This window comes from Lissotriton helveticus, chromosome 6 (assembly GCF_964261635.1).
Source record: "Lissotriton helveticus chromosome 6, aLisHel1.1, whole genome shotgun sequence".
In the NCBI taxonomy this organism is placed as follows: domain Eukaryota; kingdom Metazoa; phylum Chordata; class Amphibia; order Caudata; family Salamandridae; genus Lissotriton; species Lissotriton helveticus.
In genome coordinates, this window is record NC_136067.1 from 282,730,496 (window position 1) to 282,802,584 (window position 72,089).

A 72,089-nucleotide genomic window follows, 5' to 3' on the forward strand; every position below is an offset into this window, starting at 1 on the left:
GCTTGCTTGTCAGGTTCTCGCCTCCGCCTTGTGACACTCCCACCACTCCTGCCCACACGAGCCCGGCCTGCTGTTGTGGGCACATCGGGTCGACGGTACCCCTGAGGGTTGACAGTGGTGGTGTTGTCTGCCTCCTCCTGGGTGTCCGACAAACCTTGTCCCTCATTGTCAGACTGGCTCAGTTGTGGATGTGGGCAGGGTTCCGAGCTGTCTGTTGGGATGTGGCAGTAATGAGTGTGGTGGTTGGCGCAGATGCCCCTGATCCAGCTGCTGCACGGGTTTGGTATCCAGAGGTGCCAGGTTGGTCTGTGTCATCCATGAACATCGCTGTTGTTGGGATCAGGGTCCTGTGGAGCCTGCAACTGTGATCCTTCTCCCCCCTGGTTGGGGGTAGATTGTGCACGTTGCCCTGTGGGTGTGAGAGACAGACGATGTTAATGCCATTTAATGGAAAAACTAGTTTTCATATACATTGTCATTATCACTGTTACACCTGCTTTGTATTTTTCACACTGTTAACTTGTGGTGTCAGATTGATCTGTGTTGAGGACACATTTTAATGTGAGTGTCTTTTTACAGTGAATGGCACAGACAGGCATATCGGTACACAGTCTAAATATCGAGTTTGTAATATCGACCTACAGAAATATCGAGTCTGAAATATCGAAGGTAAAGAATATCGAGCTCAAGAATATCGTTGGACAGAATATCGACCCTAAGGTAAGTAATATCGAATTTTTTTATATTGATGTAAGTAATAACGAAGCCAGTAATATCGATATCAAATATATCGATGTTACTAATTTCTATGTTACTAATATCGATATTTGTTTTACTGTTATGAATTTTATTATGTATTTAATATGTATGTGTTGTTTTTTGTTAAATATTTTACTTGTTTTAAATTATATGTGTACTATTTTTATATATTAATAATGATATTTTTAAGTAAATTTTATATTTTAGTACTGGAGCGGGTTGTGGGTTTTTAGGGGAATAGGGTGGGAAGTAATTTAAATACATTAAACTAATTATTATATTTTAGGAATTACAAATTAATTGTAATTTTTGAATTTAAGTTTTGTAGCGGGTAGTGGGTTTATAGGGGAATTGGGTGGGAAGTATATTAATTGTAATTAAGTAATTTATTTTAATTTATTGGTATTGATAATTAATTCATTTTTAATTAATTATTAATTGGTCATTACTTATTTTAATTGATAATTAATGTTTGTAATTGGTAATTAATGTTTGTAATTGGTAATTTTTCTAATTGGTAATTAATGTTTTAATTGGTAAGTAATTTTTTTAATTGGAAATTATTTTTTAATAATTGGTAATTAATGATTTATAAAAAAAAAATTGATATAAAAAATAATTTTATTGAAAGTTTTTATTTTTTTTATTTTATTTAGCTTTTATTTCAACAATCAGTCGTACAATGAGCAAGATGCATAACAAAATTACATAAAGATCAAAATAAAACAATCATATAATATATAATACTTCCTCGAAAGCAAATGGCATCACATATAATAAACAAATCAAATTAAATCCATTTAGATATCGGGTCCCATATTTTTTGTCCTTGTTTTCTTTTTTTAGTCCCTTTGGATTTATACATTGCCATTTCTAATTGATATATAGAGAGCAATTTGAGTGATACAGGAACGAAAAACTGTCATGCAAATAAACAATAAAGCTTCTACGGCGGTAGACTTGATCCCAATCTGATCCGTTTGGATACCTAAAATAACTAATTCAGGAGTTAAATTAACAACAATCCCTAGACTATTATTTATGAAAAATTCGATATCTGCAATAAAACGGGAAAGTTTCATACATTTGAAAAACATGTGAATAGAGTCGGCACCAAACTCATCATATCGGTTACCTCTATCTCCATTACCGACTTTCCACTTCGCTATTTTGATAGGGGAATAATAAAGATCAAAAATTGACATATAGGGGTCGATTCCGATCCGGTAAAAAGCGATCCGAATCGTCGTACGGAGTGTTTTTTCCCCGTACGAATTGTACCTGTAAACGTCCCGTACGTACGACGAAGTACGATTCGTACCAGGAGCCGTACTCCGTACGAGTCGTACAAGACACCGTACGACTCTAATCTCCGTACGATTCTCCCTCGGAACCCGCTGTAGGCGACATCTGTACGGTTCGCGGCTGGTTTTTATGACCCAGCAAGTACGATACGTGTCGGGTACGCACCGTACGACCCTTTTTCTACAGGAGCTGAAAACAGCCGTAAAAGTAGAGTTCGCGCCAAAACAGGTATGGAACGGCTCCCCCGGGTACGGTGCGTACCCCCCATGATCGCAGGGGTACGCACCGTACCCCTGCAATCATGGGGTGTACGAGCCGTACCCCCATTGTACGATCGGTTTACGAGCCGTACCCCCATTGTACGATCGGTGTACAAGCCGTACCCCCATTGTACGATGGGTGTACGAGCCGTACCCCATGTACGATCGGTGTACGAGCCGTACCCCCATTGTACGATCGGTGTACGAGCCGTACCCCCATTGTACGATCGGTGTACGAGCCGTACCCCCATTGTACGATCGGTGTACGAGCCGTACCCCCATTGTACGATCGGTGTACGAGCCGTACCCCCATTGTACGATGGGTGTACGGCTCGTACACCGATCGTACAATGGGGTACGGCTCGTACACCGATCGTACAATGGGGGTATGGCTCGTACACCCCATGATCGCAGTGGTATGCACCGTACCCATGCGATCATGGGGAGTACGGACCGTACGGTGTGTATGTGTTTGTGTGCTTTTCCGTACGACTCGCCCTTACCTGACGTGGCCATACGAATCGCGTCCTAATCACCCGGTCCGGATCGTACTCGCCGAGTCATACGGTGTGTGTACGAGTCGTACGGAAACGGCTCCGGATACGAATCGTACGGACGGTGATTTTACCGGATCGGAATCGACGCCATAATGTTGACTTTGAAGTGAACCGTTAAAAAGTATCTTGATTGATAATTCGATAGATCTTGCCATATCAACATTCTCAAGTTCAAGTTTCCTTTGCAATTTGTTCTCTACTAACGGAAGATCATCTTCAAATTGATTAATAGCAGTAAGATAAAATGAGCCTATTTTTTTAACTTTCCTACTAATTTCTAGAATAATGTTTTTACTCATATAACTATGGACCAGAAGGCCTTTAGATTCTAAAAAACTCTGTATCTGAAGATACTTAAAAAAATCTTTTTTTGAAAAACCATATTTAATTTGAAGATCCGAGAATGAGACAAGTTGAGTATCTTCGTATAAGTCTCCTAATAAATAAATTCCAGAAAGATAACATCTTTTTATAGTTTGGTCATGAAAGACTGCTGGTAACATATGATTATTTAACACAGGAGAATAATAATGAATTTCACCCAAACATACAATCTTTTTCCTTATTTGCCGCCAAACGGCAAATGCCGCTACAACAATTTTAAATTTAGTTTTTTTATAATAACTGGGTTCTATAATTTTAACTAAACATTGAGAAACTTCTTCACCTAGCAGTAATTCATAAATTGACGGATATACTGATTCTTCAGTGATGGAATCCATAAAAAGTAATATACCCATGTGTCTTAAAAAAATGAGCCAATAATATAGCCGAAAATTAGGGACTCCCCAACCACCCTTTATTCTCGGTAAAACACACCATTTTAAAGCGCGCCTTGATCGATGACAGCCCCAGAGGAACCTTGATACCATTCTATCAATTTTAGTAAAATAAAATGACGAAAATAAAAGAGGTATTGTTCGAAATAATATATAAAAACTTTGGAAAAATTAGCATTTTAATAATATTGACACGACCATAAAGAGAAAAATGTAGGTTATTTAGCCTTTCTAGAACCTTATTAGAAGATTTTAAGACGGGCTCAATGTTAAGGCGTACGATATCATCAAACCTAGAAGATATAGTTATCCCAAGATATTGGGCTTCTGGAACAAAAACTATTTCATTAGGTCGTCCCCATTCAGAATGAATCAATTGAGTTTTGGTTATATTTAATTTGTAGCCTGAAAGTGCTCCAAATTCTTCAGCTAAGCAGGTTATTTTTGGAAGTGCCCGTCTTATATCTGTAGTTGTAATAGCGACATTGTCTGCATAGCGAATACTTTGAAGTAATTCTTGCCAATTGTCACAGGGTAATATCAGCTTCAACAGATAATTTACGAAGGTATGGTTCTAAATAAAAGGCGAACAATAAGGGGGAACAAGGACAACCTTGCCTTGTCCCCCTCATTATCGAAAATCCTTCAGAATAAGAATCTGTTATTCTAATGACAGTTTTCGGATGAGAGTAACGAGCTTTTACTGCCTTAATATATGCCTGTGGAATTCCCATCCAAACCAGTACCGACCATAGGAACTATTTTTTAATAATAAAGATGTTTTTGTTTTGAAAAATATTTAATTGCTCAATATTTATTATTTGGTAACTAATATTAATTAAATAATATGTATTGGTATTTATTGTTAATTTATTGTTAAATTATTCAATTGTAAATATGTTTTTAATAATTACTAATGGGTATTTGTAAATGATGTTGAGTTATTTCAAATTTAAATTATTAATTATTTTAAATACAAACATTATTTAGAAGTATGTCATATTTAACTTCTATGCTATCCAACGCTTTCCCTACTGTTGCACTCTCTGGAGTGGGAATAGTAATTTTTACCCCTACGCTATCCAACGCTTTCCCTACTGTTTCAATCTCTGGAGTTGGAATAGCAATTTTTACCCCTACGCTATCCAATGCTTTCCCTACTGTTGCACTCTCTGGAGAGGGAATAGTAATTTTTACCTTCCCTCTATCCAATGCTTTCCTTACTGTTGCACTCTTTGGAGTGGGAACAGTAATTTTTACCCCTACGCTATACAACGCTTTCCTTACTGTTGCACTCACTGGAGTGGGAATAGTAATTTTTACACACCCTCTATCCAACGCTTTCCCTACTGTTGCACTCTCTGGAGTGGGAATAGTCATTTTTACCCCTACGCTATCCAACACTCTATTGAGTTGGAATAGTAATTATTACCCCTACGCTATTCAACGCTTTCCCTACTGTTGCATTTTCTGGAGTGGGAATAGTAATTTCATGTTCTAGGCTATCCAATGTTTTCATTACTGTATTTTTGGGACTTTAAATGGTAGTTTTATTTATCTACTTAATATTTTTATATTATTTTAGATAATGTAGTATTTAAATAATTGTACATATTGTGAAAGTATATATATTTTTTTTAATGTATTAAAATAAGTATTTTCTTTTTATTTATGTCATTATTTTGTGTGTAGATGTATTTGTAATTTATAGTATTTATAAATTTATAATTAATTAAAATAATTATTAAAAGTTATTATTGAGTAAATATATATTATATATTTCATGTATATGCTTAATTGATGTTTTATTATTATATGTGTATTATTTATTTATTTTAAACATTAATAAATATTTTTAACTGTTTATTTTATTTATTAGTATTTACTTTATTTTACACATTTATTTTTAACAGAAAAAAATGATATTTTTAATTACGATATTTTTAACATCGATATTTTATTTTCGATATTTTTGTACTTACCTTGTTGTAAATAGGATGTCGATATACTTGCCTTCGATATTCCAGCCTCGATGTTTCTGTAGGTCGATATTCTTTGAGACAATATTCTGTCAGTGATTCAGGCATATCAGCAGTGATTTGGCAGTCATTGTGCACCACAGCAATGCCAGCATGGATGCAACACTTTAACACTGTGGGTCACCATAGTGTGATAACAGTACAGCTGCGTCCCGCATCTGTGCCATGGAAGTGGCACATTGCTTGAGTTGTGTCGCTGGTGCAACGCAGATCCAACAATGCTCTGTGCGGCCCCATCTGCACAATGCTGTGTCAATCCTTCCGTCAGCTTCAGGCATGCCCAGGTTTTTGAGGCAGCAGGCGCATTAAAGTGGCTGAGTGAAATGTTTAAGATTTCACTCAGCCACTTTTGGGAGGTGTTCATGTGCCGTGACGGGCAGCCACTGCACACCACACCACAACCACACCATGACAAGTCCACATACTTCTGCCACAGGGCTTGAGAACGACACACATCTCCCAGGGTTATCACCTTGTCAATACCCAGCACCATTGCAGTAATATTTGTGCGTCCGCTGCGTCAGTAAGGTGTAGCTACGTCATCGTGGTATAAGTGCAAGTGACTTGTGAATCAGGCCTGTGCATTTTTTGCTTAAATGCTTCATCAGATCGGTATTTGTAGTGTTACATGACGGTTGTGACAGTGGGTCACTACATTGCCTGTCCCAGCTGCCTATGTTTATGTAAGGGGTTATGTGACAGGCCATGCTGGTATTTGGAGTGTGCGTTGGAACTGGGCCTCACTCATGGTGTGGCTGTCCCCCCATGGAGCATGCTGCCATGACCGTGGTTGTGAGTTCCGGTTTAGGATATCTGACCTTGTTGTCCTGATGTTAGTGTTTGCAGTGGTCACAGGATGACCTTGTGCGGCATACACCATGGTCCAGTGTAAGCTATGTTGTAAGTACTTTCTCACTCCCTGTACATTGAGCATGGTCCATGGGTGTGTACCTGGATCATTTGGGATGATTGCAATTGGGCTTGTGTGTACACAGTAGTGGTGATAGGGTTGTCTAAAGTTTAACCTTCTTCACCATCCCCCTTGCAGCCTTCTGGCCCTAAGCCTTGCACCCACCCCCATGCTGTTGACCACTGGTAGGAGTCATATCCACCCACCCCCATACTGTTGGCCTATGCTGGGAGTCATATACACCCACCCCTCCTATGTCCACACACTGCTGGGAGTCATATCCACACACCCCCAAACTGTTGGCCTATGCTGGGAGTCATATCCACCCACCCCCATACTGTTGGCCTATGCTGGGAGTCATATCCACCCACCCCTCCTATGTCTGGACAGTGCTGGGAGTCATATCCACACACCCCTCCTATGTCTGGGCACTGCTGGGAGTCATATCCACCCACCTTTCCTATGTCAGGGCACTGCTGGGAGTCCTGTGCACCCACCCCTCCTATGTCTGGGCACTGCTGGGAGTCCTGTACAACCACCCCTCCTATGTCTGGGCACTGCTGGGAGTCCTGTGCACCCACCCCTCCTATGTCAGGGCACTGCTGGGAGTCCTGTGCACCCACCCCTCCTATGTCTGTGGCACTGCTGGGAGACATATCCACACACCCCTCCTATATCTGGGCACTGCTGGGAGTCCTGTGTACCCACCCCTCCTATGTCTGGGCACTGCTGGGAGTCCTGTGTACCCACCCCTCCTATGTCTGTGGCCCTGCTGGGAGTCCTGTGCACCCACCCCTCCTATGTCTGTGGCACTGCTGGGAGACATATCCACACACCCCTCCTATATCTGGGCACTGCTGGGAGTCCTGTGTACCCACCCCTCCTATGTCTGGGCACTGCTGGGAGTCATATCCACCCACCTCCATACTGTTGGCCTATGCTGGGAGTCATATCCACCCACCCCCATACTGTTGGCCTATGCTGGGAGTCATATACACCCACCCCTCCTATGTCTGGACACTGCTGGGAGTCCTGTGCACCCACCCCTCTTATGTCTGGCCAATGCTGGGAGTCCCCCCCATTTCACATGAGTTGTTTGTATACTCACCAGGCTCTGCGACTCCATCAATTCCATGTACTCCCACTGGTGGTAGCAGGGCCATGACCTTCTCCTCCCAGGGCTGGAACTGTATTAGTCTGCGGGGACCACCACCTCCAGTGTGGTGGCTATTGGCATAGTCCTCATCCATCTTGCGTTTGACCATCCTCCACAGATCGTACCACCTGGCCTGGCAATCCTTCCTGGTGTGCCTAATGGGTGCAACAGCATTGACCCTATTGACGATCCTCTCCCACAGGCTTGTTTTGTCAGCTATGCTGGTCTGTCTGATCAATGCGCCAAACAGCTGTGGCTCTACTCTGATGACTTCATCTGCAAGGATCTCCATCTCCTGGTTTGTGAACTTTGGATTCTTTGGTGCAAACATGTTGTGGGGCAAATGTGATTGGGGGGTGACGGTGTGTATGGAGGGGGGTTGTGGGCCTGAATGTGAAGGGGGTGTGTGGGTCTGAATATGATTGGGGTATGTGTGAAGGTGGATGTGTGAGGTTGTTGGTGTCTTGTCAGTCTCTGTAGGTAAATGGGTATGTTGCAAAGGATGCTGGTTTGTGTGTGTGGGCCCTTTTTATTGGTCCATTTGTGGGTGTGGCTTAGTTTGAATTTTTTGGTAGGTGTGTTATAAGCTGTGGGTCTGATTGGGCCCTCTGTTTGCCACTTTGGATTTGGCCAGGACATTGCTTTGCAATGGTTTGTAGACAGGAGATATGTTTTGTGGTGTTGTGTGAGTCTTTTGAACACTCCATGTGCGGGATACGCGTGTGTTTTTTTGAGGGGGGATTCGATTCCTACTTTATTGGGTGGCTGTCAGACGCAACGTATTTACGGGGTACGCGTTCGCTTCGTTGAGGGTGGGTTTGCTTCGTTCTTTATTGTGTAGCTCTGTCATACGCGACGTATTTACGGGGTACGCGTGCGCTTCGTTGAGGGGGGTTTGTTTAGTTCTTTATTGTGTAGCTCTGTCATACGCGATGTATTTACGGGGTACGCATACACTTCGTTGAGGGGGGTTCATTTCGTACTTTATTGAGTATCTCTGTCATACGCGACGTATTTAGGGGGTACGCGTGCGCTTCATTGAGGGGGGGGTTTGTTTTGTACTTTATTGTGTAGCTCTCTCATACGTGACGTATTTGCGGGGTACACTTGCGCTTCGTTGAGGGGGGTTTAGCTTTTTATTTGATTGTGCGGCTCACTCATACGCGATGTTTTGCGTACAAATCGCAGTTCATACGCAACGGCGTTTTCTCGTACGAATAGCGTTCACGGTCTACGATCTGGATCATACTTGGCGGGTCGTACGCCATGTTTACAAATCGTACGGTTCAGTAGCCGAGTCCGTATCGTACAGTTGTTCGCTACTTTTTCGTATGGTTCGTAAACATTTCGGGCCGGAATCTTTGGAAACGGATCGTACTACGCAATTCGGACGGCTTTGTACGAATCGTACGGAAACGGCTACAAATACGAATCGTAGGACGGTTTACTTTCCCGAATGGGAATCGACCCTTTGTGTATTCTATATCTTTGTTCTCGATATTATGTCAGTGATCCATCCCCCACTGGTCCTTATTGCTTCTAAGTGCTAGTACTCTTTTTATTCTTTAAAAATTAATAACTCAACTTCTACTTATTGGATTTTTGTCGTTTTGGTCTTAAATTATTATTATAATCATAATCTATTTTTTCTAATCCTGTGTGGAGTCATTTTGTGTTGTTTTCATTGTGCTACTGTGTGTCTGCTGCATAAATACTTTTCACTTTGCCTCTTTAATTAAACATGACTGTTCGGTGCCAAGCTACCAGGGGGTCGGCACAGGTTATCTTATAGTGTGTATCTGACTTACCCTGACTAGAGTGGTGGTCCCTACTTTGACAGGGTATATATACCTGCCAAATTGAAACCTCATTTTGAACACTCATTATTTCGGTGAGACCCAAGAATGCCGTTTAACAGGGAGATACTCATGGATTGATTGCAGTTTCAAGGCTGGAGGTCAATATAACTGCTGGCATACATACCTTTACTAAGCTATGCAGAGCGTGTAACATTGTGAAGGCAGACATCCTTTGGACACAAAATCATTTCCTGGCATGAAGGAAAGCAGTAAGAGGGGGTGTAGAAGAGGAAAGAGAGGTGTCTCTTCCTGCACATAAACAATCTGGAATGGCGATTTACTGTTTCTATGTGTGCTGCACAATGCAGTACAAATAAAAACAGCAACAATGAGGAGAAATAAAGCATTTCTTTACATTTCACCATGTTAAGACCAGGTTTTCCCTGGTCTTAATTTTGGCACTGTCTCCTATTTACGCCACCCTTGTAAATAGGAGGCAGCGTCAAATTCAATGGGTGTTGCGGCAGACCGCCCACTGCAATACCCATAGCCCACCCCTTTCATGCTAAGTGTAGCCTGAAAGGGGGCCTTCTTTACAAGTTTGCATTAAGCTACGTTAAGTGACTTAATGCTGTCGTTTAAAAAGGCGAGGCCCCTATCGGCGCAGGAATGTCATTAAAAGTGACGTTCCTGTGGCAATAGGGACATGTTAATATGCCGCTTTATGTATTTTGCGGTTTTTATGATGTCCCTCGAAGGAGTATTTTTATTACATTTGTTGAAATCTTTGAATTTTGTCCAGGTTAAGCCCACTCTCATGTATCTTCAGTTACTTCTGGATGCTTATGCAACTTATGTTGTTGCCCACTTCCTGGCCTCATCATTGAGGCTGCGGAAGACATTTCCTGGTTTTTGTATTATTTGCTGGGCCAGCTGGATATGAATGTAATGCACCATATTGTGATCTGCTGCTCATGTGACATGGTTTTAAGGGATTATATCAAGCATGTTCTATTTTGGTTTTGAACTGCTTGGGTAGTTTATATTTTTGGGGTTAATTTGCACAATATGTTCATTCTGTTTTTAACCATGTATAGCTTAGTATTGAACTACTGATCTATCAACTATTTGTATTAATGTTTAATTGGTCTTTTTATTGACACTGTTCATCTGATATTTGTAAAGTGTAATCTCTGTAACTGTGAATAGTATAGGTTACCCAGTTACAGGTCAAATGTGATTGATCAAATTGTCCTATATGTATATGTAATGCTTTGATCAGTAATATTTTTTCTTAGGCACACTGTGTGAAGGTCTTCATGAAATAGGGGCCTGATTACGATGCCAGTAGGAACGGTTTCCTTAGTCCTGTCGGAGGTGGTCCAGCCGCTACAGTCTTGTCGTAAGCGGGGGGGTCTGGCCGCTGGATTACGATGCATGCTTCCTGTACTCCAACCAACTTCTGAAAGACTGCTGACTCCGACAGCCTTTCTCCGACTGCTGAGATGGTGGTCGGAGAAAAACAACATCCATTGGGCAGTACAGGGATCTCTGACCACCGTCCAGATTACAATGTGTGTTTCCGATGACCCACTCATATGCCATTGTCGATAACATTGGATTTGGGGTGCATACTCCTCCAAATCAGCCTCTCCGTGACAGTCTTTGGCATGGATCCCTTACTTCAAGTCCCCCTACACCGCAGCAGCTGAGCCCCAACGACCCTGTAGGTACCAGAATGCAGATAAGTCTGTAGGATGCATGTATCAATTGTCTTCCTTGGCTGAATGTAAGTGAAAAGTGTACTCATTAGTACATTGTGTCAGATAAGGACAAGTGAGAGTCTTCAAAAACAAAGCACACTACATTCACATTATCAATGACTGTCTTTTTAAATGTAGCTGCATGTATACTCCTTTTATTGTTTACAGTTAAAATAATGAATTTAATTTTAAATGAGGACCTTTGTTATAATGTTGCTTTATACTATTTACTGGACCATTGTTAGTACTAGATGAACATTCTATGTGCCAAATCAAACATAAACACATGTAAATTATAGTCATTATGCATACTGTACTCATTAAAATGCTGCTAGTACCTCTTTAATTTATTTTTTATTATTAGGTGCACAATAAACAATTGCACCTTAAAATCCTCAGGATTCTACTTGGCTTGAAGAATAACTCTGTGAAACCTCCAGGTTGAATGTATGTGACTCCTTATGCAGAATAAAATGAAGTTCATCCAGGATGCTGAGCCAGCAAGCTCAGTCAACTTACACCAACAGTAGATGAAGACACCAACCAGCACCGCATAAGTTGGACACATCAAGAATGTTGTTCTGACATTAGAGTTCAGTTTGAATGATCTTAATACTTTGCAGAAGGTTTTCCATCATTACCTTTAAAAAAATACATTTAAAATAAAAAGAAATTTCAGGTAGTTTTGGTGAAACCCACATTGGACTACCTATAATGCTAACTTATAGCATTGCAATGATATTGGAGTATCACAAAGCCCGCCACACAGGCAAACTGGAATACCTAGCCGCCAAACTCAAAAGGGCTGGCCAGTCCAGGAACCTCAGGAGATCCAACACTCTACTACTCATCCCGTTGAAAACTCGGAAACAAAAAATGGCGACCAGATCGTTTGCTGGAAACGCCCCCAAAGTCTGGAACTCCATCCCCCCACACATCAGAACGATCCCCTCATTTTCAAAATTCAAAAACCTGCTTAAAGTCATCTTCCTTGATCATTCTCAATCGAGCAGATAGGAGCTAAGGAAGTACATTAACCGGCACTCCTTTTTACTTTAACTAGGTGACCAATGTCACTGATTCGGATCTAGAAAACTTTTTAGAGACTCATATCGTTTGAACAAGAAAACTCTTTGGATACTCGACCCAAGGAATGTGGATAATCATTTTACATAACTAAGTCACCTTCGATGACACTATAGTATGCTCAGACGTTTTGGGAGTTTTTTTTTTTTATACATTTTTTTATACTGTGACAATTGTTTTATGTCTATATAAAGGAACGTATATTGTATTTGTTGTTTGTTTGTTCAGGTAACATTTGCTACCTATATGTGCATGTAAGGCTAGTTTGACCTCCACCCCCCATGCTGCCCATGCGTCCGGTCGGATTCGCTATGTTCCTCTATACTCTCTGTACTGCCCATTTGCACATAAGTTACTTGCTGTAAAGCGCTCTGATACCCTCGGGTCCACCCAGCGCTATATAAAACTCCTAAAATAAAATAAATAAATACATTACTGACAGATGATTTAAAAAATGTTACTAATTTTCAGCTTCTTCTGGAGCATGTGAAGGAGACGGTGGTCAATCATCTGGGAAAAACAGGGGAGCCGCTGGGTTTCGGAGCACAACATCACCAATACCGTAAGACCCAGCAGCACAGAGGATGAAGGGGCTCAGAAGGAGGCCAGCAAAAGTAGCAATTCAGAGGCCTCCTACAATCGCCAGCCACTTGTAGTGGCAGGACAGAACCTTAGAGAGGACTTATTGCTACTGACATCTTCCACCACCATTATTACCATTTCCACCCTCACTCCTGTTACCCCAGTACCTGTGACACACCCAGGTCGCACAGGACCTGGGGACTACTTTGCACCAGGCACCGCTCCACCTGCACCAATGCCTGCAGCACTGGTCTCTGCAGAGGCACTTGCAATTTTAAGGAGCCTCTCTGTGGGCAAACCGCAGTACTGCATGCCATCGAGGGTGCTGCTAACCAACTCAGTCAAGTTATCACCACCCTAGCTGGCATACCTCTGCCATGTCTGTCCTACAGACATGATAGTGTCCAACTAGTGCCTCTTCAGAGGCCAAATCAAACTCCACACATCCTAACATTTTGCTACCAGGCATTTCCTATTCTCCTTCAAACATTCAGCATCATACACTTGCTCCACACCCTGAACCAATTCTTCGCAATGTGACATATGTGGCCATAGAACATACAACAGATTTGACACCAAGCTTAACCTACACACATTCAACACAAATAAAAGAACATAAACAACATTGAACAAACACACACAAGACTATGGGGCCCATTACGATGTCGGGCGGATTGCCTCCGCCAGGCTGGCAGTAGCCACCGCCGGCCTGGCGGAGGCAATCCGCCCGACATCCACACTAGTTTCCCCCCCCCCCGCCATATTAGTATGGCGGGGGGACCTCGGTGGACGGAAAGACCGTCAGCCGCTTTTCCGCCCCGGTCGCCTTGCGGCCGCAGCGGAAAAGGAATAATATGGTGGTGGTGTCTATCAGACACCGCCAGCCATATTATGATGTGCATTTTTCAATGGCCACGGAAAGGCATGCGGAGAATCCCTGCGGGGGTCCGTTGCAGGCCCCCAGGGACTCCGGGGGGTAGGGGGTGCACATGGGGGCCATTGTGGTGGGCGCACAATGGTTGGAATGCCGGATGCGCCCGCCCCTGTGACGGGCGCATCCTAATGCTAGTGATGGGACCCCCACCCTTACGGCGGCCAGTCCCTATTACCACGAGGATGGCGGACAGGCAAAGTCTGCCCGCCATCCTAATGACCCCTTGAGACTTGCACCCATCGAGCTCCACTACTACAACATCACAAATAGCAAGCACACATGCAGCAACATTCCACTATTCCAGCAATCCACCCATTCCTAAACCTACCTTTATTTCTAAACCAATCACCCATCCTGCTCCATCCGAAACTCATAAAGACTCCCCATGTTCCTTAACCTACCCTCACCCCTAAACTCATACAGCTGCATCCAAACCCACACTTAAAATTCCAGGCCTTAAAATTACACTTGCCCCAAACCCACCATCAATCCTACTTCATCCCAACCTCCTAAACCACCCCCTGCACCAAAATGTAACTTTAAATGTCAAAATATTTCTGAAACAGGTATACCAGAAACAGAAAGGCATTCTAAGAAGCAGACATGCACAAAGAAACCAAAAAGACACAAAACTAAAACACCCAAACTTACATCCAAAACAGCAGATAAAATGACAATTTTCAAAAACAATACGCAGATTCTCAGAAAGAAACACAGCCACACACATCTAAAGAAACACAAACTTGCAAATAAATCCAAATTCACACACAAGCCAAAAACCACATCCACAACCAAAGGCAAACACACAATAACACACATCACAAACCCAACAGGCACAATTTGAAACACTATCACTACAGGCATCTACCTACTTCAAGCACCGACTCAGAATTTCTCAGCCACCACTCCTCAACCTAGCACAAATGATCTTTCCCTTACCACTCATAAACACGTCTGCCCATACCTTAAACCCAAATTAAGAAGTTGCCTGGACGACATCAGCTCTAGAAGAAAGACCATGCCCTTGAGGAGGATAACAGTTTGCAGGAGGAGGCAACCAAAAAGAATCTGGCCTGCTGCCAAAACATAATATGGACATTGGTATATAGTTTAAAATGCATTTTCATATCATGTATTTTAAGAAGTGTGAAAAATGAAAACGCAACCTTATGATTTTTGTTCTGCACATTGAGCACTATTTATGTTGGAATAATTTGTACTTTATTTCAAAATGAAAAAGTCATATAATAAATATCTTTTTAGAGTAAGAGAAATACATATTTTTGCCATGTTCTTTGTATTTCATAATCAAATAGTTAACTTGTCATATGATCATCATGACATCCATGTGTAAGGTAGATATAATGCAGTTAGTAAGGTAAGAGTAGAGAAACATGTTAATGAAGCAGTGCTAGCAAATAAGAGAATAATGTTATATGCAATTTTTATGGCATTCATTTGAATCAGATACTTGTATAAAGTAATATTTATTAGAACATTCATCACACATTTATGCCAATTGAAAGCAACATTTGATTAAAATAACCAAGTACGGAAGTATAATTATGCAAAGTTGATCAAAATCTTTCATGTGAAAAAATATCAGCAGTTTATTGAGTAGATCTATAACAAAAACATGTTAGCCCAGAAGTACTTTTTTCGTGTGCCGTTGTACTGGCAATTTAAATAAAGGATTTGACGTAATGTAACAAACTATTTAGTAAGGATTAAGTCAAAATGTAAAGAAAATTCATTAACTCTACCTTAGAAAAAAGAAAAGAGGGATAGGGCTTCAAAGAAAATATTGCAAAAGGAGGAAAAAGCAAAAATGTACATTTTAGTAATATAGTTTGAGATCTCAAAAAGAAATTCTAAAAAAGCAGAGATGTCTGTTGTATGCAACAAGGAAAATATCTTGGTGACGGAGAAGGTATGGTTGGAGTCACCATTAAACACAATGCTTGGAAATGCAAGGGTACATCACAAACAATGTACATTTGATTTCAAGGTGGACTGGATTGCTCCTCCTCCTCAGCCATAGTGAGGTACGTTCAAATGCATTGCAGGAATATTGGCATGGTTACAGATTTGTAAGGTTAGTTTTTGACTACAACTTCTGTTTTTATAGTTTATATCTGCCATCCAGGGTATGGTTACGTCGACAGAATGTGAATTCTAAATACTCAAAGAAGTATTCCAGGAAATGTCGTTCTGAATGAAATCAGATATAACTCAGCCAACATATTTACAGGATTACTCCGGCATGGTGGGAAATAAAATGTCGAAGTTTCAGCCTTCAAAACGCCAATCTGTAAATCAGGCAAATGGACCTCCATTGTGGAGGACCTTGTTTCACGTCATTGTTGACAGAACTACGGCATCCACCAAACTCTAAATCAGACCTTTAATTTTTGCACTTTATCTATGCACTTTTTGCACTTTCTGTATTTAGGATTAATGATATATTGACTGTTATGCACTTCCTTTTTTCTTCTTATGTTTGATCAAATATTTGCCTATTGGGCATAGCACAATTAAAGAAAAAACATAAAAATCAATTTTGGCATCCTAAACGATCAGGCAAATTAATATTTTACTATAAGTGTCTCCATAAAAGATACGACTATTATGGTAGAACAACCTAGCAGCATCAGGGCCTAAAAAGGGTGTGATATTACAATCATGCCTTTACATTAAAACATTGCACATGGTGTTTGATAAAAGGGTGCTAACGGACATGCTGCAGCACCTGTTCTCATGCATATTAGCTGGGCCTTCAAACGGTGATAAAAGCTATTTTATAAAGAAACTTTAAAAAAAATGCACCTACTCTTTTTACTCAAACCGTAATCAACTTTATAATATTGTTAATGCTGGTAAGATCTTTATAAAGGACTAACCCTAAAGTTCCCATACATTAACTGTATAGCACAAATGCAAACTAGTCTCAACGACTAGGATTTCCTACACTAAAGCTGCATAAACATTGTAAAAATAGATGATATATGAGTGAAGATGGGGATCACCCTAAAACAATGTAAGCCTTCACACAATTTTGTCACCACTGGAATATAAGCATATGTTATATAGTGCAGAACTTGTTTTACAATGGTAAAAGCAGCTGCTCAATAGCACTCAACATCTACTACCCAGTTTTGTTTAAACCCCACATGGCAAACAATATATAGCCATTGGGGTGAAGCATGGCCATGGCCGGTCACCCACCGCCGGGTGCGGGCGGAGGGTGACCGGCCATGGCCATCCATGCCAGGGTAACATCAATACACAAGGCGGTCACCCACCGCCCGCACCCAGCGGTGGGTGACCGGCCATGGCCAGCGGTGGGTGACCGGACATGGCCGTCGGTGGGTGACCGGCCATGGTCGGTGGTGGGTGACCGGCCATGGCCGGCTGTGAGTGACCGGCCATGACCGGCGGTGGGTGACCGGCCATGGCCATCCATGCCAGGGTAACATCAATACACAGGGCGGTCACCCACCGCCCGCACCCGACGGTGGGTGACCGGCCATGGCCGGCAGTTGGTGACCGGCCATGGCCGGCAGTTGGTGACCGGCCATGGCCGGCGGTGGGTGACCGGCCATGGCCATCCATGCCGGGGTAACATCAATACACAGGGCGGTCACCCACCGCCCACACTCGGCGGTGGGTGATCGCCCGCACCCGGCGGCCTGCGGTGGGTGCTGCTATGTGACTGAAAGGGGGGATACCAACTGCCATTTCAACTTGCACATTCAAATGTATGTGTTAGCCTGCCCCGCCCCCGTGGAATGCGTGCTCCGCCATTGCGATGCCAGTGAGTGATGATTTTCAAAAGATGCACCGTCCCGGTAGTGCGCACATGCGGTTGGCGGGGTGTGACCATGATGGTGCTTGACCATGCAGCAAATGTTATGCACAATTGCAGTATCAAGGATCATCTTCTGTGTTGGGGGAAGGCGTACCCGGATGGCGTGTGTACACACACTGCATGTCTCCACACACATGTAATGTTCATAGTTGTACATGTGTGTCAGGACATGTCCGGAATGCGTCAATAATCATTATGTCATGTCAATGGCCCGTGTACACGTGTCTCATTTATGTGCATTAGTTGCATGTGTGGTCATACTATTGACCTTGCCAGTGGTTAACAAAGGCCAGTGATGTGAGCCCAAGTTGAGTCAGATGTGCATGGCTATGTGTTGACGTCTTGGTTTTGAGGTCACACGTTTCTATTTGTACACATCTACACAGTACATCAAGGCTGTGTACCCACATTCTGAAGCTGTTGTGAGTGTGTGGTTTGTGTGTGCATGTAGCAATGATGGGGGTAATAGCAAGGTAAATGGGACCCCCTCAAGAATTATGACAGGCCAGGGAAAGGGAGGGGAATGAAAGAACACCATAAGATATCGATTTTCCCTCGATGGCCACAATATATTAATACAGATATATACTTTTTCTAGTCTTTGTTTTAGCAGTCAATTCAGTATGGGTGACAAATACACAGCAATCTTATTAATTTTCTTTAAAACAGTATAAAGTTTTATTCATTATTTCCATATTATTTCTCTTTGTACGAATCCTTTTTCATATTAGTTCAAAGTTAAAATTCATTTTTTTAAAGAGTTTTTTTTTTGTTTTCTGATTTATAACCACTTTCATAATAGATATATAAATCTCACAAATCCAAATGCATTGGTATTTCATTCAAAACAGAAAAGAGAAAAACACATCAATATATACATAACATAGGATACAGGTCTATATACAAAAAGACATAATACACCAAAATAATTATACCCCTGGTAACCAACAATCCATCACAAACATACTCACACAATCATACCCTCAGCACACTCATGCCAACAAAATCTGAAAAAAAGGAACTGGATCCAATTGGCAGAGCACCCTGCCAATCGGTGAATCTCAAAACACAGTGTGAGACTTCGCACTTGGTCGATGTGCGTTTCGGCGGCACAGGGCCACCTTCCTCAGGACCTCTTCCAGATAGACAAGTACATATGCCCAGGGGACAAAGAGACACCATGCGCTACTAGTCCTGCCCACGAGAAACGGTTATAGCAATTTAGGTCCTGTTGAATGATGTATCACAATTCAATGAGATGAAGTTCTGGCTCCCCCCATTGTCATAGTATCGTTTCTTTGAAAAGGGTCACTAGTGGTACCATCACATTGACATGACAGGTTTGTTGTTGTTACATTACAAATTACTATGGAATCAGGACATGGTTGTTGGTGTCATCATGTTGGTGTGGTAGACAGTACTGGGCATTATGGTGGTGTGGAGACAATACTTGGATATGTGTGGTCCGGTCCTGCTATTGGATGGTGCCCCTGTGAAGATGGCTACCTACCTGTAGGTTTGAAGGAGGAGATGCACTGGTCAGCAAATGGTGGGCGGACTCCATCTTGCTCTGGGATGGGACATGGGGGCCTGTTGGGAGTTGTAGTGCTGGTCTCTCATCCACCCACCCACCCCCACCATCTCTGTAGACATTGGGGCCTGTTGGGAGTTGTGGTGCTCGTCTCTCACCCATCCACCCACCACCACCCTCCCTGTAGACATGGGGGCCTGTTGGGAGTTGTTGTGCAGGTCGCTCACCCACCCACCCACCCCCACCCTCCCAGTAGACATGGGGGCCTGTTGGGAATTGTAGTGCTGTTTTCTCACACACCCACCCACCACCACCCTCCCTGTAGACATGGGGGCCTGTTGGGAGTTGTTGTGCTGGTCTCTCACCCACCCACCCCCACCCTCCCTGTAGACATGGGGGCCTGTTGGGAGTTGTTGTGCTGGTCTCTCACCCACCCACCCACCCCCACCCTCCCTGTAGACAAGGGGGCCTGTTGGGAATTTTAGTGCTGGTCTCTCACCCACCCATCTACCACCACCCTCCCTGTAGACATGGGGGCCTGTTGGGAGTTGTTGTGCTGGTCTCTCACCCACCCTCCCTGTAGACATGGGGGCCTGTTGGGAGTTGTTGTGCTGGTCTCTCACCCACCCACCCACCTTCACCCTCCCTGTAGACATGAGGGCCTGTTGGGAGTTGTTGTGCTCGTCTCTCACCCCCCCACCCACCCCCACCCTCCCTGTAGACTTGGGGGCCTGTTGGGAATTGTAGTGCTGGTCTTTCACCCACCCACCCACCACCACCCTCCCTGTAGACATGGAGGCCTGTTGTGAGTTGTAGTGCTGGACCCACCCACCAACCCACCCCCACCCTCCCTGTAGACTTGGGGGCCTTTTGGGAATTGTAATGCTGGTCTTTCACCCACCCACCCACCACCACCCTCCCTGTAGACATGGAGGCCTGTTGGGAGTGGTAGTGCTGGACCCATACCCCCCACCCTCCCTGTAGACATGGGGGCCTGTTGGGAATTGTAGTGCTGGTCTCTCACCCACCCACCCACTCCCACCCTCCCTGTAGACATGGGGGCCTGTTGGGAGTTGTAGTGCTGGACCCATACCCCCCACCCTCCATGGAGACATGGGGGTCTGTTGGGAGTTGTGGTGTTGGCTGCTTTGACAACATGCAAGCCTGGGAACGTAGGAGGCAACATTTGTGGTTGGTCATGGTGGGTGCATTTGAGCCCAGGACTTCACATTTGGGTGACTGTGTGGTCCACATGCATGGATTGGGGCCTGGGAGATGTGTCTTGGCAGTTGTGCAAGGCAGACCATGACAGTTTGATAGTGGTCATTGGTTTGTACTTACCAGCCTCAAGTCCTTTTTCTATTCCTTCCAGGCTCTCAGGGTGCAGTATGCCCAGTACCTTCTCCTCCCATTCGGCAAATGGTATAGGCTCCGGGGGAGTTCCGCCGCCAGTGTGTTGTGCCCGCAGGTGGTTCTTGGCCCTGATGCCTTTCACCCTTGCCTTGAGGTCGTGCCACCGCCTCTGGATCTCGTGTTTGGTGCGTGGCACGGTCCCTGACGCATTCACTCTGGTCACTATCCTGTCCCACATGTTGGTTTTGGTTGCCAAGGTGGTCTGCTGGACTAGGGTACCGAACAGATGTGGTTCGACACGGATGATTTCATCCACCATGACCTTCAACTCACTCTCTCTGAACTTGGGGGGTTTTCTTGGGTGCCATGGTGTGTGATGTACAAGGTGTTTGTGGGGTGGGGTGGGGTGTGCAGGTGTGTGGTATGTAGGGATGGTGTTGTGGGGGTTTGTGTGGTGGGTGTGTTGGTGTGCAGGTTGTATGTGTGTTTGTGTGTGTCTGCTGTTTGTGCTATTCTGCCTCTTTCTTCCAGCTGTGCTGTGATGCAAAGGATTGTGGTAATGAGAGGGATTCATTTTATACTCTGTGTGGTTGTTGTGTCCCAATGGTTGTTGCCAGTCAGGTGTTCTGTCGGTGTGGTGACTTGGGTGCTCTTGTTTGTGCTGGGGGCGTGTCATTGGGGCGTGTAGTTGTTGGGGGTGGGTGTTTCAAGTGGGTGTGTGTCCTGTTTTGTGTGTTTTCTATTTACTTCCGTCTGCCGTTTTTGAATCGGTTTGACGGCAGGGGTGATGTTCGTTTGGTCCTTCCGCAGTCATGCTCCGTTTGTCGAAGCTTTTTTTCCGTGGCGGTCGAGGAAGGTGGTGAGTTCCGTTGGGATGGCGGGGTTATCCTAATCGTGCGGCCGGACCCTCCACAGGTCTGGCGGCGGTTGGGCCTATTTCCGCGGTCAAATCGTCCGCGGCGGAGGGTGTTTCTGTGGTACCGTCCGCTTACGGCGGTCTTTGGTGTGATCCGTCCGCCGCGGACGGTGTTTAATGTGATCCGTCCGCAGCGGTCGGTGTTTGATGACAGAAATATCCTAATCGCAACCGCGGATTATCCGCGGTGCGGTCGGGAGTATTTTTGCCACGACCATGGCGGACGGAACACGTGTTCGTCCGCCATCCTAATAGGCCTCATAATTTCTTGCAATTACTATGGTCACCAGCGATTGCCATGGCATTGCATGTCATCATCAAAAATTACCTTGAGGAGAAAACCCCTCTCCCCCATCTTTACCAGCCACAAAAGTGGTTGAGTTATTGTTATTGTTGCCTCTTCTATCTGCAATGCAGCAACATCTCACATAATGAGCTCTGAGGGCTTGAGGGAGTCATGAAAGAATGAAAGGTAACTTAAAAGAAAGGAAATGGTATATGAGAGAAAGGGTGAGTGGGTAAAAGGGTGCACGGTGGATGGGCGAAAGGATGGTTTAAATAAAGGGTTGCTATGCATTGAATGGGAGGATAAAGTATTGGGAATTTTGGTGAAAGACTGGATGTGAGAAAGTAAATCTTAATTATGGTGAATTAGAGTGAAAGGATGAATGAATATTTTCTTTGTTTGGATGAATGAGCAAGGCAGCGCTTCTTCAGTTCTCACGAGGAGTGTGCTGCTGCTCACCTACTCTGCTTACTTGGTTTATGTAGGGTTATCACTATCATTCAAAGCCATGGTTCTTCTAGGAGGGGATATTTTTTTATTTATTTGTGCTCTTTGTTCTACTTCCTTGACTCGCTGTATTTGTTAAGTGAGCCAGACCTATCCTACCTATCATTCATCATCCCCCATCCACGCACATGGCATTTTTGCCAAGTATGATGAAAATGCAGTATGGGGAGCTCAATTTTTGACTACAGTGTTGGCTGTGTAATGTGCATCTGTTTCAGTTAATGCGGCATTTGTAATGTTTTCAATGCGTTGCAAACCTTGTTGTCACTTCGCCTACTCAGTCACCTCTCAGTACTTCACTCCTTTTTTGTTTTCCTAAGTTCTTCCGTCCCAGCTTACCAAATTGGAAAATCCATTCTTGGCACGTGCCACTATAATCATGCAATATCCATGTGAAGGAATTCCAGAACATATTTCATGGTTTCCTATAACAGATCTAATTTACACTTGTTCAGATTTTTCCCTTTTGAATTGAATAGTGACTGAATAATAAACCAAAGATGATGTATTTATGATCAGTGTGGTGGCCCCTCTATTATATATAAGAAGAGCTCTACCATACCTATCTATTCGCTCTACCCTACCCCCTGCAGTAGAGAAAATCAAGTTTCCTTTCCTTGGATACTGCCCAGCAAATTAATTTGTTGGAAATATGTGGTGGCAGGTGAGGCCAAAGAGTAAAGTGTGAGTAAGTGCATTTTTTGATATCAAGTTTGCCATATGGGATATAAAGTGGCGAATGTGCCAAATAAAATCCATATAATCCAATTCTTTACCTGTAGTGCAGTCCATTAGATTAATTTTCCTCAACGTCTACTTATGGCAGGCATGATAATATATTAATATCCATATTTCATACATGAGGTGTGTGACTGACGTATTATCTTACTTGTTATCCACCTGCCTCTTTGGAGACCGGGTAGAAAGAAAAATGCATTTGGCGAAGAGTAGGGCTATTGGAATTAAAAATAGATATTTGTCAAGTACAGCTGCATACAGTAGCAAACTAACAGAGGTGCTGGCTAGCAATGAGCATGGCTTCATTATTTTAGCACCACACACAACTTGTACTCCACATAGGCAATAATGCTGTACTCATCAATGAGAACTCAATTATGTTTCAAATCAAAGTGTCTGACTCTGTTTATGGTAGTTACTTAAACAGCCTTTAGAAATACAAATGAATCAAAACACTGTTTTAATCCTGTGATGTTATTCTCTGCCTGTTACTTTTCTGCTACACAGTCAATGCTTTTTCTTTTGGCAACAGGTCTGGTTAAATTTAAAATCCGCCTTGTGACTTTCCTAATCACATCAAATAAATTCCAATGGCCCTAGGGGACCAGCAATGGATTGCTACTGTGCCACCCAGTTATATAAAACAATTGTTTGCACAGAGCATTATTTATAATTTGTCTTTTTTGTTTTTCTCAATATAGCTGTTCATGCTGGTCCAGCCGTACCACCCGACAGGCAGACGAGAGCGGCCTGTTTGTAGAGGCTGGAGCGTATCCAGCAGGAATACCAGTGGCTGGTGGTCCTGGAAGAGGAGGAGGAAGAAATAAATGCCCAACAGCCATGCCCCAGACAGCCGGTCCCCCTCAGCCTCCAGGCCATCCCATTGCTGCCATTCCCCCATCCGATTGGCAACAGGCAATCACTGCGCCACATTCTGCAGTGGCTAGACACCATCGAGGTCCGACTCACCTCGATGGAGCAGAGCATGGACCAGCTCTGGACCGACATCCATAATGTGCTCTTTTTTACACTTTTTGCCCTTTTTTTATTTTTTGTTTTGGAGGGAGGGATTTGCTGTTTGTTTGGACTGGGTGGAGAGGGTGGGAAGGCAGTTGGGACTGGAGAGACTTTCTTGGACATTTTGAGTGTAGGGGCTTGGGTTAGTTTTGTTTGGGAGAGGAGTGAGCATGTTGTTTGGTTAGAGAGGGTGGGTTACTTTGTAAATAAATAAGGGGGAAACAATGTTATCTAATCTAAATTTATGCCTGAAGTATTTCATTTTACTTTTACTGCTGCCTTCAAGGAGTTTCACGCAGCCTGTGTATGTGTTTGTAACTTAAGATGGAGCATAGCACTTAATTATAGAGTCTAGTCTTATACTTCTCTAACTATCTTGACAATTATGGGAAAGCTGCTATGATGACCTATATTGAGTCAATGTTCTGAACTATCTAGATGAAAAACAAGAGCAGTTTTCTTACTAAGTTAAATTACATCCATATTATTTATCTTACCTGAATATTCAAGCAGCAACAACAGGGGAGGCATCACAACTTCACAAGCGAGGTCCCACTTCCAGTTCCACCTAGGTGAGCTCCAACTATAGGATTGATCTGAATGATTGATTGATTATCCATTGTAGGCAACTAAATGGAAGTAGCAAGAATGAGTAAGTGGGTAATATATTTATCAAAGATTTAATAGGAATTGACACCACCTGAATACTGCATGATGACACAATGAGAATACCTGAGTGTGCTAAAATAGCAATACTGATAAGTTTTAGCTAATGTGACGCTAGCAGTATTATTTGTGAAATTCTCAAGTTATAAAAAATTGACTCAAAGTCTGGAGTGGACAAGCTTAGTTTAAAGTTAGGAAACACAAGGACTAAATGATGATGATGCAGACAACTGATGTGATTATCAAGTCCATTATCGCCGTTTTAATCGGCAGTTTCCTGCCAATAAAACGGCGATAATTTTAACACCGGTCTTTGATACTATGCCCCTAAGTTGGTGTTGCTTTCACCACATCCGCCCGACCAAGTGTGTGATCCATTGATGGCGTAATTTAAGCCACACCTCAATAAATCACACAGGTTGGGGGAAGAGGCTTAGGGGTTTGATGAATGGATGGGTAATGTGATTATGGGAAAGGTTTGACAAAGACAAACACTACAACACAAGGTCAACATTCATCTGGCAGCAGCACGTCATGTGCCATCAATCTTTTGTTAGTAGGAAAAAAGGAATGAGTATGACAGAGTACAGATACATGAATTGCAAACAGTCCTTCTGACCCTGAGACCCCATTTACCATATATCTAAATGTTTTGTCTTCTACATTAGGGATTGAACCCACCCACCCACTTCTGTCAGTTAATATGGTTGTTAAAAAAAATGATACTGCATTGCAAAATTGAGTGTTGCATCTGCATTGTCCCCGATAATGTCCACTCTTTGGGGCCTGTCTGCACTGGTCCGGTAGGTAAGCAAGAGTGCTGTTGAGCCCAGCTAGCTTTCACCCTTTGTTTATGAAGGAGACTAGAAGAAAGCTTGTGGACTGTAAAAGAGAAACTGTATTTTAGAGTCAAGGAGAAGGACAGAAGGAAGGTAAGCTTCATGAGGAGTGTATCAGGAAGACTCAGAGAGCGCAAAATAAAACAAAAGGGGGACTCAGAATATCACTTTTGCCACAAGTCCAACACACACACACACACACACACAGAGCAGCATTTCACAAACATACCTCTCTCTATTCCACATAGCTGAGTATTAGGCCTCAGACTCTTGGTTTACCTTTGAACTCAAGTCGATAGTATACTCAAAACCTTCTTGCTTGATGAGGTAGTCTTACACTCCCGCCCTGAGTTCTTCCATGATAATACTCCAGTCCTGACTCCGAGTAACTCCACCCCAGACAGGTATTCTTCATCATCAGGAGTCACAAATCGCGATGACAGCAGCAAGATAGACGTGGAATGCAGTCCACTGCTGTTGAAGAATAAGTTGAGGTTAAAACAGAATTACAGTATTTTGCATAGGTTTTTGTTTGTTAACTAAAGTGACTGTTCTAGTCTCTGAATAACCAGAAAAAAGTAGAACACCCTGAAATGTATTAAATCTGGCTAGGTGTGAAAAGGCTGATCATCACTTACAGGGGAAAAAAAATAAGCACCCATCACTCAAGCACCAAACAATGCACATCAATAATCATCTCAAGAAACGTGCCATATTATAGTTCAACACATCCCTCCCTCAGTGTCTGCCACCACATGAATTATCAATCAAATTAAATCATTACTCATGCAATTAGTCATTCACCGTTGCACTAGTTTACGTTAAGTCATCCAATCGAAGCAGGGGTAGTTCAGATAGGTATTCAATCATCTTTGATGCAGGCACCACATTGGAATTTGGTCTTGGCAGGCAGTCTTGTAGGGTAATAAATAATTTTATGTGGCAGCCCATCTAGTGCTAAGTGATGCAAAAAGGAATAGGCATTAGGCAATAGGCATACGAGGGGGGCAGGCATTGTCTCCAATGTCATGAAGGAATTGTTAAGGCTTCTTCCATGCACACTGGTTGAACTGCTCTCCGGCAATATATAGTTGACTAATAAAAAGGTGGGGCAGCATAAATCTGACAATCTGACAAAAAATAATAATGTTCCCCTTGCTAATTTTCTTTAGGTTTTTATGCAAAGAAATAACTATGTTGAATGGGAAAAATGTAGAAGTAGAGTTTGTACTGAAACTGAGGTGGTTCACCCCGAAGTTTGTCAACTAAGATATTTACTTCAATTTCAGACCAATCCCCCTCTACCTCCTCCTGTGCTGCTGTTTCAGGAACGGAGTAATTGTGTGGTATAAAATGTTGGTTCATTTTGATCATAGTCAACCTCTCCACATTTTGAAGGATATATGCAATGATTATACACTGTAATCCTACCAACGAAAGAACCGGGGGTCTATAACGGAGCTTCAAGTACTCCGAGCTGCTGCAAAACTCCTACATAAGTGAGTTAGGCGCTAATAGAGCTACATAAGTCTCTATATCAGAATGTGTGCCAGGACAAACCTGTCGAAGGACCTACTGAGATTGTTGGTAAGACCCGTACAGAGATGTGTTGGATTCCCATCAAATAGGTATGTAGATCAAGTGTTCTCATTTGGTCATCCAAAAATGGGGTGGTATGTCTCTTGATCAATGAGACCCATCCATCGCCCTTACTCAATTGGGTCGCACCATCAATCGCTAAGGTACCCATGAACAAATGATAAAGATGGGATCGAGTGCAGTGCAAAAATCAAAAGATGTGTGAGTTAAAAACAAGGGGTAAAAGGATCAATAGGCGAAAAACTCTAATGTAATTTGTCCTTTCCCTCAAACAAACAAGAACAATGCAGAGGAAGCAGTCTAAACATATAACTGCATTTACAAGGCCAACATGTTTCAGCCGGTAGGGACAAGATCCCATGGCTTTCTTCAGGGCCAGAGTTCTAAGCATTAGCTACTGCATACATAAAGTGAACGTAACGACAATCTGTAAAGCTTGGGTCCTGCGATGAGACAACGCCGGACAGAGCGGGGCCTCCTTTTTCCTGAGCTGGGTTCCAGGAGAGGTGAGGTACACTCCCTGTACTATTCAGATGTAAGAGACACCGTTTGGTACAGAGGAACACGATTTTGGACTATTTATGTATATCCTTTACAGATTGTCGTTACGTTCACTTTATGTATGCAGTAGCTAATGCTTAGAACTCTGGCCCTGAAGAAAGCCATGGGATCTTGTCCCTACCGGCTGAAACATGTTGGCCTTGTAAATGCAGTTATATGTTTAGACTGCTTCCTCTGCATTGTTCTTGTTTGTTTGAGGGAAAGGACAAATTACATTAGAGTTTTTCGCCTATTGATCCTTTTACCCCTTGTTTTTAACTCACACATCTTTTGATTTTTGCACTGCACTCGATCCCATCTTTATCATTTGTTCATGGGTACCTTAGCGATTGATGGTGCGACCCAATTGAGTAAGGGCGATGGATGGGTCTCATTGATCAAGAGACATACCACCCCATTTTTGGATGACCAAATGAGAACACTTGATCTACATACCTATTTGATGGGAATCCAACACATCTCTGTACGGGTCTTACCAACAATCTCAGTAGGTCCTTCGACAGGTTTGTCCTGGCACACATTCTGATATAGAGACTTATGTAGCTCTATTAGCGTCTAACTCACTTATGTAGGAGTTTTGCAGCAGCTCGGAGTACTTGAAGCTCCGTTATAGACCCCCGGTTCTTTCGTTGTTAGGATTACAGTTAGGGGGATACGAACTGGGCAGGTCTTTAAATTTCCCTCAGACCCTTCTTCAATTGTTTGTGTTTTAATGATTATACACTGACCACAAATAAAAGGAAAAACATATGTCTTTAGTATTCAATCTTTTCAAACGTTTTGTTTCTGCAATGAATCACATATGCTGTCCAATATACATAGAATACATGGGATGTGAAATAAACAAAGTGTCTAGGTCGTGACTGGTGACTGAGTGTTGCAGGTGACAAAACATAAATACATGAAGGAAAAAACTTTTTTCAGAATATCCACTGTACGGCACAATAGTCACAGGAGATTTAAATTGTTCCTTTTGTTCAGTGGGACTTTGTGTAAATGGATATATGACATAGAATGTTGACGTTTCGACCCTGGAGGCGATGTGCTGATTTACAGGGTTACCCCATTACACCTAATGGCCTCCACATTTTGAGGCGAGAGACTGGTCCTTCTCACTGTGATGACTGCACCAGCTGCACTGAACACATGTTCAGCAGACACACTGCCGACAGGACAATCCAGATACTTTACTGGCAACCTGCTGAGCTCTGGCTATTGGTGCATCTGCCAAAATTAATACACCAATGGATTTTGATTGACATAGACCTCTTTTGGATCATCCAGATACTCCTGGAACATCCTTTGGATGGTTGTTGGTAATGCCACTTGCTCAACCTCTTTTGCCATCGCCTCTGCACTGGACTTGAACCCTGCAAATTGAAACCAATGCAATGCAGAGGTTGGGTCTGGTCCTTCTTTTGCTGCTTTTGCCAGTGTTCTGGTTGATGGAGTTGTTGGCTGCTGTGGGACAAGATTACCCTCTATGGAAGTTGAAGGCGGTACCCCAGAACTGTGGGGTGGGACTCAAAGTTCCAGCCATTCTTCTACCAAGTCTCCAGCTTGCTCTACAATTCATCTCTTGTATTTTAAAACATCCCCTTCAGAAAAAGGAATGAAAGTAGGCAGAATTATTTGTACCATGGATCAAGTAGTGTGGCACATATGTACTCTTTGGACTTGATTATATCATGTTACAGCCTTATAATGGAAGCCAAGCGCAGGACTAAGGTCTCAACCAAGGCATGTGCTTCTATGTTTTCATTCACACCTACAGGGGCGAACCTTTCAGACACCTTCTCTACCTAGTCTTGTAGGAGATGCAACAATGGGATAGCTTAACCCATCATACTGTCCCCTTGCTAACTTCCCGTGTGAAAACCTCAAAAGGGAGTAGCATCTGTGTCAGGCATTTGACTAGGCCCCATTTGTCAGCATCTATGGTCATAGCTTTCCAAACTGCATCCCCTCCCCTTTGAATGACATAGTCAATAATCTGTTTGTACTGCTCAAACAGAGATTGCAGCATATAAAAGGTGAAGTTCTAACGTGTTTGCCCCTCCTGTATCAGGGCTTTAACTGGTGCTCTAATATTAAGCTGAATAATCTGAAAGTGCTTCCGGGCTTTAAAAGAATTGCTGAAATGAGTGCAGATTCTTCTGCAGGTGGTCAGTATGTTGCTGACTAAGTCCTCCTTTTTGAGGAAGTCTTGCACCAGAAGGTTGATTCAATGGGCCAAACACAGGACCCTGAATTTGCCTCCGTCTGGCATGGCCATGACTATGTTACTGTCATTGTCCATGGCAACAAATCCAATTCTAAGACATCTGGGTCATAGCCATTCATACATCTTGCTGTATGTGATTTCTCCATTGCGAGCATGGTAACTGTTGCATTCCGCCGAACGCGCTTAAAACTTTCTTCAGTGTCAAGACCTGAAGATATTTTTTGCTTTACTCCTTCAAAAGAGATCCAGAATGCAGTGATGGACATGTAATCAGTCACCTGACAACTGGTCCACATGTCTATCATCAGGTGGATGGTGTGAACAACACTTTGCCGCAAAGCTTGCCCAACCAACGGCAGCACATCGTGATGCAGCGCTGGAACAGCCACTCTTGCAAAATAGGTCCTACTTGGTGCCTTCTATATTGGGAAGATGGCTGCCACAAATTCTAAGAATCCCACTCTTACTCTTTATGAAAAAGGGAGGAAGTCAAGCTGTAACATTTTTGCCAGCTTCCCTTTGTACAAACATGCAGTTTCGCTCATAGGGCTCTTCTTGCCTAAACATGCCCATAATATTAGCCTGGGTTTTCTTCTTTTCTTGGAGCACTGACACAGATGTCTTTTGAGAAGTAGATGCTAGTGGTAAACTCAATGTGCGTTGTGGTGATGGGGCAGTCACTGTATGCCACGGTGTCTCCATCATCTTCTTGTGCCATTGTGAAGTTTCTGAGGTGGGTGAATCTGCTGAAACACTGCTGTGGACAGGAGGGCTTTGCGTGAAGATGTCACCCTCTTCCTCCTCATCACCACCACCTTCCCCCCATGATTGGACTTGTAGCTGATGTTCCCCGGCTCTCTCTACCACCACGTTCAGCCATTTTTTGAAGGTGCTCCTCCCACTTCATTGTGTCGTGTTTTTTCATATGGGTCGTCTGGCCTCCAGTACCATAATGTGTACCAGGCTTACCTCGACGAACATTTTTGTGGCAAATGGTGAATTATGCAATGTGCTTCCCTTCTTTGCTAACTGTACAAAAGTCCCAAACTGGGGAGTACTTTTTTCCCGGGACAGTGCCAATGCCTGAAGAAGAACTGGAGGCAGGTGGGCATGTCGTCGATTGCCTCTCTGCTTCTCCCGAGGCAGGGACTGGTGCAGGTCTCAGCTGGGGCTTTGCAAATAAGGGGGCTACCTGTGCCACATCACTCAGAGCTAGTTGAATAGTAATGTCAGATTCCTCTGTGTCACCTTCCACCATGACTACCTCATCATCGTCATCCTACTCTTCATCTCCCTCCATAAGTTTAAGTCTTTCTGGATCTTTTTTCCCTTGTCTCCTGGTCTTTGTCGGGGTCCCATCCTTCTCCCTATCATCATTATCAGAAGTGGTGCTTGTAGACAATGGTGCTGTAGTACCCTTCCTTCCTGGAGAACTGACAGCCAAAGATTCTAAAAGAGAAGGTTTAACTTCTTGCTCTGAAGGAAGCTCAAACTCCTGTTCTGTTCCAACAGTAGACAAATGTACCATTGCTGGCTGCAGCTGCTGTCCACTTTACAGTATTTCCTGAAATGACTGTGTACTACTTTGCGAAAGGGACAAATTCAATTCAACATCACTACTCGTCAGCGTTGACATGATTGCACTGGCTGCCTCACTGACAGACATGGTCCTGCGCTTAGGTTGGGGGGGTTGTGCTGTTGATGCAGGAGTGCTGCTCTCAGCTTGCTCGCCGGAGGCCAGTGCGGCAGGCACAACTTTCCTGAAAAAGGTATCAGTCGGCACTCCAGTGGTGGAAATCTGCTGCTTCTGCTCCCCACTAGCCACTTTCTTGGCAGCACCTTTATTTGGGGCCATACTGAAGCTGTCAGTTGGCAGTGGCACTTAGCTTCACAACAAGCTGAAGAGATGACCGTGTAGAAAAGTCAGTTGCGCATCACATAGTGCATAGGCCTTCTGTCTGGCAGTACTGTGGTGATGTCTCTTCTCTTCTGCACCTAAAGGCAAACAAGCAAGAAAAACATTAGTGAAACGTGGCATTGTTGCAGTTCAAGTAGTAGTACAAACAAACAATATCATTTAGTGTGGTTACTTAAGTTATTATAAATAAATAACAATATAGTGTTCATTTGTAAAATGGAAAAGTGCACCAACATATATTTTCATGTTGTACACTCAGGAAGGATAAGAAAGAGCAACACCAACAAAACATACAGCTGTAACTGTTTGCTTTATGTGCATCACATGGGATGTGCCACTCAGGGAGGTGCAGCTGATAAATGACAATAGAATAATCCTTACACAATGAATGCTGCACCTATAGCAGACATGGGGTTGATTCATTGATGCCAGATGTTATGATAATGATTAAAAAACATTAATCTAAAAAAAAAAAACAATACAAAATATAAACAATAAAAAATAAATAAATATAGTTAACAAAATTAAAAACTAAATTTAAACAAATTAAAATAAAAAACGTAAATAAGTGAAATTATGCTCAAGCATTTCACTTTACTTTATTAAACTGCTATCTCATTGCTTAACCATCCATGCAAGCACATGGCACAAAGGGCACACTGGCTGGACATTGGCACATGGTCATCATCAACAAGACAGAGCAAAAGGCATTGAGAACAAAGAGAAGACATGTGGGCCTATGGCAAAAGCACAGTGGCTACATACACAAAATGGCCACTGACTGACCACATGGTGAACCAGCAAGCAAGGAAGCATGGCCGTAACATAATGATAGAAAAACAACACATGCAAGCCTATGGCAAAAGCACACTATATGCCTACGCAAAATGGCCACCAGCCACATGGTCAAACAGTAAGCAAGGAGGCATGGGGAACAAAGAGAAGACAGGCAGGCCTATGGCAAAAGCACACTGGCTGGCTACACACATTTTCCACCAGCCACATGGTCTGAACAACAACAACCAGCAAGGAGGCATGGTCACTCACAAACAGAGACGATATGCAGGCCTATGGCAAAAACACACTGGCTGGGTACACAAAATAGCCAGCAAGGATGCATGGCCACAAACAGAGCAGACATGCAATACTATGGGGAAAGCACACTGGCTGGCTACACAAATGGCCTCCAGCCACATGGTCAGACAACAACAACCAGCAAACCTGGCCACAAACAACGAAAATATGCAGGTCTATGGGGAAAGCACATGGGCTTGTACACAAAATGGTCGCCAGTCACATGGTCATAACAACCAGCAAAAAGGCATGGCCACAAACAAAGAAGTAATGCAGGCCGATGGGGGAAGCATCCTAGCTGGCTACACAAATGGCAGCCAGCCACATGGTCAGACAACAACAAGCAGGAGGCCTAGAAAACAAAGAACACATACAGGCCTAGGGTGGACACTGACTATACAAAATGGCCCCTGTCCACATGGCACAATGGACAACAAGGGCAAATGGTGGCATATGCCAGACAAAATAGGCATGGTAACACAGAGAACACAGCATTAATTCAGAAATTAAAGGGTTTGAGGTATACAGTCCTCTAAAAACTGTGCTATTGATAAACCCTTTGATAATATGTTTTCTGCAGTTGTCTTAAAACTAAACATTGTTGTTTGGCTAACCTTGACCATGCAGATGTGTTGAATGGCTTCAAGAGCAACATTGCGATGGAATTCTTGCTATTTGAGCACTGTGAAGCTTGAACGTGCTCCAGTCTGACATTTGGTGACATTTTCACTCTATGTACAGAAAGAATAGCACCCAATATTGCCACTTTATATCGTCTAGCAAAGACACTGATGAGACAGAACACGTCTATATTATGGGTAAGCTTGGTCATGAGACTGATATCATTGATAAGCAGTTGATATTTGGGAAAATAATCAGTAAGTACACAGCTGAGGAGGTCAAACTGTTTACTTCTGGATGTGAAGTTGGCTCTCTATTTAAATCTTTATTGTAGCCGTGTATCTCATAATATGTCCTTGTAGAAGAACCATTACAAAGGTTTGATGTCCAGTTCGTCATTATTGTAATTGAGAATACTTTCCATGCTGGCTGTGTAGACATACATTTTATGTTGCCTGATGAGATGTAACCAAAGGTATGCCCAGTTAGTGAAACATGGTTCCCATAGGGAAAGCAATCATCACAAAGTTAGCATTGTCTTCTATGTTGGCACTGTTCGCATTTGTGGTTTACAAGACCAGATGTTGTTGATATCCAGACACATGTCTGTGGACCGTGACACCAAAAAACTCTGACGCATATGTACAAACCCTATTACCATGGGAAGACATTTGTTTCGATGTTCCTTCATTACAAGGCCCCCTTTCCTGCTGTGCTTAGCATGAAAGGTGAGGGCAATGAGTGTTGTGGTGGGCGTTCCACCGCAACACTCTGATGCTGCCTCCTATTTACAAGGGAGGCGTAAATAGTAGGCAGCAGCAGAATTAGGAACAGGGAAAACCTGGTCCTAACCTGGGGCAACAAGGAGAAATGTTTAATTTCTCCTTGTTTTTGCTGTTCACATGTGTGCTGCATTGTGCAGCACACATGAAAACAGCAAAAGGCCACTGATTGTTTATGTACAGGAAGGTTTACCCTTCCTGCACATAAACAATAATTTTTTGAAAATGCCATTTTGCAACTTCTGCGTGTGCTGCATTAAGCAACACACATAGAAGTTACAAAAGGGCATTTCAAGATTGTTTATGTACAGGAAGGCAGACCTTCCTGCACATAAACAATCTTCCCCTGCACGCAGTCACCCTTGCACTATGGTGCAAGGGTGCCTGTCTTGGCAGTAGGCTGCTAGGTGTATCACCAGCGCAGAGAGAAACGCACGGCTGGACCGTATGCTTGTAAATATGGTGCAGCATTGCATTTCTGAAGTAGCATAGAAAGGTGTTGAGCCAAGAAGGCAAACGCCTCTCTCCACCACTTCCCTAGTACATATGCCCCTCTGTTTAGGCCTGCATGGTTGTCCGGACACCTCGGGTCATCGCTGCAATGAACATGCAGAGTATTTTTTCACGAAAGTACAAAACATCCTCAAATGCCTATCCCATAAAGATAGTGACACTATAATTGAGCATGCTAATTTGGGTACGCATAAAACTGAACATTCTTCGGAGGCCTTAACACTGTTGACCCAAGAATCACGTCTAACCATCCTGTCATCGGTCAAAAGTGGGTCGCCATTAGACCCTGCACCACCTAACATCCTGAAACTGGTAGCATCAACAGTTGCCCCCACTGTCACTGGCCTGATCAATGCCTCACTTTCCACAGGTACAGTCCTCCCCGAGTTGAAAAGGGCAATGGTGAAAGCACTGCAAAAAAAAAAAACAATCTGGACCCTGCTGACTTGAGCAACTATCGCCCCATTTCGCTCCTATCTGGAATCAGTAAGATTGTGGAGAAATATGTTAACCAGATGCTCTCCACGTTCCTCGAGTCTCATGATCTGCTCCATCCCTCTCCAATGGGCTTTCGCCCACGCCAAGGTACTGAAACCGCCTTGTTAGCTGTAGTGAAAGAATCTAGAAAGGTTCTTGATACAGGAGGGTCATCAGCCATAAACCTCCTTGACTTGAGAGCGACCTTCGATACGCTGAACTATCAAATTTTTGTGCACCATCTGAGGAGCGCAGGAGTGACCGGCACAGCTTTACTATGGCTGCAATCATTACTTAAAGAAAAATTCTTCCATGTATTTGAAGGTTACACCATCTCAAAACCTATCTCCTTACAGTGTGGAGTTCCTCAGGATTCATCGTTGAGCTCCACTCTTTTTAATGTCTATATGGCCCTGTTGGCGGATATTGTATCCCCCTTCGGAATCCATATAGCAACATACGCTGATGATACACAGCTGGTTGCAGAAATGAACCATGCCAACCAGATGTCCAATGGCCTTCACTCCTGTCTCAAAGAAGTTGCCAAGTGGATGAGTCTGTCACATTTAAAACTTAAAGGTGAAAAAACCGAGCCCATGATTCTCGCAAACCCTTTAAGCTTTAAAGCAAGCACTATGTGGCCACCGTGTATGGGCCCGGTGACAGCCCCAAAAACTGAGATAAAAAGTCTGGGCTTCTGGCTAGATCAGGGACTCACCTTTAAAGCTCATGCCAGGAAGACTGCTGCTACATGCGACGACTTGCTTAGAATGACCCGCAAAATGCTTCCAGTTCTACCCTTTCAAGCAAATAAACTGTTGATTCAGGCACTAAGTGGCACATTATGATGTTGGGTGGATTGTCCCTGCCAGGCTGGCGGTAGCCACCGCCCGCCTGGCGGGGGCAATCCGCCCGACATCCTCTCCAGAATTCCCCCCGCCATATTAGAATGGTGGGGTGGACCGCGGCGGACGGAAAGACCGTCCGCGCTTTTCCGCCCCGGTCGCCTTGCGGCCGAGGCGGAAAAGGTTTAATATGGTGGCGGTGTCTATTAGACACCGCCAGCCATATTATCATGGGCTTTCAGACATGCCTTTCCGTGGCGGCCACGGAAAGGCATGCGGTCTTCACCAGAGTGAAGGAGGGTTGGGGGTTGCACACGGGGGGTACCTGTGGTACCCCCATTCATTTGCATAAACAAAGTGGCAGCCACCGCGCGGTGCCTGCCGCTTTGTTTATGCAAATGCTGTAATGCATTTTTAGCATTGTGGCGGGCGGTGCTGATAGCACCGCCCGCCACAATGCTAAAAATGGAGGATGTGCCCGCCACTGTGGCGGGCACATCCTAATACCCCCCACGGGACCCCCGCCCATATGGCGGGTGATCCCGATTTCCGATAGGATGGCGGGCGGACTAAGTCCGCCCGTCATCCTAATGACCCCCTAAGTCTTTTGAGGATAGACTATGGCAAAGCCCAATATTTGGGTGCCCCAAACCCAGTGGTTGCAAAACTGCAGACTGTACAAAATTGTACTGCAGGATTGCTCATGGGGATCCCCAATCGTTGTTCAGGCAGGCCCACGTTATGCTCTCTCCATTGGCTTCCAGTGCAGGAGAGAATTACATTTAAGGCCCTATGTGTTGTCCTTAAGTCTCTGGAAGGGAGCGGACCACCTATCAATACAGCTATGTTTCGCCTCTATAGGGCGAACAGAAAACTCTGCTCAGATGAGCTCCACCTAGTAGTGGTTCCCAGGAACAAGAAAGCCAGAAGTGGTGGCCCGCTTTCTTTGTATAATGCCACCAGGCTCTGGAATACCCTACTGATGTATCTTTGCAGGGAACCCAACAATCTTACCTTCCGAAAACAGATAAAGACCTGGCTCTTCCCTTAGAGTCTCTGTACACTCTAGTTTCTGCTTCAGCGCTGGGATGCTCCCGGGTAGCCATGCGCTATATAAATGCCATTTCATTTCATTCATTTGATTTCATGGTTAAAGCAGGTAAAGGCAAAACTTCTGATAAAAAGCTACTTTCAATGCTGGTCTGCATGGCTTTGAGAAATAGCAAGGCTACATCCGATTTGGTGCATTATTAGAATGCAAAATGCATGAAGGGAATGGTTACTCTTGTTAAGTTAAAAAAAATATTTATTCAAGCTGTGGTTTTCTTGTTTTTTGATGTTCTCTCTTGACTTGCAAATCTTCTTTTGTGAGTGAGTTTTTAAGCATGCATTCTTTTTTTATAGGGCACGGGCTTCTCCCCCACCTTGATGCTTTTCACTTTCTTTTGGTAACTGTATTTTTCCTGTACCCAAGCACCACTCCTTCTTGTGGGATGCTTGCTCATCCGTTCAGTGACTGATGATTTTACAGACCCCACCATGCCCTGAATGTAGGGGTTTCAGAATTTCAAATCATCTTCCCAAGAAAGGCACATCTCTTCTAAACAACTACACTCCTGCACCGTACATAAAGCACACAGTCATGTCTTGACTGCCATTTTCACTTGTCAAATGATCCAGCAGCCTTAACAGTTTATATTCTTTGGGCGGGTCTCACAAAAAACATATATGACGGACACTTCTTAATGTGTAAAAGGCACTCATGCGACTCCTGCAGTGGATCATTGATTTTATGACCATAAAAGAGAGTATAACATTTACGCTGAAAACATGCATTCGCAATACCTGCTGCAAATCTTTTAACAAACCATATGTCCTTTAAGGGTACACCCAGGGCTTTCATTTCATGTTTAGTGATAGTTTTAATATTACCACATTTCTTAAGTGAATCTTGTTTTTTGACTGCACAGCTATCAGTCTGTTTTGAATAGTTTAAGCAGTGAAAATTAAAAGCATTAACCAGCAGTGGCATAAAGTCCAGCCCAGTGACTCCTAACTGTTGCTTAAAATTAAATCTTTTAGTTCTAATTAAAAAATGCACATATATTCATTATAAATGACTATGGGCACTGTTTCCAGCCACGTGCGCGGGCGCGCACCTCTTTCACTCCGAGCGCAGTGGCTTTGAAATGCGCACACACAGCACACCCATCCCCCGAGAGGCAAGTATTCACGTTGATCCCCGCGCCATGTAGAAGCATGACAGGCGCCGCGATCAACAGGAATACTTTAACAAAAGCAGACAATCCGCCCCAGCTGTGCTGTATTAAGAAAGGGCATGCTTGCTATTAACAAAAGGCATGCAGCAGGCCTAAAAGCACGACCTGCGCTTTCAGAATCACTAATATATATTAGTAACTAATATATATTAATGATTATGAAACGAGTGCTTTCACCATCACTATTAGATATTAGTGATTGTGAAAGCAAACGCTGTGCTTTTGGGCTTGCTGCATGCCTTTTGGTAATCTAGCGCAGCACATTGCGTGCCTTTTTGAAAGTGTTCTTGTTAATTGCAGCACGTGTATTAGCATGTTGGGAGCTGCAATTAACAGAAAACTTCCAAAAAGTCACGCAGTCTGCTGCACTCTATTACTAAACGGTCTGCAGCAAGCCTAAAAGGACGACTTGTGCTTTCACAATCACTAACATATGTTAGTGAGTGCAAAAGCACACGTGGTGCCTCAGGACTTGCTGTGTGCTTCCTACCAGTCCCAAATATCTGCATTTCTACTCTGATATGTGTTACATTTTTGTATTTTGATTATTGCAGTTTTATATTTCTCCACCTTAAGTGATTTGCTCAGGGTCACAGGATGATGAACAACGCTGAGACTTGAACCAAGTTCCCCAGGTCCAAAGTAGGCAGCTCTTAGCCCTTACGCTGCATCCTCTTCACGATCACTGCTCTGATCCAAAGAACACCCCAAGCACAAACCCATAATCCTTCTGCCCCCGTTTCCCCTAGCCCGAACAGAAGGGTTGAAGCAGTGTTTCAAACAGAGGGCGGGTTATTCCATATGCCGAGTATTCATTGGCCTTAAGTGTGGCGTTTACAATGTTTGCTGTGATTATGTGACGCTATTGTACAGATGAGTCATGGATATTCGAGTTAAGTACGTCATATTTTATTCAGAAATACCCTGAGACTCACCAGAGGCATCGGCTCCGTGGGCAGCCTTCATCCAGCTGTCTACCGCCGCGTATGACACCCCAATACCAAGGGTATCCCTCCGGGCATACAAAATACATGACATTCAAACATTAACTAACAACACAACACTAAATGTTGACCCTTTGAGTGACATTTTATTTCGAGTGACGCAAACCTGCCAATGTAAGTGAATGCATTTCACGAATGACCCCTTTATGTGCACTGTTGGCCCCTCTATTAAAAAGGTACTACTGTAGCAGGAGAGACGTTTCCTACATTAGCACATAATTCAGTTTATGCACCATAAAAGTCCAATCTTTATTGATATATAGTCAGTCAGTCAGTCAGTCAAAATACTTTATTTCGATAATTCAATATCATAAAAAGACGGTGATGCATACTATACAATCAAATACACTTTAAAAACAATTATAATTCATATGTTTAAAAATATACCACAAATTTCATAAGAGTTCAAAAGAAAAACCATTTTACAGTAAAATTTAGCTGCCATATTACATTACAATTAAAAGGACAACATATGCAATACAATATATAGTCCTCCTGTTGATTATGTCAAAAGTACTGTGTGCAGACGAACATCGTAAATAATTATGACCACTTTTATCCAGTACAGGGCTAATTTAGCATTCTGGGACTAGTAGTATTGTAAAACCTGGATCACAAATCCCCGAATGCATGGGATACATCTATCAGCACTACTCGTGACACAAGTAGCTGGGAATTGTGGAAGGTATGCTCATGCCTCCACTTTCCTAGGTGTGAACTGGCCCTCCTCCAGGTCTGTACCAATGTTATGTTTCCATAACAAGGGGGTTCTCAGCCCCTCTCCCTGGCTTGCATTTTATTCTTCCAGTCTGAGACTTGCCCAGATTGTTCTCAGGGGCAGAACTGGCAGCTTCTTTTCCATGATCAGCCTCTACCCTAGACTGACTGAGTGTTTTTAGGTGTCGGACTCTTTGCGCTTTGTCCACCACTCAAATTAATTTCATATTTCCCTATACTAATTCCCCACTAATCCTGTTTGTGTTCTGGAGTAGTGTGCTACTCACAATCAAGCAAGAATCCCCATGTCAGAACCTTGTAGCTGCACCCCCACGTGCGGTCTGGTTCTTGATGAACATAGCCTTGGCTGCAGCGCACAGAGACCTTACACTATCGCACACATAGGAAAAGAATTAGAAGGAATATTGACTATGGGTAAAAATACTTACTCACCATGGCACATTCAGTGTGTTTGGAGGTGGCTCTGACAGCTTGCCAGTTGTTCAGATTATTCAACTTATTTGTAATATTAGAGTTTGTGCTCAGCGCTTGCACAGGATAACTGCATCAAAAGTTGGATCATCCAGAAACCTTATATTTTAATACATCAATGAGCTAGGAGCAGTTATACATTCTTTGGTATGTATCATCTCGGCGTAATTGTTTTAAGATTGCATTTTATTATTGGAGGCTTTGCTACTCTTGGAGGCATTAATAGGAGATATCAAATGTGATAAATCATTGATGCTAAGATTTGATGCCCCTTGGCAGAGCTCTTCCCCAAAACTGTGGAAGTTGTGACCCACATCTTTAGAAATGTTCTGCTGCAAAGTCTGCTACATCATTATAGTTGGCACGTTGCAGTAATATTTATTGATAGTGTTCAAGCCATCTTTGTGGTAATGTAGTTATATCCCTTAATAAAGTGGTGACATTTATTTTGGGTAGGACCTCTGTGGTTCGACACTGACTGTTTAGGGAGCTTCTTACATGCATTCTCTACACTAAAAGGTCGGGTATACTCCTCTATATCACAGACAGGTAAATTGTTCCTCAGGTGGTTGGGCTTCATGGGTGACACCTCAACCCTGGTCACTTGATCTTTTGGGTTAGGGTTCCTCAGGTGAAGTCTTAACAGGGTTACATGATTTTCCGCGGTCTGGCTTTATAGATGACATCACAACCCTGGTTAACATTTTCTTTTAGGGACAAAATTCAGCTGTGTCACATGACCGTGCTGGGTCAGCTGACAACATGATGACACAACCCCCGGTCAAAAGACCCCTGAACAGTTTCATGATCAGCAAAGGCCATGTGATCCAGAATTATTGTTATCTTTGTGAAAGACTTCTCGGGCAGTATAATGTCTGTTTTTAGTTTAAGAAAGGTATCCCTATATTTTACCTCTGTGATTGGTGGGGCATCCACCAAACCTACTGGTGCCACATCATCCCTTGACCTCCTAGAGTTAATAACAAGAAGCCGTTAAAGGACAACATCGTTATGGTGTACTTGAAGGCAAATCTTTATGGGTCAAACAATTTTAATGTTGATCACATCATTACTTTTTTATTTGAGCTTTTTACATTCTCACCATTCAAGCAAACATTTGCTTGAATACAACTTCATAATGCTTGTTTTTAATGTATGCCAATAAAATTTTGCTTTTAATGTCCACCCATCAACTCATTCTTCAACAGCTGCTCTATATAATGATTATTAATATTAAATTCACAGAGTATTTTTTGTAGATCTACAAATAGTATATTCTCCAAGCAATATCAATAATTAATGTCCAAAGCACTTTAAGTCTGTGGTAGTAAACGGTATAAAAACAGGCCAAACAGCTGCATTGAGAGAGACTCCAGTGGAGGCGTTAGCTACTTGTGCAGAAGAGGTTCATGAACTGATTGGGATCTTGGGTGGGTTCCATCCGAGGATCTACTCCTCGTCCTGCCTGTTTAGACCCTCTGAGCTGAGTTTTGCGTGCGCTGGAGAAGAGTCAGGGTCAGGCACAGGAGTGGAGGGCATAGAAGGAGTGTCATCGGAAGGTTACTCGATGAGGAAGCTACTAGGAGAACCTAAAATAATTACAGAAGGATTGTGTAGAGGAAACCGAGGTACTCCGGGGATCTCCAGTGAAAGTTTAGACTCTCTACTGTCAGGGCCCTCTCTGATGTTGGACATCATTTTGCTGATCCAGAAAACACTACATGGACTACTTGAAGCATCACTAGCCACATATGAGACTGTGAGAGTGGAGGCTGGAGTTTTAAAGGACATTTAATTGCATTTAAAAGAAATAAATGCTTGTATGCCCTCATTAGTAAGACCAAGAATTGCCCAACCAGCATCTAATGTGCAGCTGTTAGCTCAAGAGAAATGTGTCCAAAAGGTCCATGTTGGTGAGGAGGAGGAGGAGGAGCAGTGGGTGGGCAAGATGCTAGCGGTTAGATAAATCAAAATGGAGGAAATGGAGGCGGAGTTTAAAAGTAAGACCTCCGCTAAAAAAGCACAGAGAGAACCAAAATTGCATGCCAGCTACACCATCTGTGCCCAACATGTCAAAGCGTCATCAGGCTTAAGAGGGCAGGAGAGAAAGTATTGTTAAAGGGTATTAAAGACGGGGGCCAAGTTAGTCCAGTCAACTTTCGGGATGGCATTAGGCCAAAGAAAAGTGTATAGCCAAATAGAAGCCCTAAGGAAAGCAGACCCTGTGTCAAGAGAAAAGAGAGCCCTGAGGTACGAAGGGTTCTAAGAACTGAAAAATTCAGACCAGGTATATATTATGCAAAGACCATCACAAACAAGATATGTGTATCTGGAAGTGACCCACGTGGGGAATAAAACAAATGAGTAGAAGCCCCTGAACAGGTCAAGCATCCTGACACTATTCTCACACTGCAAGGCACTGGAGGAGATAGCGTCAAATGATATAAAATATATATCTTTCATTCAGTCTAAAGCAGAGAGAGAGGTAACAAAAGTTAGCTTTACTTCACCAGTGTTTGTTGACCAGGTCATAGAAGCTAGTGGCACGTTAAACAATGTAGGACTAAGATTAGTACAGGAAGCAGAGGTAGAAACCTACCGCTCAAAACTACCAATGTTGTCAAACCATGCAGGCTTAAGCCAAGCACAGTAAGATTTGATGACTCGGAGAGAAATAAACCCTCTTCAGCGGGTGGAGATAAATAGCGAAATCCTAAAAGTTACTATCTAATCCCAGGAAAGAAAGTGTTCCTTAGATCTGATCCCAGTACGCAGTAGGTTTGTGCATCTAAGCATTGATGGGGAGTCAACTATCTCATGGGAGGAAGAGATAGATTAGGGAATCAACACACCTGCCGGCTTGGGGATTGTCTCCTGGAGTGTACATGGATTAAAGAATTTATTAAGAGCAACAGATCTTGAAGAGATGTGGGAGGGGAATAAGATAATTTGCTTCCAGGAGACATGGCTGGAGGGTGAGGATTTTCATCAAAACGTTTTCATGCGCTTTAGAAAAGATGGAACTAAATCGGGTATGGGAAGGGTGAAAGGAGGCCTAATGACTCTGATATCTCCTAAATCTAGTAAGGGGAAATAAGAAATGAAACTAGTAGTGATTGGGTCTAAGCTTGCCTACTGGATCTCTATGCGGGTGGCCTGCAACAAATTAAGCTGATAGTTGTGAATGTTTACTTAAATCAGAAGGACTCTAAGAAAGAGGAATGGGAAATGTTCCAGAGAGATCTGCTAAATCTAATAGAGCTCCAGCTGGAATATCCGATTTTGTTATTAGGGGATTTTAATTTGCATTTAGATCCAAGGAAGGCTGACTCTGCAATCTCAGATATGCTTGAGTGTTACAGTATTCCTAATGCAAATTTTCCAAAATGTGTTCAGTCGAAGTTTGATAGGACTATGGTGAACCTTTTGGCAGAATTAGGGTTTGTATGCCTAAACGGCCGTTTCAAAGAGGTCTACCCAGCAGACCAAATGTTTTTATATGGGAAACAACAGTTCCTCATTGACTACATGTTTATACAGGCATGGTATTTTATTCTCTGAAGGGGATTTATGGTGCTAAGACTAAAGGGAAGCGATCATTGGGCGCTAAAATTAGATATAGCGATAGCTCCATAAGTGAGAGCTCAAGCTATTCCAAAGGCACTAGATTCCCCCCAAACTTTTAACTACAAGAATTAATGGGAGATATATTGAGCAGTTAATGCAGTATCAATCAATCAATTATATGATCTAGGATAGGGCCATAAGGGAGCCTAATGGTGCACGGTATGCAACTATCATTGCAGAGGTAGTAAATAGATTGACACCAGTAGTAAGGGTATGTAATTAGAGGGGAAAATGGGATCAGCTGTGCCAAACTTCAAGCCAACAATGGTTCAATAAAGAGTGTGCTGCAGCCAGGAAGGAGTTAAGGAAAATGGGCAGGGTAAGGCGATCAAATGAGCAAGCAAAGCTAGTTGAAACTTACCGCTGTACGAAAAAGGAATATGAAGCTCTATTGAGGAGGAAGAAGCTGGCTTTATTTGAGTTGAATTGGGATGTGATGATTAGGACACTTCAGGAAAAGGATATGAGAAAATTCTGGAAATTGGTTCAGAAGGGATGTGGTATGGCTGTCCCTCCAGCAAGATGTATGGTGCCAGAAGCAGATTGGGTACCCGTCTTAACCAATATTTATCAGCTAAGTGGGACAGTGCTGAAGAAGAAATGGCCAACTGTGGGTGCGTAGGCCTTGAAGTAATTCTCTATTCAACCCATAGTTACGTTGATAACTTCCTTAAAATTAATAAAGGCAAGGGGATCAGATAACCTGCCAGCAATTATAATTAAGTCAAATCAATTGTGGTGGGCTGGATTCTTCTCCAAAGTTGTATCCACATAACTCAGACCGGGATAATTCCTCCTAGTTGGAAGGGGACAATAATTAAACCTGTACATAAAAAACGTGCTAAGGAAGGCCCAGGGAATTACCTGTTAATAAGTCTGATGGATGTAGGCACAAAGCTGTACTCCAAAGTAATATTAAGGGCTTTAAAGAACTGGATAGAAGGAAAAAGAATTATCCCAATGGAGCAGGGAGGCTTTAAAGCCAGGCCCTCCACAATAGATTACTGCTTCAGTCTATGGGCTTTGGGCAGAAGGCAAAAGAAACAACCGGGAATTTATTCTGTTGCATTGTTGATTTTAGCTCAGCATTCAATTGTTCGATCGTAGAATACTTTGGATGAAATTATTACGACTGGGAATTCCCTGTTCTTTATTAGCAATTCTGCAGGAATTGCATACTTGGAACTGGGCCCAAGTAGAACTTGACTCTGAGAAAATTCCCTTGGGAAATGGATTAAGACAGGGCTGTTTCCTGGCTCCCACATTGTTCTCCCTTTTAGCTATCTACCGGGAGAGTAGGCAGTGACACATTCGTTCTCCCCGAAAATGGGACGAAGATGTGTCGTGCCTACTCTATGTAGATGATTGGGCAATTCAGGACGTGACACAAGTAGGCCTGCAGAGGAAGTTAACAAAGTTTAATCATTATTGCAAGGCTAATAATTGATGATAAACATGGGAAAAACAAAGATAATCATGTGTAAACCGTATAAATGGCAGTTAGGCAATAATAGAGTAGAGGTTGTGTCCTCCTACAGGTATCTGGGCATGACATTAACCAGTCAGCCGAGTTGGACCCTACATAAAGAAACAGTGGAGTTGAGGGCAATAGCTATGACAGGGGGACGTGTCCACTTTAAAAAGACTTATAGCGCCCCTTCTGGTCTCCCCTCTTAACCGCTTATAACTCAACGGTCCCCACACAATACCTCTATAGGGCCGAGCTGTTAGCCATTAGTACGGATGGAAGTTGGGAGAGGTGTGAAAGCAAATGTCTGAAAAAACTGTTGGCCCTTCCCAAAGGTACAATGTCCCAGGCAATAAGAATAGAAGCAAAATTGCAAACCTGGAACTTCCTCGCTTACAAGTCAACTCTGCGTTTTTGGGATAAATTATTGGTCCCAAATACTCAGAAGATATCAGCCTGTTTTGCCACTGAAATAGAAAGAAGTGAATTACAGTGGGCAAGGAAGGTAAAGAAAAGATTGTAAGACATTGCTGGAACCTTAAAACTAGAATTAAGAATAGCTGAAGCCTCAATCTCTAAAGCAGAATTAAAAACATCCTGTAACAAAGAATCTAGATTGGTGAACTTGAAATATGTAAGGAACAAACCCTCCGTAAAATACATGGTAGATTCATGGGAAAACATGAATGTATTTCCGTATTTATCTGCCTTAACAGATGCCCGGTTACAATTACTACTACTAAAGTTCCGGGCAGGATTAAATGTGTGTTATGTAAGACCTGAGAAATTTGAAGCCCTTTTAGATCAAGAGAATAACTGCACATGTGGACTGCCGTTTCATAATTTCAATGTTCATGTTTTAATTGATTGTCACCATTTTTATAGCCGACATTGCTTGATTATGAAACCTCTTTCTAAAATATATAATATTAATTGTCAAAATGATGCACTGGAACTCCTCTTAACAATGGAATTCTTTGATGTGGCTTGCGCATTGGCAACATTTCTTTAAAATTGTTTGGATTAGTGTCTTATAGTATAAATAGTAAGGATTCAGGGGGTTTAGCTGTAGTATGATGAATTGGTATTAATATGGTGTAATTATATAATTTGTTTATTGTTTTTATGGACTGTATGTTTTATAGATGGTGTCTAAACATTAATAAAGAATGAACTGAACTGAATGTCCAATGCAGTTCAGATCCTATCTTCACTCCTTCATCAGAGTTTGATATGACCTATACTGAATAACCATAGACTCAATTTTCATCACACTTTCTTTAATTGATAAATACTTATTTGCAACAAGAGAGCAAAACTTTCTTAACCATTCAAGCGCTGCCCATACTTAATTTTCAAAACCACAATCATGTGTTCTTTTTTTAAATTGTGAACCCATTATGTCGAAAAATGAAAAGAGGGATGAAAATTTTAAACTACAGATCATGTCATAAATGCACACTATGCATATTATTCGTGGGCACTGTTGGATTGGTCCACAGGGCAATCCAGCAGCAATGGGCTGGTATGATTGCCCAGTATGTGTTTTTTTTTTTTTTAGAAGTTCATGGGCTGGTTTTATGGCCAGGTGGACTAGTTTCTATTGTTCATTTTCCTGCTATTACCACAAACTTTGCCTGCAGCAAACAAAAAATGTATGCAGTCTCCCATGCCTTGCAAAATATCCATACAGCGTGACTTTACAGGTTCAAAACTGGCCTGATTTGCACATGTGGGCCAGTTTATAGCTGTATGCTTGCTAATGGAAGCCACTTTATTTTGGTGCCCAGACTTCTTTTTTATCTTTGTCTGACCCTGTTCATTGGAATTACAACTCTTTCTTACAATGGCTATGAGTTTTCTGTTACTGCAGAATGTGTTCATTTACAAAGTCATCTAGCATCTCTGGTTCTCTGAATTTGGCATCCAATTTAACCAGCTTACATTTATGGTGGGTCATACTGGGACAGAAAATAGACCAGTGTACCAAAATAAAAATGCCCCCAGTTAGCAAATCATAGCTAAAAAAGTGGCTCACATGTGCAAATAGGGGCAGTTTTGAACTGATAAAGACAAGCTGTATGGCATGGTAGACTGCATGCATGTATGCTTGCTGTGGACAATGTTTGTGCTAATATCAGGAAAATCATCAGTGAAAATAGGACCACCAGACCATTAAACAGGCCCACAAATAGCCTAGAAACTGGCTGTAAACTTACCTGTCAGACCAGCCCTTCTGGGACTGCCAGACTGCATCATACATACGTTCGACCCTGCGTTTATGTTGCTGCCCCAGTGCCCTGTAGTGAATACTTAAATATGCAAGGAAATATTCTAGATGGGGCAGTAAAATTGAACTCAATGATGAGTTATCAATTTGTTTTGGAAGTGTGATATTCACATCTTGGTTATGAGAATCCATGGGAGCCCTGACACCTTCTGGGGCTGTTCTCCTTGTTGAATCCCTAGTTTGTCAGGTAAACCATCCAGCAGAAATGAGTCTCAGTCTAGAGTGCCTCTTCTTTGAGGGCAAAATCATCTTGGCCTCAGGCTTTGCTGACTTCCTGCTCCCTCTTGTTCCAGTGTCTCCAAGCTACAGCTGTAGAATTAACATATCCAAAACTCAGCAGCCACCAAATGCAGCCTTAACATGAACCTTAGCATTTGTCTATCACTAAATTCCCACTCGCTCTAATTTCAATAGATAACTTTTACAGGCAATTTACAGGCATTGCAGAACTGAATCCTACGTTTTTATGCGTGGACTTTTTATGCAATTTGACACCATTGTTTTTTTTATATTGGTTGGATAGTGGCAAAACACTGCCAATTCATTTGCAGGAAATCCAAGGGCTTCCTTCTCACTTGATACCAGCCTTCCTTCCTCCTTGATGTGGTATGCATGTATTATGTAAATGTTATTTGTATAATGTGTTTAGCAAATCTGCCATTAGTTCATGGTCACCCCAGATTTTTCCCTTTTTCCGGATCATATTTTTCCTGGACGTAGAACTCTGTGCACTCTTACTCCTACTAAACTGGAGTAAATTTCTTGTGCTCCCATTCAAACATTATTACATTGGCTTAAACTTGGAGTCATAAAAGTCAATCAACCGCTATGTGTAATCTGATTTGCAACATGCATGTGAGGCCCTCCATTGTGTCTTGTATTGGGTGCATCAGTTGATACTTGGTTCCTACTAGGGACGTTAGGGTGAACAGGGGTATATCTATTTACTGTTCACAAGAGATAATGTATGCCAATTGGATTATGGAATATAGGCATTGTTGATCGAATTAACTCAGATTTACTGTTAGCAATTTGTGAGGTCCAGAGTGATCTGATCTCGACATAATGTGCCCATCATCATTTTAAAATCACTACAATGTAATTAGAAAATTTTTTCACTAGGCGCCAATGTACAATAATAATTGTGTCCACGCTTCTTTTTGGGTGTATAAATTTACTACTGACAAATGTGAATATGCGATTATGGAATGTAAATGATTTTTTGAAAACATGTATGAACTGACGTTTTAGTCCACGTTACGAATTAATTTGATCATTCCCAACCCAAGATGGCGGACCCTAATGTTCGACTTGATACTGCTATCGTGATGCTTTTAATACAGTTTAATATCCTAAATGGTCTTGAAATTGAAGTATCAAGCTTCGATCCCCTTTTTATGATATGCATGAATTAGTGTCCTTGCTATAACTTTTTCGGGAGCGTGCACATTATATAGTCCACTTTCTACGTCCATGCCCACTCTGTGTAACATGGCATTGGAACAGGGGCCGGCTCCGTATGCTGAATTGTTTTGAGCAAGGAAGACTGATTGCGGTAAAACTTTGTGACCGCGTCTGGCCCATAGGTCGTATTTTAAGACCAATTCCTTTATACAATTCCATAGATTTAGTTTTATTGACTTCGCGATTGTTACTTTCAACAGCGGATTCATTTCCATATTTGCCGAGGAACCAAGGGTCCAAGTACAAATGATTTCTGAAAACGAGTTATATGAAACTCGGGTAAGATTTGAAATAAGCCTTTATTTTACTTGCTGAGAATATATTCTCAATGTCTAACATCATTATTCTAGACGGTGAATTCATTCACCAAAGTCCAGGGCTAACCTGATTCAGTCTTTAAATAATGAATTGAGTATGAATCAATTGGGAAATATTGAACTATGTTTTGGCCACGTAACAATTAGAATATCGGAGTTTGACTGGTCCCTTCATTCGTTTATAGGTTTTCCTGTAAATAGAATGGATTATTGAATAAGCAGAGACACAAGCCTGCGACATCGAAAGAACCAATTACAATATTTACGTGCCGCGGATAAGGTAATGATATGTATATAAACATTTGGTTGAAAGTACTCTTGGAATAATCACAAGAGTAGTGAGTCAATTGACCACGTCATTATGTTTTTAGGAATTAACACTAACCTTGGGACCAAGGGTGAAGATATCCCACTTGATCCACTCCAACTATAGGGTAAGCAATTTCTTTGCCCTATGGGTTTGCGAGACTAATCCTAAGTCGCAATTTTTAATGCAACAGCCTGATTTATATTTCGACTTCATTTCAGGGCCAACACTACCTCTTGGGTTGCCCGATGCAATAGTCCTGATGAAGACTCGCATGGCTACGGTTTAACTCACCTTTAAGCCCTAAGACGAGTCGAAACGTCGACATCATCCCCTCTTATTTCAATACCTGGGGCCTTATTTATGAAGGCCTTGCGCCGCCGGTGCGTCACTTTTAACATGGGAAAAAGTGATGCACCGGCGGCGCAATGCCTTTATAAATAAGGCCCCTGGATTTTAAAACACATTTTCTGGTGCAATAAGTTTTTGGAAGCTATGTCTCCATTCAATGAAAAATGTGTACAAATTTATATTATAGGCCAGGTTAATTGTTAGACGTTGAACTGTATGACCGATCTATTGTATATAAGATTGTGAATATCTCTATGTTTTTCTCTATTTCTTTTTATTGAGCACTTGATAATTCTTTATTCCTTGCACGCCTTCTTTGGGCAACCTATAAACTTTTGATATAAGGATAGTGGTATAAGTAATGAATTAAAATTGCCCCATAACTTGTAAATTGCTGCTGTTGCTTTCTTTAGTCTTTTGTTGTTTTGCATAAATTGTATACATTGAATGTTTAGGGTTGATCTGAGAGACGTATCCCTTAACTATGTGATAATATTGAGCATACATTGATTAATTCATTGGTAGCAAAGTAATGGTCAAAGATCATTGTATTTCAATTGGTTACTCAACATGAGCAGCAGCGACCTGCCTCGACTGCCCGTGTTGAGAACTATCACCGGGAGGTGGTCTAGCATACAATTTTCCTTTCTCACCAACTTAACGTTGGCAAGCCAAGCAAGAGGAAAAACTCTGAACTCCACATGGGGCGCAGAATAGGTACAACTTCGAAAACGCCGCACGAGGAGCGGATTTTATGCAGAGGCCTAATGATGTTCTGTATTTTAAAGAAGCACACCCTAAATTCTTCCATAGATTAGAGTAGGGTTGGAACAGTCTACATCCTGGGTCCATATGATGGAAAAGGCCTGTTGCTTTATTTTTTATTTTGTACTCTACCTTCTTTTCACTCTGATTGTGTCTTGGTTGCTGGTTTGCTGAAAGGCACCAGAGATGGTGTAAATGTCAGCCACATAGGTGAGGTTGCTGGGTTGTGATGGCCTTGTAAATGATGCTGCTGGCTTGGAAGTTGGTGCAGATTAGCAAGGGCAACCAGTAGAGTTCTTTGAGAACGAGGGAAATGTTATGATACTCCTTCAGGCACTGGATGAGACATTATGGATTGAGGTGGATGCCCTTCAGTAGTGCCAGTCTGACATCTGGGAGCACATGGAGCAGGGCGTTACCACCAGCCAGATGTGAGAGAGTGAGGACTGGAACCGCAGTTCTCATGTTGTTTTCCGGAAGAAAAGTTGTCAGTTGCTTAAGAAAAGAGCACTGATACTAGATCCTCTTAAATATTTTTGGGGCATTGTATCTCTCAAGGGTGAGGTTGGTGTCCAGGTTAAAACAAAGTGATTTGGTAGTCAGTGTAAATAGTGGTTTTAAGCCATCAATGTTTATGTAATTGAGCCAGGTTTGTACTGTTTCTTGTTTGCTGTTCTTGGCAGTTATGAGGTTTTCTGTCTTGGTTGTGTTAAGCTTCAAGCAGGTGCTGGGCATCTAGATCTGGATGATGTGAAGGCATTGTATGAGGTTATAAATGTCTTTTTCTCCAGCGCCAAAGCAGCATTCTCCTTCTTTACAGCAACCAACTGCTGTTGAAATTCTCAAGGTACTTCTTTTGTTCTCCATCTTTATGCTCTTGGTCAGTACTGTGAACTCACTGATAGACTTTGGACAGAGAGACTGCTTCTCCTGAGGGCCCCTTTTTATGTTGAATATCTGCAGGTAGAGGAGAGGAAACTGACCGGAGTGGAACATGTACAATGTCCAACAACTTATTTTCTAGAATTCTGTTTTTCTTTTGGGGTGAGGTATGGGCTATAAGAGGCCTGAGGGCAAATAGCTGATTTTTTGACTATTGAATTGATTCGCTCCCTGACATGAACATGATAACATTATAGCTGAAAATCAGAACTAAGTAAAGCATGTACTCAAAACATGGGAAGTCCATGACAAGGCTGCAATGGGAAGTTGCACTCAACAAATCATAAAATACAGATAGTGGTCAAACAAAGATGGCTGCTATGTTATAAACACTGTTGTACCTTGCAAAACGACAAACGATTCTGCCGGTGATGAGACATTTCGGCATCTTTACTTCTGGGAGACAACATTCCAATTCCAAGGAGCATTTCATGGTGAGGTTTTGACATTGATTTAGGAGCAACAGACAGCGAGGGCTTCTCTGAATTTTCCCCTCAGTCCTGCTCCAAGTGCAGGCTGTTTTCCTAACATAGTGGTAAGGCGGTGGGGGTTTCAGCTGTTGCTGCCTCCCGCCTCTCAGCTTCTGAACCTCCCCAGAAAGGGGTTTTTGGCTAGTGTTACTGCCAGGGGACACTTTTTTCTTTAAAGTATTAAAGGTACTTTTTCATTTCAAACATGACTTATTATAGTTGCCCTATTTATAATATTGAGAGGGCATAACTAATACTGAATTTCTTCCTTATTTCCTCCAAAACAATCACACAATACATTTGTTTTAGGTTTATAACTGGGCATTATTATATTCATTATTTTGACTCACTTTTCTGGCTCACTATTTAGATAACCAGTGGTTTTATTCCTTTCACTATGGAAACAAAATCAACAGCAGTCTACCCAAACAAACAGAACCAAGTCGCTAAATAAGACTCTGGTAGGATTTCAGGCTAGCCATATAAGTACATATTCTATCTGCTCAGACATTAAACATATTCAAAGGATTTCGCTTCTCTTTCAAGGATGGTAGCAGATAATGAGATCAAAATCCATGATAACACTAAAGCCATTCCAGGTATGACTCCACTTGTGCATCTGATTCATCCCATTCAAACTACACTACTTGATTTGAGCAATAGAAACTGCCAATGCAATTTGCGAATTAATCTTTAATGTAATGACAGAGCTGCTATTTCTTAATGGAGTCTAGGTTACCTAAGCTGCAGAACCTTAAGTTTCCACAAAATGTGAAATTGATAAAGCCGACCGCATACCTTCTCATTGAAAGCCTCATCAAACCAAACCCTGACAGATTATCTTTAATTCAATGAGACATCATCATCTTCTTCTAACCAGAAAGGCTAAATGAGAAATTCCAAATATTTTTCTTGAAGGTACTAAGGTATTCATCCATAAGGAATTTGCAAAGGAGACAGTGAAACTTTGTCAATAATTCTCGGACTTAAGAAGAGCAAGACTGAGAGAAGCAGGATATAAGTATGGGTTTTTTGACACTTCTGTAATGCCTATTTGGAAAAGTTATATTTCTAAGTCTTTCACCTCCCCCTCAGTTCTGATACAACTTTTAGAACAACATTATTCTATTGTCATGGAATCACAACCTTAGAGTTCTGCTGGCTGATTTCTATTCCCCCATTGTACATCATATTATTAGCATAGCAGGTACATGCAGTGTGTTCAGTCTTGCCTCCTACCTCCTTATCTACATTTCTAGTTGATATGAGGTCGTGGTTTGTGACTTCCATTTATGTTGTCTGTCTTGTTTGTCTTGTTTTACTTAGGCTACTTTCTTTACATTATCCCTTAAATTCTCACTTTTTGTATCTTTCTTTCCCTATTGCTCATCATCGAAAACTGTCTGTTGTTTCTCTGAATGTTAAAGGTTCACAGCATCCATTCAAGAGACTCAAAATTATAACATATTTAAGAAAGCTTAATACTGATACCTGTTTTTTACATGAAATTCATAATAATGATACGATTTTACATTCCATTTCTAGAGGATGTGTAGGAGACATTGTTTTATCTTCTGCCATGGGAAGCAAAAATGGAGTGGCTAGGTTTTTTTATCGTAAATGTCACACACTATTATTAACTGATCATCACGATTCTGATGGTAGATATGTCTATGCCTAAGTTAAAGTAGACAAACACCTTTTGAACTTTGTTAACATATATGCTCCCACATTATATGACCCTTTGTTAAGGAAAAATATCACAAATCAAATAATTAAATCGGATATTGTTCCCCTTTCCATGGGGGGGGGGAGATTTTAACCTTATTCGTGACTTATTAGCATACCACTCCTCCACATTCAAGTTTAGACCCACTAAATCTTTCCATCTTTTAAAAACAATTTTCCCTACCACTAAATTGATTGATTTTTGGAGACTAGTACCTCCTACCAATAAAGAATTTTAATTTTCTTTCCAATGTACATTCCACTTTCTCTAGGATTGATTACCTTATGACCAGTTGCCACTTATATCAGATGATTACTGATCCCACCATGGAACCTAATATCATTTCTGACTATGCTTTAATCCCTTTTCTTTGACCCTAACAGAATCCTGGCCTAATAACATAGGTGGAGAATGAACTCTGATATAATTCTCAACCCAGTTAATTCCAAAAACCTAGCTACTGCTGTAAATGAATACTTTAAAAATAACAATCCTGAGGACACCTCTAAAATTATCCATTGAGATAAAATGTTGCTGGAGCCCTAATCGTGTTATACAACTCTTGGACCTCCTCTGCAAGAACAGTTGCTTCCTTTGGAGTTGTTTGAAGGATACAGGGAATACAGAAACTTGTTCTGTCCTCTATCCCCCCTTTTATTTCTTATTGGCATTAAACATCTTTATGCTCTTTCCCAGTTAATCAACAATATACTGGAATTGTTTTGAAAGATCTATGTGAAAAATGTCTGCCTAGACTGATGATGTTTTATTATATGTAAACAAGCCTATTATTTCCATACATATTATTCTTTGTATTAATAATCACTATGCAGATATCTCTGGCTACCCTTTAAACCTTCATGAAATAGAATGTTTGCCCCTAAATATTTTATGCAACTCCACAATAATAATACATTCAAACATTTTATGGTCTCAGACAATACTAAAGTATTTGGAATCAACTGCTTCAAAATGCTGAGTACCACGAAAGATAAAATAGATACATGGTCAACATTTCATCTAAACTGGTGGGGATGTATTAAAGTGCTTAAAATGATTATTGCTCCACAAATTCTTTACAATCCCTCCATGTTACAGTTATGTATACCTTCTACGATGTTTCACAAACTACATTAATTAATTGGTAAGTTTACCTGGAACAATAAGCCTACATGGAACCCTACAAATTCTCCAAAAAGAGGGTGGTGTTGGCTTACCTGATTTTAAGAAATATAATAGTGGCTTTTATTAGAATAAAGTTTGTTGTAACCATTTTCTTTACCCACCTTTTTGACAATGGCTAACACCAAGATAGGAAAAATCTCATCCAATCTTGCCACCTCTCAGCTTGCTCTCCTATATCTTGATGAAATATTTGCAGTTAATATTAAATCATCTACAAACATTTCACTTTGGTTTAACCTCAAACTCAAACTTAATAAACACATTACTACATGGAATTCATGGATTGATGCTAGAATTTTTTTATATTAATGATAATTGTCAAGGGAATATGTTTTACTCATTTGATTAGCTAAGCATCAAATACCACCTTCCTCAATATGAATTTCCTAGCTATAAATTATTATGTAATACCATTCAGAATATGTATTCTAATTCGCCACTGTCTGCTAAAATATCTAAGTTTGAGTTTTGTCTTGGCCGTTTTTGCAGGTATGGACACATAGCATCTAAGGTACATAGAAAGCTCCAAGCTAATCCTTCTTCTTTTTCCAGTTTTGCCTCAAAAATGGTCTTCGGAACCTACCGTAAAATCATCTCGTGTAAACTGGATATCTATTTGGTCACCTAATATTGCAAGTTTTCTCTCGGCCACTCTCCTAAGAACTAATATGTATCTTTTATACCAATGCTTTTGGTACTCATTGAAATTGTGCAAAACTAATTTGTTAGATACACCAAATTGCTTACATTATAATTTATAAAACTACTTTAAGAAGTTTAAAGCATGTACTATATGACTGTCCTATGGTTTTTAAGTTTTGTAATGATGTTTGGAATATTATTATTTACCTTTTTAATATCCAAACACCTTTATCATTTAATTTACTAACCTACAAATCCCATGCTTTTAAAACTGCATTATCTCATGCTGATTGTAAACTTATTTATTTCTTTATCACTACTGTTGTGAAATCAATAACTTCACACTGGAAAGATGCAACATTACTATTGGTTACGGTTTGGTGGGAATGTATTATTTTTCTTAGAGGTGGTCATTCCTAATTAGTTTGTGCTCATAAAGATGTACTATACTTATATCTAACATATTGTGTACTCATATGTTACCAACTTGAATTCATTATAATACATACACTGTTCAGTTAACATTTTTCTAATAGCCCTTCTTTGTTTTATTTTTTAGATTCTTGACGCTATGACCGTTTATATATGCTGCTGTAAATTATTGATTACAGAATTCTAAAGTCATTCTTCCATTTTCATTCCTTACTGTTATGAAAATATGTCTTGTATGATAATAACTTTAAAACCAATAAATATGCTTGAACTAAAAAAAAAAGAGCAGTATGAACCACCACACACTGCTATTTGCCCAAACAGGCAAAAATTAGTCTTTTAGGTTCCATGTCATAGGGGAGGCAACTGCAGGACACCTGGGAAATATAGTTCAGTACTCCTTTTGTGTTGCTACAGCCAGCCCATCAAAATAGAATAAAAGGCAGTAAAAGACAAGCCAAAATGTTCTTTTACCTAAACAAAAATTTCCCTAAGTTCACTGATAAATATACAACCTTAAATATTGATTTAGAAATATCTACATCATAACATGGAAAAAAATTGATGTACGTTGTTACAACGCATGCTTTTACCACGCATGCTTTTACAGCGCAGGTTTTTCAATGCAAGTCGTTAAAACGACTTGCGTTGGGGGGTGCTGGATAGTGAATAGTTTAATTTACTATTCCAACTCCAGTCTTCGTGGATAGTAGGGAAGGTGTTGGATAGTAAATTAAACTATTACCTATCCTAGAGCGCCCCCCAGCGCAATTCGTTGTAATGACTTGCATTGAAAAACCTGCGTTGTAAAGGCACTGCGTGGTAAAAGTTGCGTCGTAAAGGATGTTTCCCGAAAAAAATACATGCGGTAAAAACATTATTAGCAAGCAATTTCATATAGAAATAATCAAACCAGGGAGGATCATTCAGTTTAATGAGCTGTAGGTTCAATGGTGTATTGAAGCACCAGAGTGGGTGATGATTGACTAATTATAAATTTTTATGTCCATTCCTAATCTTGATTGTGACTTGTAGGTCACCATGGACAAGCTTATAAATATCAGTGCAAGGGAGAAGATAGCATGGTGTGCCTGTGGGATGTGGGTCACAAGGTGACAAGGAACCAAACATGGTTACAGAAAAATGCACAATATAAATTGAGTTGAAAAAATAACTGAAAGGCAAATGGAATGAGAGCATACTGAAAGGAAAATGCAAATAAGAAAAGAAAGCAAGATGGAAAGAAGGCTAGAAGGAATGCAAAAGTATATCAAGAAGGAAAGAAAGATGCAAAGGATATAACAGAAAAAAGATAAAAGAAAGCAAGAAGGAATGAAATTGCTTGGGGAGGAATTTAAGTGGACCTTCCTAGAAATTGTCACGTTCGTTGCCCACTTATTTAGTGCAATATGTTTCAAAGTGGGGGGCATTTTATTTTCCAGGCTATTCTCTTGGGTAAAAGAGAACTGTTTACTAGTGCCTAAGCAAATGTGTTGGTACTACAGCTCAATTCCTCTTTGGTATCTTGATGTATGCAAAAAAGGCAAGGTATGAGTCCTGCAAATCAAAGTTTTGTTGAGTTCCTCAAAACTGTAGAAACCTTAGCTTTCATGTTGGCTTGTCCTATGCCTGAAACAGCATCCATGTGGAAACCTACAGTAAAGAATATACCAATCAAATATATGGCTTCCAGCTGGGTAATCACAATCCAGAAAGCTATAACCACATGGTTGCCTGGTATACAAACGGTTATATATGAGGTAACTGAGGTAGTCTTATGATCCATGGGTTCTGATGATATCCATCCGCACCCTTTAAAGATGTGTTTGCGCCACTTGAATCGTAGTGCCATGCGCACTATTCTGGACTTAATACTTGCTTTAAAATTCCTGTAGGAGTGACAGCACCCCTTTATCTTAGTGATATCAAGATGTCCTTTTGGTGGAATTTGATGGGCCTAATCTTGAAAGACATTCCTATAACACCAGGGAACCACAGAGGCATCAATGTTCTAGTGGATCCATTTGCCTGGTCCTTAGGTTTATTAGACAATGCATACCATTGCAACCTTCCCAAGGAATTACTAATCTTGTTTTGGGCATTAACTGCTATTATCGAACATCTCACCAGTTACTCGAATGATAGGTTAGCAAAAATAAGATTTACAGTTGATTAGACACTCAAGCAGCCCCTGCCAGATCTTAGTTTTATGGCACGACACGGAGGCCATATTATGCAAATCTCCTTTATTACCACAGCTCAGTAGCAACAATTGAAGAATATAGAACTTCAATGAACATTCTGAGTAAGAATAAAGTCTCTTAGAAACCATGTCTCAGCCTTCTTTGTTGCTGCTGCTCAGAAAGATAAGTAACTCTTCCTTGTCCTCTGACCTACTTGTTATTTACACCCTTTCTTGAGTGTATGTTTGCATTATATGGGTACTATTGATTTATGACTTGATTTATGAATGTTCTCCTATTAACTCTACTGTGGGTTTACTGATTTTCATATACTGTATCATGTTTTGATTTTGCGCGTGTACCTGACTTTACATTTCGACATCTAATCCCCATGTCTGTTTTGATTGCCTGGTGCTCTCTCCTTCCTCACACCTCACTGTCCCCCCTTCCGGTTCTATTTCGGACCAGTTTCAAGCCTGCTTGCTACTACCTTGCACTTGTTATTCTTTCAACCTATGCGCGCGCCGACCGCTACACGCGGATCGGACTTTAACAGACTCACCTCCGTGACTCGCCCGACTCCCTTTCCGCCTCCAACGCCATCCCAACACCCTGATCAACATTGCGGACGCCTCGATCAGAGCCCGCATTGGTCCAAGGCTCTCCCGATCTTCCAATCTTCCGGCCCCCTCGCTTGCATTACTCGAGAGGGGCCGGATTAGAGAAATTCACCTTAGCAACGGCCAACGCACGCGTCAAACGTGCGTGACGGCCATTTTAACACATCGGGGAATCCCCGTATTTTACAATTGGACACCCATTTTAAATGGTTGGTTCACCTTATTATTTTCAACTAAATGACAGTTTGCCCCACACCTATCGTGCCTCTCCGAGAATCGACAGCGTTTTTTCAGTGACTTACACTATATTACCAATACTATCTCTACCATACTGGTAAGCATGTCAGAACCCATTTCCAATATTGAGGGTCAATTGGAAAAACTGGTCAATAAGGCCTTTGAAAAAGTCCTCGACTCAATCGATGACAACATTAATAAAAGGCTTGAGGCCTTACATTCCCCCCTCCCCTCTACAAGTGGAACTCAATCAGGAGCATCTAAGGCTCCCAGAAAAAGGGCAATAGGAGGTACAGATCGTAAAGATTCAAAAAAGCATAAAGCCACCTCCGCCCCCTCACGCCCTCGTGGTGGTGACAAGAATGGTGCCTTGGGCACCCATGTGGGCAAAACGAAGGCCCAGAGCCCCCTATTAATATGGATACTGAAGATGTTTCAGATCCTGAAATAGACCTGTCCTATTCCTCTGAATTTGACACTGATGAAGATGAATACCAAAAAAGAGGAACAGGGGACTCAGAAGGGACACCTAAGGTCCCAGAGAAAAGCATAGCCCTACTAGACCCCTTCGGAGACCCTATGTTCGACCCACTCCTAATTAAACACCCTCTTTCTCCTGAGTGGGCTCCCTCCCAACATGTCGCTGATTATCTATCCTTCTGGCTTCGGAGGGAAATTCCGCAAGAAGTCAGGGCAAGACTTCGTTCTGAATGCCCTAGACCCTCCCTTCCTAACAAAATAACTACAACTCCTGAACTTGACCCCAAAGTAGCGGCTTTTATCTCTAAAACCTCTCGAGACCCTAGAAAAGGACTAGATAAGGGCCTTAGATCTTGCCAGGACCGCCTACTAGATTCTATTGGTCCTATAACAAAAATTTTCGAGATGGCAGAAACAGCCTATCTCGAGGACCGACAGGTCGACCCTAAAGAACTGAGAGAATGGGTCCAAAGGGCTATATGTTTAATTGGAAACGCCAATACCGCCTTATCTATTGAGAGAAAAAAGGGAGTCCTTTTCAAAATCGACCCTAAGTTAATTGAACTAGCTAAGAACGATGGCGGTCAAACTACCCAAGGTTTCCTCTTTGGAGAGGAATTCATCAAGGATATGGCTAGATACGTAGGAGCCTTTAACTCCATTCAAAAATTCCAAAAAGATATAAAGAGAGTATTCCAAGATCGTGTTTTTACTCGGGCCGGGAGAATGCGGGCTCGTTTTCCAGGCCGAGGAAACTCAAACTCAAGACCCTTCATGTCTCGTGGTGGTGGCAGATTCAACTTTAACAACTCCAACAACTTTGGACAATTTTATCCCCAAAGACAAAGACCCCGTGGAAGAAACTTCAGAGGCGAGAGGAGACAACGCTCCTTTTCCACAGGTAAGAACCTTACCAGACCCTTCAGATACCCCTCCAAAGGTGGGAGGGAGACTACTCCAATTTGCTGGGAACTGGAAATTGGTGACAAAAGACCCGTGGGTACTCAATACAGTAAAAGGCTACAAAATAGATTTTATAGCTACTCCCCTTCAGAGAAAAGCCCCAAGAGAAATAACATTCTCGGGCAAAGACAAAATGTTAGTCTCTCAGGAAGTCCAAGAACTCCTAAAAAAAGGCGCAATAGTCGAATCCTTTTCCCCAGGGTTCCTCAGCAATATATTTCTGGTAGAAAAGAAAAACAAAGAGCAAAGACCAGTGATAAATCTGAAGGAACTAAATCAGTGGGTGATTTATCAACACTTCAAAATGGAGGGAATTCACCTCCTAAGGGACGTGTTAAGGAAAGGAGACTGGTTGACGAGACTCGACCTAAAAGACGCCTACCTAACGATACCTATTTGGGAACCTCACCAAAGGTTCCTACAATTCACTTGGCAAGGCCATCTATACCAATTTTGCAGCCTGCCTTTCGGCCTCTCGTCCTCCCCCTGGTGCTTCACCAAAGTACTCCGACCCATCGCATCCTGGCTGAGACAAAGGGGAATCAGGATGATCATTTATCTCGACGATATCCTTATAATGGCACAGTCAAGAAAGACTGTCTCCTCTCATACAGATCTCACGATACGTCTTCTACAACACCTAGGTTTTATCATAAACGTAAAAAAGTCTTGTATAATTCCTTCTCAACAGACCCAGTTTCTAGGGTTCTTGGTAGATACTGTAAAGACAGAACTCCGTCTCCCCAGCGACAAAGTGAGGAAAGTCAGAAAAGAACTGAGGAAAACACTTCTTATGAAAGTCTTTCCCCTGAGATACCTAGCCAAAATCCTGGGCCTTCTTTCCTCCACAATTCAAGCTATATTCCCAGGTCCCCTCCATTATCGGGCTCTACAGAGACTGAAATCGAGACATCTGAGAGCCAACGGCTCGTACTCCCAACTAATTTCACTAGATCAAGAATCCAAAACCGAGCTACTCTGGTGGCTCAAAAACTTAGAAGCTTGGAATGGCAGAGCCATCTTCGGAGATCTACCAGATCTACTAATAGAATCCGATGCGAGTTTAGAAGGCTGGGGTGCAAGATGCGGGAACTTATCCACTGGGGGTCGATGGACCCAACAAGAAAAAGAATTGCATATCAATTGCTTAGAATTACTAGCAGGCTCGTTTGCGGTTCGCTGTTTTACTCAAGACTCAATGAAATGCTGCGTAACTTTACGAATGGACAATGTGTCTGCAGTTCGCTATGTCAGCAAACTGGGCGGCCCTCACTCCAAAGACCTGACAGACTTGGCGAAAGGCCTATGGAGTTACTGCTTGAACAAAGGTATTTCAGTTGTAGCGGAACACATTCCCGGACTGAAAAACGAAGTTGCAGATTGGTATTCCAGGAATTTCAAGGATTCCAGCAACTGGAAATTGAACAGAGATGTATTTCTGTCCATTCAATCGAAGTGGGGTCCATTCAAAACAGATCTATTTGCAGACCGTATAAACACCCAACTGAAACATTTCTTCAGTTGGAGGCCGGACCCTCAAGCCATGAAAGTAGATGCCTTCCTACAAGATTGGACAAACCTAGCACCTTATGCCTTCCCCTCTTTTTCAATGCTCCCTCGTCTCCTTCTCCACGCTCGACGTTACAGTCAGAGCATGGTAGTGATAGCCCCTCTCTGGAGATCCCAAGCATGGTTTCCCATCATCCTAGAAATGAGCATAGATTTCCCAATTTTAATTCCTTCCTTCACGGAAATCCTTCTAGATCCAGAAGGTCATACACATCCCCTGATAGAGCAGGGCCTTCTAATTCTGACGGCATGGAAGATTTCAGGAGACAGTGGAATGTCCCTGGACTTTCGTCAAATGCTTTCAGACTCATTTCAGAGTCTTGGGCACCCGGAACAAGGAAAGCTTATAGACTGGCATGGAACAAATGGGTTCGCTGGTGCCTTCAACGACGTTACGATCCCGTTTCAACTGATCTAGTCAATGTTATCAACTACGTTTCGGACCTTTTTACTTCAGGTCTCTCTTACAGAACCGTTAACGTTTATAGATCCGCAATTTCAGACGGTCATTCTTTAATTAACGAAACATCAGTTGGACAAAATCTTCTTACTAAAAAGATAATGAGAAGCATGAGGGTTCTAAACCCTCCTGGCCCTAAATATACCACCCTGTGGGACGTCACTCTTGTCCTTAGGACTTTAACGTCATGGGGAGATAACTCTTCTCTATCGCTCAAACGCATCTCTTTTAAAATTACTGTCTTATTGTGTCTGGTGTCTTTTCGTAGAACTTCTGACGTTAAGGCTTTAGACATTTCTAGTAGGGCCTTTCAACCCGAAGGAGTTTGTTTCTTCCTTAAGAAAAGAACGAAGACCTTATCCTCTTCTATTTTCTATCCCTTTTTCCCTGAAAATGATAGACTTTGTGTGGTTAAATGTTTAAAAGAATATGAAAAAAGAACTAAATATCTTAGAACGAATGAATCACAACTAATAATTTCTTATAGATCTCCTCACAAAGGAGTCTCTTCCCCTACTTTAGCCAGGTGGGTTAAGAATGTCATGCATGAAAGTGGTGTTGATACTTCTGTTTTTGGTGCTCATTCTTTAAGAGGTGCTTCAGCCTCTAAGGCCTTCTGTTTAGGAGGAGGATTACAAGACATCCTTAGAGCTGCAGATTGGTCTAATGATACTATGTTTAGAGCATGTTATTTCAAACCAATATCTAATGTGATTGATAATGTTCTTAATGCACTTTAAACTTGCATAATATGGCCTCCGTGTCGTGCCATAAAATTTAGATTTTTTACAGCCTGCTGGGCAGAAAATCTGGATTTTATTAAGGACACGGAGGCTAATATTATCCCACCTCTTTCTTCATACCCTCCCATTTGTATGAAATTACATTGTATACCTTTTTTCTTTCAGAATAACCTGATCCTGGATTTTATCTATGGAGTTTTGGATCTTCAAGTTTTGGATCCTCAAGTTTATCTCATGCTGATCTTTCTTCGCAGTTCTTGAACAAAGAAGGCTGAGACATGGTTTCTAAGAGACTTTATTCTTACTCAGAATGTTCATTGAAGTTCTATATTCTTCAATTGTTGCTACTGAGCTGTGGTAATAAAGGAGATTTGCATAATATTAGCCTCCGTGTCCTTAATAAAATCCAGATTTTCTGCCCAGCAGGCTGTGAAAAATCTAAATTACCCTGAATAATCCATGAAAGCTTCATGATTGCTGTAGTCTGTTGCTGTCTGTCAAATTAATGCTGCCATCTAGTCAATGATTTAATCATTGATCTATGATCAGTGACAGTTACATTATTTAAAAAATGCAACTTTAAAAAAGCAGGTCGTCATTGTCTTAGACCATACACTTTTAAAATAGGCAAAATCAATTTTTTCCTAAGCAAAGTATAACACTTACAAAAGAACATGACATGAATTGTGGATTGTGCAGGCGTATTATCACAGGGACATAAGCAGAAAGAGCGAGACCAGTTGTTTATATTTGGAAAAGTGACCTTAATATGAAATATTCCTAGACGTAAACCGGTCAATAACAACCTATCATAAATTCCTAAGGTATTTGTCAGATGAGGTTGCAATCCTGGTTGGGTCAAAAGTAATTGATGTGCTCTTACTGATGGTTTCATAATATTTATAGTCAACCTAAAAGTCTCCAGGTGATCAGTACATAGCAGCTTTAATTCATTCCTGGTAACCTGATTCAAACTATCAGGGTTAGCAAAGTACTCAGGATGTCCTAGATCATTTACTAATTTTTAACATATGTAATCCAGGGAATACGGTCTACCCCGTGAAGAGACAGACAGTCATTAATCACATCCCGATTCAAGTTAGTGGAAGGGCTAGTCTAGACCTCATGCCATAGCAAGATAGGCTGTATTTTAATCTGGTCTGACAAATATGACAAACCCAGCTCAGCATGACAAATAAATGTAGCTGTGCTATTCTGTACCGCTAAAAGATGTCTTTAAAATCTATTTTCTGCTAGCTGCAAATAACTCAACTTTAGCATACATAGCAATTGGTATGCATTTGGCTTTATAGATTATTAGTAAATCAGCAATTGGATGATTTCCTAGCTTTCTAGCAAAATATATCAATGCACCAGTATCTTTGCACAATAGCAATTTCTTGACTCAATAGCCTTAGCCCTAGACCCCTTCTTTCAAATACAATGCCCAAATAAGAAAATCGGGTTTCCTGTTGTTAATATAGAAATCTCTGCACTTAACATTGGGCTTGCAGCATTTCATTGTGAATGTGTTGGTAATATTTACATTAAGGTCAAGATTTAACATATAGGCAGAAAAGCTAGAGATAACGTATTGTAGACCAAGGGGAGTACGGGCCAAAAGGACAGCAGCGTCAGCATATAAGAATGCTCCGATTGGCCATTTTCCAATGCATGATAGGTCCTGGCAGTTACTTCTCAGTGTTGCCCCCAAGCTATCAATATAAAGGGTAAACAGAAGGGGGCTAGCACATGCCTCTGCCTTCATAGGGAAACAGTGGCTAAGTTTACCACATCTTCCATAGCACACCTGGGCCCCAGTATCTAGATAGGACTGCTTTAAAGAGTTTAAAATTGGTGGATCCACCCCCATGGTCTCTAATATACTCCATAGCTTCTGATGATTGACACAGTCAAAAGCTGAACTCAAATGAACAAAACACAAATATAAGCTCCCTCTTTTGGCCTGTAGATATTTTCCCAGCAGGAGATTCAAGTTCAGGCTCTGTTCAACAGTACCAAAACCTTGGCGAAATCCATATTGTAACTCTGAAATTATACCATTTTCCTCCACACAAGAGCTGCAGTCAGTTTAAGACAACACGACGGACCCCCTTTACGAGAGAGTCCAAGAATTATATTGGTCTGTAACAGGCCAGGTCGTTACAATTGCCTTTCTTATAGATGGGGATAAGTATGGACTCCGTCCAGGTAGCTGTAAATCCCTGGGTACAACAAGCCTTTAGGACCATAGCTAACAACGGTCCCCAAAGCATGGTTGCAAGATTTAAATAAGTCCACAGGTATACTATCCGGGCCTTGGGTTTTGCCACCCATGCTCGCGTTTATAGCTGAGATCACCTCGTTGATGTTAATAGCAATCTCAATTGGGGGGTAGCTTGAAGGATTAATTCAAGAGGCCTTTTCATTTTGGGAATCTACCAAGTTACAATAGAGACTGGAAAAATGAGTCACTCATTGATCCTCCCCTATTGTTATTTCGATGCTTGGTAGTTTCCTAGAGGCAAGAAATGGAGCATTCGCTGCCTCCCAGAAGCCTTTTATATCTTTCAAATCTGAGGCATGCTTGAGATTTTGCCATAATTCCAATTTTATGGCAATCTTACACTCTTTAAGGGATAGCTTGTTAGCTGCTCTTGCCCTTTTTACAGCTCCTGAGTCTTTCATGGGATTATGGAAGGCTGTTATCAGGGCTGAATGTGCTTTTGAGCATTTGGAGTCGAACCAACCTTTTTTACAATCTACCCTATTTTTGCTTTTTGATAATAATTTGTTTTGTATGAACTGAGATATGTTTCCAAAAGAGCTAAGAACATCAGACTTGTTGGTGGTTTCATCGAGACAAACCAAGAAGTCATCTTTACAGCTACTTAGGAGACTTCACATAATTGTAAAAAGTCAACGCCTGCCCACTTAACTGTATAGCCATTCAATCTATTAATAACTATATATTCCGCAGGTTGAGTGACCAGTCTTTTGCTAGTTAGCACCTTAGCAGGAAGATCTATAAAATCACTTATAGGGTAATGGTCACTAAAAGACAGCCCACAGCCATTAAAAGTACTGCTAAACGGGATTGGTGGTAGACATAGGTCATTTGCAAAACCTCAGTCCAAGCTATATTTAAGCAGGTTAAGGTGATCACCAAGAGCAGAATGCAAAAAATGGGAGGAATCGTTATCTTCATCTAGTGCTATACCACAGACATCTCCTGCGGCGTGTAAACAAGGACCAGAATTAAAGTCCCCTCCCCATATTATGCAAAGATCTTTATTAGTGCCCTTTTGAATATTTTCCAGGTTTTTCTGAAAGTGCTTTAGGATTTGTTCAGTGTCCACGACGGGTATATTGTTATAAAAATGTATTAATATAGTACAGTGGGAGTTATCTATACACATTTTAAGCACCTGGTAATACGTTTTGGACTCCACAAGATCTATCTTACATGCATTCAACTTGTAGAAGATGTAGGTACATAAAGCACCCTTGACTGGAGAGAACTGCCAGAATAAAGAAAGTTTTGTACCCATTTATCTGTTGTACGTTGTCTACCCAGTTTTCTTGAATACATATGGTATCAAATCTGTGAATAAATTCCAGCCTGGCTGGGTTGGTCAATTTGGCCTTAAGGCCCGCCATGTTCCAAAAAAGAAATTCCATTTGGTTAGTCTAAGGCGCACAGTGAGATACACGATCATTGTGCGGAGGGTTGGCAGTGGAGACATTAAAATGATGACCATAACTATTGATTGGACATGCATGGGAGGTACTTATAATTTGTTGGAATATTCCAGTCTCGGTATTGGAGTCAACAGGAGTATCTCCCACCTAAGCGTCAACTTGTTGGACATTTGCCAAAGGCACTATACATGACAAAGTTAGACCAGTTAAATTATTTCTGGAAATGTGTGTTTGGGCCACATAGTTACTTCTATTTATGAGTCAATCAATATCCTCCAAAGAAGACAGCATATCAAATCCATTAAACAAAGGTAGACTGAATTGGGAGTGATTAATGGGGTATATATAACTCTGCTGTGTTACATTGAAGGTGTACTCTATTGGGGGATAAACATAGCCCAGAGGCAATACATTTATTTCATGATTGGTCACATAATTAGAGCCTTGTCTACGCAGAATCTCTTGTGTTAAATTTGGCGTTCTAAATGTAAGGACTACGCAATCTCCAGAAAGCGTTTTTTCTCTTTTCCCAACCCAACTCACTCTTCTCACCACTTAAAACTCCCTGAATAAGGCGTCTGTTAGGCCAGTTTTAGATCTGAGCCAACAAAGGGCCTTTTTTCTTAAGGACTCCCAGGATTCGATTGACTTTAAAGTAAGATGCGGTGCATTCGTCAGTATTATTGTGTAGAGAGTGGCCTCTGGCGGCAAGCTTAAGAGCATCTCCTCCCCATTTTCCCTCACCCTCTCCCTCTCCCTTGAAATTACACAGGGATTGGGTGACGGTGAAAAACCTTTAAGCCCTGTTTGGGCTTGCACATTATTATGGTTTGAATTAGAACCAACACATTCCCCAGGAACCGGTTGTGAAATTTCAGCCAGGGAGCACTGAACTACCCTACCCTCGTTTGATACACTTCCTGGGCAATTTTGCAAATTATTATTAGAGCTTACACGCTGTACTTTACTCAACAAGTCCTCAATAACAGATGTCATAGACAGCAATTTCTCTAAAGGAACCAGGACTGACTTATGATGATTGGGAAGATTGTCAGGTCCTAGGCCCTCCCTCGAGGCCTTGGGGTTCTCAAGGGTAGAAAGAGACTCTATGGGCCAGATTCATCAAACCAAAATCCGCTCGCAAAGGGCTAGATTCTGAGAATCTGGTCCTTTGCGAGCGGTATTTTTGCATTTGGGATGCATCATCCCAAATGCAAAAATTGCAATTTTAGAAATCGCTACATTGTGATTATTTGCATTTAAGGAATCTCAATTTGAGACTCCTTAAATGCAATGCATGAACCATTTCAAAATTGCGAATTCGCATTCTGGGGACGCTATTTATCGTGAAGTTTAACTACGTGGTAAATAGCAAAAACTTAGAAAAATGCACTTTAGTGCATTTTTCTAAGGTGAATGTTACACACACACATGTCCTTGGGACATGTGTGTGCGCAACACCAGTGTACATTACCATTTCAGGGGTGCAACAGGGTGTCCTTTGGACACCCTGGCACCCTTGAAATTGCTTCCTTATTTGCGATTCGCTAATTGCGAATCGCAAATAGGAATGAATGGGAAAGCCATTCCTTATTTGCGATTAGCAATTAGCGAATCGCAAATAAGGAATCAGTAGAAATGGCAAAAAATATTTCGATTTCTACCTGCGTCCCGTTTTGCGAGTTTTTAATAGCGAATCCTTAAAATTCGCTATTAAGGACTCGCAAAACATGACTTTGATGAATCTGGGGGAATGTGTCAAAGCACCATCCAAGTGCTCTAGGCGACCTTGCAATAGAACAACATTTTTGTGTATCGATTCTTTAATCCGTTCAAGAGCAGTGTCCAGGGCAGTAACACCAGCAGTAATGGTAGCAGTTTTATCCTCCTAAGTAGAGATCAGCGTTGGTGCACCGAGGTTGTTTTAGCTTCTGGCGACGCACACCCTTCTTGCGGCTTACAGGCGCCTTTGCCTTCGTGCCCACTAGGGGGAGATTAGAATTCAGGGTCCTAGAGGATATACTGAACCCTCTGGGAGTTTCCATGTGTGATGCTTTTGATTCATTCTGTACGGGGACCAAAGTATACAGGCTAACTGTCCCTTGAATCAAGCTGTCCCTTGAATAATGGGAAGTGAACAGGTTTGATGTTGGGTTATATGACCCGGGATGTGCATGCCTAGGGAGGAACGCCTCACTATGCCTGGCTGCCAGCTTCTCCTTGGACCTTTGGGGCATGTCATATCAGCTCTTCCTTAGCTCCTTGACCGTGCGCTGGGTCACACCGACAGCATTGATCTTCTCCTGTATATCCAGTCAGATCTTCCTCTTTCTGGACTCAGGTACACGGAGTGCCTTTTTGCCAAATAGGAGTTCAGGGCTGCACACCATCTCCTCAATCAGCATCTCCTGCTTCCTCTCGCTAAACTTGTGTTTAATCTTTCTCCCTGCACCCTCCTTGTCCTTCTGTTTGTCCTATGACTCCATTGTAGCTGTTTGTTAAAGCTGTGCTCACTCCTCTGCCTCTCCTCACAGCCTCTGACTCAGCCTCAGGCAATCAGGTGCAGCATGTCACTCCCACTTCCTGGGTGTGATGTCATCAAGCTGCACCTGAATTGCAGATTCCCTAAATTTGCGATTTCTTATTTGGGAATTTTGCAAATAAGGAATCGCAAAGACAGGACTTGCAGTATATTCTGCGAATTTTTAGAAATTGTAAAATGTTTGTGACTTTTAATTTACATCGCCATTTGCGATTCTCAAAATGCGATTTGCTAAAAATCGCATTTTGGGAATCGTAAATCGGTTTTTTGATACATATGCCCCTAAGTGCTGTAACTTTGCCTCTTCCTTTGCCTAAGCATGCGTACACCATAAAACTGCTAATACTAACACTGAATTATTCACTTAGTCGACCCGATACAAAAAGGGAGATGAAAGGGTAACCAAGCGAAAGCTGCTGTTACAGCTCCCCCACAAGGAGCAGTCCAGCATAGAATGGACATGAAAGTCCAGCAGCTTCTAGATGCAGAAAAAAATAAAGAGCATAGAAATAAAACACGAAATGAAAGGGGATCAGAAAAACAAAGTGGCACAGATATCTCTGTGTTGCAAATGCCGGTCTCATCCCCAGTTTTAGAGAAAATCAAAGGTCCAGAAGCTCAGATTGATAATAGCTTGAAAGCTGGTGGTAAGGTTGCAATAGGCCCAGTAGAGCCCATTTAAAGTACATTGGGGGAAAACAGTGTCCATTATTCTTTAAACAGAGTAAAACAAATACACTAATGGAGAAGCAAATACCACAGTCAGGAGATAGAGGCTAGCTGCTTAGGGTAAATACAGTAAAGGATAAGCACGCTTGCAGTAAAAAGGATACTGGGAGAGATCCTCTACAAATAACTATATCAACAGAAGGTCTAGACAGGTCTGGTAATTTTCGAACAGACCTTGGAGATTCAGAACTGTCAAATAACCAAGCAGACATACAAAAATCACAACACTGCATAACCGCTTGACAAAAATTCAAGAAAACATCGCAAAGTTTCCAGAAAGATTGATAGAGACAGAAAATCAAATTCGAGAATTAAAAGATAGAGTACAGAACATGGAGGAAGAAAAAAAACAATTGAGAAAAAACTAAAGTCTATTTGAAAACAAATCATGGATATGGAAAATTATAAATGATGATTAAATCTACGAATATTGGGAAAACCAGAAAGAAGCAAAGTTCTAAACGTACGCTATTGGACGGATTCCCAACTAAGGAAGACAATCTCAGAATTGAAAGGAGACGTGACCATTTCAAGGACTCATAGAGTACCAGCACAACAACAAGCTAATGCAAGATATCCCCAATTTTGTGGATTATTGTGTCAGGGGGTCTATTTTATATAGGGCTATTCAAAAGAAAATGTTATCCACTCAAGAAATCCCTCAGTCAAAGATTTTCTTAGACATTTCAGCAGTATCTGCACATAGAAGAAGGGACTTTGTCAAAATGATTGACACATTCAAAGAACGAGGCGCTCTGGCATGGATTATACAACAGTTCAAACTTGAAGTTCTTCTTAAAGGTCGCTTTCATGTGTTCACAGATATAGAAGAAGAACAAGCGTTTCTATGGAATTTAATGAACTGAGAAGTACTGCTCGACCGGGGCGTTGATGGCCACTAGAATACTCCAGGCAACTAGTAGGAACGAGTGTTCTGGAGTGCAACACCAAGGCACTCGAGGAGATTAAGGGGGAAAGGCGGAATGTGTGAGCAATTCTTGATCTGGGGGGGATTGGAAGGGGTGGGGGCAAATAAAAACTAGGAGGTGATAATGAAACCTGGAAGAGTTTTGAAATAATGGATATAGAAGGTCATATGAGTTTGTTTTATGCAAA